Below are 71,030 nucleotides of genomic sequence, written 5' to 3' on the forward strand. Positions count from 1 at the left end.
CTCCACACAAACAATCTCGCATCTTTCTCACAGTTTTCTAGCAGCACATGAGCGCGCATCGTTTGAAACTCGATCAACCGAGGTTTTCTTATAGCTGTGAACTTAAAAATTATCGAATCTTCCTTGAATTTCAAGGCACATATTTTATTTGGTATTTACTTTCAAAAGAAGAAAAATGTGAGGACGTTCCTCCCTTCCCTCCCCGAGGAACTGCCACTGCTGTATAATGGTATTAATACAAAAAAAAAAATCCTTTATCAACATTAATGTTTTATAGAAGGAACCTTTGTACAGTTGGATATGATGAAATCACGGCTACCATACATACTGGAGCAAGACTCTGTATAGCAGTGACGTAATGATTTTTAGACAATTATTATTTTAACCTGTATTAGTCAAAACAATAACAACATTCTTCACACATTACCATCCGAACGAAGTCCTCAAAATTCGGACTAAGAGAAATCCCATTTTGAATGTGTTTAATGTAAGGAAAAAATCTGCTTTTTTTTTTCCTCCCCCCCCCCCCCCCGCCCGCAAAAAAAAATCAGAGCACATGGAAGAAAAAAGCTGAGATGTGTGTCCTATTATTTTCGAGATGTGCTTTCAAATGAAGGGAAAATAAAAAAAATCTCATTCAAATCTGTGACAATTCTTGTCAGATACAAGTAAGTGGCTTCACATCAGTTTATAGAACATAAACTGGGATGATAGTTTCTGGCCAGTGGAGAAAGTTGCATAATAGCAAAATGAGCCATTATCAAGCCTAATCTTGCTGCACATGCTAAGATCTCGTAATACAATAGTGTTCATTAGTCATGTGCACTGCTGAATCTATTTGTTAGTAAAATGTCACTAGTGAATAAATCATTCAATGGTTTTCATTCGTTCTTTAATTTATTTTTTATTGCAATCAATAAATCAAATTCATTTACCTTCCAACAGTGGAAGCTAATAGCCAAGAATGACCATTAGTTCTCATGCATGAAATTATCATTATTCTACCTTTGTCCAAGGCTAAAGCACATTTTACATCCCCAAATTTAAGGAAAGTTATCTTTTTTTCCTCATTTCTTATGTTTTATGCAATAGTGCAATAACACCAACTCATTACTAAACACATACACCTTAAACTGGTATCACTCATTACTGCAATTTTTCATAACAGATTCCATTAGAAAATGGCACAGTCTTGCACATATTGTCCTAGTGTTGCTTTTGTACAGTTTCTTCCCCCCCACTTGAATATTGCATGAACACACAAAAGCAATTCTTGGACCACATATTACTACATACTTGAAGCAAACTTCCACATATTAACATCGTTGTCAAAGTCTTTGTATTATTTACAAAGTAAGTACAGTTAAAAAAAAAAAAAAAACGTACGAAAGAATCCACGTATGTTGGAAAAACAGTCACGTCACTCATACAACACCCCATCTTATCTGGAATGTTAGCTGAAAAATGAAGAAGAGCAGAGAAGAAACAAAAGTACATTGTCTGAACTGGATTTATCGATTCCACAACCTCAATAGTACCCAGAAGGCTGACTTGGGTACTGATAGGACCCTTGCACTGGGGGTCTCTGGTACGATTGCTGCTGTGGGTACTGCTGTTCTGAATAACGGTTCCAATTGGTCTGGTATGTTTCACTGTAGTTTCCGGTTGAGTACTGCTGCACCTGCTGCTGGGGTGTGTTGCCGTAATACCCATTATTTTGGTCATAGCCCACTGGATAGCTCAGTTGTTGTGGTTGTGCTGTAAATGTCTGAAAGTTCCGGTTCTGCTGTACAGCCTGCTGCATAGACTGCTGCATAGGCTGCTGCATTGGCTGCTGCACAGTGGCATATTGGTCTGAGTTATAGCGTTGGTACTGACGTCGAGAGGAATCCAGACGTCGAGAGGAATCCAGAGTGGGCACTGCCTGACCAGCTGGTATGTCACTGCCTAGAGCCTCTATTTTCTGTCCTCCATCTGTAACGGGGGACTCAGTCTTCTTTTGGATGTATTTGGACGGGAGCTGACCCATCAGATTGGCAATCATCTCCTTTGTCTCCTTCAGAATTAGCGCGGGATCATCACTCTTCTTTTTCTCTTCCTTCAATTTTGCCTCCTCCTCCTCTCTCTTCCTCTCCTCCTCAACCTTAATTTTCTCTCGTTCTTTCACTTTCTGTGAGACTGCAGCATAAATATCTTCAAAACTGTAGTCATCATCAGAGTCTTCCAGTTTCATATTCTCTGCTTCCTGGGAAGGGTTGATGCCCCCCTCTCTCAAAGAGAAGGGAGACAGACGGCGATGTGTATCGGCAGGAAGGTCCAATTTAACAAAGCTCCGCAATTTCTCCACACGCTCGGGCTCTGTAGTTTCCAGCTTTTTGAGGTACATGATGAGACCTTGCTGCTCTTCGGGAGACAGGTCTTTGAAGTTTTGCAGCAGTGTCTGCAGATCCTCTTCTGTCAGATCTTCCATTTTCTGCTTCGGCGACGGAGATCGTCTGCGCTTGGGCTCCTCATATGCTGACTGCAAGAGTTCCAAAGCACTGACTGAGGCATCCTCAGTTTTGGATATGCCCACACTCTTTGATGTGACGACCGACAGCAACTTCTGGAGAGGTGACTTGTCCTCGAGGTGAAGGGACATGCTGGCGAGAGTGGGAGTGTGAACAGGTGTGGATGTGGAAGGTGAAGCAGTAACAGGGACTCTCTGCTGCTGCATCTGCGATACAAAGGAAGCTGCAGAGATGGGTTTATCAGATGAAGCTGACGCCTGTGCCATTCCCACCACAGCATTGATAAGCTGCTCCAGCTCTTCCTGCGTCACGTCTGTTTTGCCTTGCGCCACAAGTGCTGCGGCGATCTGTTGTGCAATGGCAACCTTGTCTACAGTGCCCACACCAGGTACAGCCACAGGCTCTGTGACTGGAGACAGCTTAGGTGGCTCGACCACCACAGGTTTTGGAACTGATGTCGCAGTCAGGGTTGGGGGAGCAGCTGGGACTTGGGGGATAGCTGGTGCCAGTCTGACCTCCTCAGCATGAGAAAGCAGGTCACTAAGCTTATGGATACACGAGTGCGTGGCCGTCACCATAGTGCGAAAGACAATGCCTGCCTGTAGCTGTCCCTTTAATTTCTCCTTTGCAGTCTCCAGAAGCACAATGTTGTCAGAATCGGCCAACAGTGTCATGGATGAACCGACACTTGTCTTCTCCAGAGAAAGTGCAGAGGCAAGCATTGTGTTGACACGAGGCCCCAAAGAGCCAAGCTGAGTCTCCATGGCAGTCAGAAGTCGCAGCACAGTCACCACAGCTGTCCCATCTACGTCCCTCACAGAGTGAAACATGCGCCCATACATCCTGTGACCTACACCCCTGCCACGCATGGCAGAAGATCCTCTCCCAGGCCTCCTTCCCAAGGGCGAATGCCTCAGGTTGTCAGGGTCCTCCCATGGACTGGGAGATCTCCTGCCCACATCCTTGATGTCGCCACCAGTGAGGGCCTTCCACGTGTTCTTGACGTCAGCAACCGTCACTTCATCCTTATCAGGTGAGATCACGATGACATCTGGCTTTTTGCGGGGTGGGTCCTCCTTAGGCAGGTCAAGACGCAGTCGTAGTTCCTCTTTCTTTTTGCGCAGCTCTTCTTCATGCATTTCGCGCATGCGTTGGTTCCAAAACTCGATCCATTCGGGTTTGAAGTCATGCTTGTTGGGATCCTTGCCATCTGCCTGCAGTTCTTTATAGCGCCGGTTCCAGAACTTCTTCCACTCCTCTGGGTACATTGGATGCTTCTCTGGGTTCTTTTCATGAAACTTCAGATCTTTCGCCAGCTCACGCTCCATTTTGTCCAATTCCTCACGGAATCTCACCCACTTTTTCTTCTCTGCCACTTGTGGGTCCACCCTGCCTCCCTTGTCGCTGTGCCGCTCGTCACCTTGGTTGTCCCGATAGCGATTATATTTTGGAGAACGGGATCTAGCATAATGGTACCGTCCTCTGCCTGGGCTTTCAGGGGAGCCTCGCCTCCCGTACCTTGCACCTGGGCTGAGGGAGCGTGATCGAGACCGTCGCCAGCTCCGTGAACCAGAGCGGGACTGTCTGGGACGTGTCCAACTGCCTCGACCATATCGCCAACTGTATCGAGAATGCCGTTGCCTGGAGTATGAACGTGACCGTGACCGTGACCTCGATCTTGATCGGGATCGTGAGCGGGAATGAGTCATGGACCGTGATACAGAGCGCGATGAGGAGGAAATGCTCGACACCGACGACAGAGATTTGGGCCCTGGCTCTGACTGAAGCTTCGGCTTCTTGCGATCTGCAATAACAAAGTCATGGCTTTAACAATGCCATGCACATAATGTATCATGTAATGAATAATTAATCAGTGCTTAACAAGAGAAAGTTGCTGGTGAGAAACATAATACCGTATTTACTCGTGTAATTCCCTCCTCTCCAAGATGTTTAGGACACACTTTTCAGAATTTTGTTTTATTATTTTTAGAGTAATGTCTCCCTCCTACAACAAAACTGAACACTCCTTTTCCCTTCAAGAGTGTCTTTCGCGAATATTCCAAGTACCGAAAAAACAAGCATAGAAAACCAGATTGTTATTCATCCATTCTATAAAGAAGAAGTTTATGATTTCTCTGACAACAAGGAAAATGATTTGAATTTTTCTCTTGAAAGTAGTGGTCTATTTATTTTATTTATATAATTAACAAATAAATCTTGATACGAGTATTTTACGCGCAAAGTTTAACACCATGATCTGGGATTACTGAATGTGAGGCTAATGGCATTAGAATTGACACACCACAAGAAAAGTCACAAAATTCATTATTACTGAAATTGTGTATACAGTGTTCATTAAGTATGGAATATTACTCATAATGTCTCTTATTTTAATTTCGGGGGGGGGGGGGATTATACAAAAGCTGGTGGAGATAAAAAACACAATACCAGTGTTCGAAAAAAAGTTAGTCATTCAAGTATAAATAGTGTGACAGTAAACTTAATTTTTTTTTAAATGACACCCTATTTTAAGATATACATATTCCGAATTTCCATTAAATTTTACATATGAATGCTTAAAAATTTTACCCATTCACCCGTTTCGTGTCTTTTAACTACTGTATTTATTAAACTTGTTTCATGGACTTCAAACTTAAGACAAATAAGTATGTAAAATCAAGTTGAGTAGGCCATGAAACTAAACTAAACACTATCACTAACCAAACTTTACGACAGATGTTCAAAATGAGAATCATTCACAGCCAAACCATGTCCCAGTCTATCAGTTACATGACAGATCTGTTCTATCTAATATCTAATTCTTCTTTTCAGGTCTTCAGTATTTCTGATACACTCTGCACTTGAAATAACTCCAAATGCATACATAAATTTCATGGAGATTCGAAATATGTAAATCTTAACATAGAGTGCAACTTCATTGATTTGATTTGCAGGCCTATATGAATTTACAACCAGATTATTCTCGATATTTCGCAGTTCTCACATAATCCTCCCCCCCCAATTTTTATCTCTGAATTTTGAGAGAAAAGGGGGAAATAACACAAGTAAATACGGTGATTTATTAAAACTTGTTCTGCATTATAGTTCTGCCATCTATCCACAATATGTGGAACCCGCATCACGTAAGAGAAGTGGTTAGGCTTTGGACACACATGCATATTAATTCAATTTCTGGACTTCTACCCGAACTATCACAAATTTTATCTTGCCTTAAAAGAAATGCTTCATATTGTACATAAAGAATAGCTGCACAAACAGATGCAGATAACACATCTGTCTTTAAATCACAGTCTGACAATTTCAAAGCAGTACTTCCTGTGCAGTAATTTGACAGACTAAATAATTTCAAACTATTTTTTTTTTTTAAATTCAAGTTTTGTGTTCTATATGTTTGTAAAAACTAGTTGCAGTATGTACTTCTTGTGAAGTAACTGAGACTTGGACTAAAGAGCTTTAACTCAACCATATTTTTAAAATTAATGTCTTATGCTCTATAATTATGTAAAATAGAATGAATACCGAGTTTGTAATTAAATATATCATTAATTTTTCAATTGAAGAAACTGCTGTTCCAATAAATTTCCTGTAATTTAGACCGAATTAGTGAGGTTCTACTGTATAGGTACTATGAATAAACAAGATTAATACAATACCTTGCTTAAACACTATCAAAAACCATGGAAATGCGTTATTTTCATACTTACCAACATAATTTGCAGAATGCTTCCTTTTCTGTCCTGACTTTGATCTGCATATTCTTCTCTGAATTTCACTTTCATTTTCCCTTGCATGACATTACGCAAACAAATAAAGCAAACCACTATTTTCCTAAGAATTACAGTATAACATTGACGATATATTTTACAGAGTGCCAGTTACTTTCTTTTTGCAGCTTTCAGATAGGTTGTAGGGCATGAAAGCAGAAGTTAATTGTCAGTATGAGAAACAGAACGCAAAGTATCAATTATTTTACGCAATTTATTTCGATTTTCAATGCAATGACAACTCTAGAGGCACCATCTTCTAACATTCCAAGTGTGCTTGGACGAAACTTAAATTAGTAGAAATTACTGCAATTTTCCAACTACATTCACAATTGTGGGACTTTCATCTTTTCGGACTGGAATTTTTTTTCTACACTATAAAATCACGGACTCTCCACAAAATCAGTGACATATAGAAAATGTAGTCTGTGGGCAAGCAATCTAAATTGCGTCAATAAGCCAATAGCTGTCTAGTGAGATGGTGCATCTGTTGGGAATTGAGTGTTTGCTGTATAAGTAACTGCAGAATTTATTATGGCTCCGCATAGGTTTTCTACTGAAAAACGTGCATTTATTATTCACATGTGTGAACATAGTTGCCTCATCAAGTTCGATTCCTGGCTATACAAGTTCCAGATCATAACAATCCATGTTCTAATACATTTCATGCGACAGGAAGTGTTCAGGTTAAGAAATCAAACAGAGAGCACAGTGTTCTCGCTGAAAAATGTTACATGACATTGGTCATCACTAGACTTCGTTGAATTGCCACACGCAGCATGCAATCAGGTTGCCGATGTACGGTAGTATAGAGGAGGTGAGCGACCGCCCGGTCTCGTAGTATAAGCAGTTCATGTTAAGAGTTGTGACCGGTCCAAATAGATAGAGCAGCTACAGCTAATGTATACCTATGTAAGCACTTGTTTTTGCATTACTGTGGTTGGAATAGTCAAAGCTTAACATTTGTTCAGTGCAGACAAGAATTCAATCAAACATACTACAATGATAATGTTGCTGTTCCAAATAATTGCCCCTGGAATACCCTTACCCCCGCAGCCAGTCTTGACCCGTTGGGGAACGTGGTTGGATGCTGTTAATTATTATGCAGAACATTACAGCAAAATAATGGAGGTAATTGATGCATTGGATAGCACAGACAGTTCCGCTGTTGCAGCTGTAAAATCATTGCTTTCTGAACAGCTATTGGAAGATATTCTGTTCATTGATTCTAATTTTAAAATCGTGTCCAAAAGCATCATCCTGTTAGAATCGTCTAAACTACAACTCTCAGAAGCCCTTAATATAGTGGATGAAGTATCACAAACCACTATCCAAAATAACAATTTACTAATTTCAAAAAAAGTGAAGTGTAAGTTGAGAAACATTATTGCTAAAAATTCTGCCTATTCACAACTTCGTATTATAAATGATGGACCATCAGGTCATGACAAGACATCTGAAGTTGGTGTACTAAAAAGTAGTGACTTTCCGTTCTTCAAATATGTACGTATTATATCGTGTGATGTTGAACGTACATTTTCCCAAAATAAAAACTTTTTAAGTGACCATCGGAGAAGATTACTTTGCAGTCGCTCAAAATGTACGTAAGTCTTCACTGCAATGCATATATTCAAGGATGATGTATCTTAAATTTTAAGAGTTAATATATCTCACTAAAAAATAATTGTGTATTTACATGTTTAGACATTTCCTACTTCAATGGTCATTCATTATATTTCTTGAATGCAGGATACAGGTTTTATTGTAACCACAGTATACTGCTCAGTGTTTACATTAGAGGCATACTCCATCCGTTGCACGCCCCCTTCTCATACAATCTATACCGGGTGTGTAGTAAACCTTGCGATTCTCGTGGCAATTCCACGAAGTCTAGTTATCACATAGAATTTTTTCTAAGAAAAAGTCGATGGGATTGGTGATAGCGAGATGGTATTTGGTCAGATGAATCAGAGGATTCGTACCTGATATTCGCCTTACAGTTGGGGAAAACCTCGGAAAAAACCAACAAGGTAATCAGTCCAAGCGGAAATTGAACCAGCACCTGAGCGCAACTTCAGATCAGCAGGCAAGTGCCTCAGTCGACAGATCTATGCTGGTGGCTTATTCAATTTTTTTTTACTTGGCTATTTAACGACGCTGTATCAACTACTAGGTTATTTAGCGCTGATGGGATTGGTGATAGCGAGATGATATTTTGCAAGATGAGACCGAGGATTTGCCATAGATTACAGGACATTTGTCTTATAGCTGGGGAAATCCTCGGAAAAACCCCAACCAGGTAATCAGCCCAAGTGGGAATTGAACCCACGCTCGAGCGCAACTCCAGATCGGTAGGCCGACTGAGCTACACCAGTGGCTTATTCTATTCTAAAGTTTACTGTTACAATATTATGTATTATTACTCTTATTGTTAACGCTCATTTTAATTACTGTAACATCTGACATGTATGCTTAGTAAACAGTCTGAAGACTGGTTGGAATCTCTTAAGCGACATCATTAAGTAACTATGCCACGACAATTTACAGCTGAGAATCAATTCAAATTCAGAATTAAACTCAATGTTTTCATTTGAAAATTAATTTTGTTGTTAAGGAAATTATCAATGATGTCATTCAAACCGATCATTTACATTTATTTGTACACACTTACTAGATCCTTTGAGGCTGCCACTGCCACCACTGCCAACTTTCACGCACTGAATTTCGTCCTCCGCACTCTCTTCAGCACCACGGCTCCTCAGTCTGCTCCTGTCGCAAGAGATTTTCCCCTTGTTGAATGAACTGCGAACACAGATTCTGAAGGTGTAACTGAGAAGTCTGATGGGATACAGAGCATTCCTATGCAGGCCGGGCCCACTCCAACCTCTAACAAAATCTGTTGTCAGGCAGCGAGTGGTCATATGCTGGCAGACGGATAGGTCTGTTCATGCCAAAAACTATTTTAATGAAAACATGTGCAACCAAAACACGAGTTCTGACATTACTGAAGTCTGATACAACGCGAGCAACCAAAATACGGATTCAGATGTTATAGATATGGATCCAATTTTTTGGTGAACAAAAATCTTAAATTTCTGTATAAAAATTCTCATAATTTCGGTGTTATTTGGCATAATTCATTTTTAATTTATTGGTCTGACCCAATATTTTGGGTTTGCCCTGCGACACAGAATAGCTCACAAAATTTAAAATGAAAAATTATATAAACAGGTTTTAGACAAAATTGATTAAGACATAAGAAAAAAAAAAAAAAATAGAACCAAATATATTTTAAATTGAATGTAAAAAAATACATAAATTACGTATTATTTCAAATTTGAACCATGTAACTCTGTAATTCCCATCATGCCTAATACAGGGTGGAAGTGATATAACACTCCATTTTGAAGGGGCCAACAGAATACGTTAAAATAAATAAAAAAAAATCTATTACGCATTTTGCAGTTAAGTGCATGGTTAATAAGAAAATTAGGTTAAAAGTCTCAGTAGTTTGGCAATGCACATTGAAAGCTCACTTACAAATACACATATGCACTTGGTCTGAATGGCAGTATTTCATTCTTTACATTGCAGGATTGCCAGACTTCCTAATGACAGAAAATAATATGTGGTAATCTTTTGATTTAATTTGCAAGAAAACCATTCATTTTATTTAAAAACTTCAAAGGGTGAAAAAATCCTAGACCTGATCAGGAATCGAACCCTGGCCACCTGTGTGACAGTCTGAAGGTCTGACCATTCAGCCACCGCAGGGTTTTCATTTGGGACTAATATGGTATTAGAATTTTTTTGTACTATATCCAAGGATTCTGTTAAAATCTGTGCAGTTATATTACTTCTACCCAGTATATTCCTACAAACACTAGAGATCTGTATTACTTACTTACTGGCTTTTAAGGAACCCGGGGGTTCATTGCCGCCCTCACGTAAGCCCGCCATTGGTCCCTATCCTGAGCAAGATTAATCCATTCTCTATCATCATATCCCACCTCCCTCAAATCCATTTTGATATTATCTTCCCAACTACGTCTTGGCCTCCCCAAAGGTCTTTTTCCCTCCGGCCTCCCAACTAACACTCTATATGCATTTCTGGATTCGCCCATACATGCTATATGCCCTGCCCATCTCAAACATCTGGATTTTATGTTTCTAATTATGAAGAATACAATGCGTGCAGCTCTGTGTTGTGTAACTTTCTCCATTCTCCTGTAACTTCATCCCTCTTAGCCCCAAATATTTTCCTAAGAACCTTATTCTCAAACACCCTTAATCTCTGTTCCTCTCTCGAAGTGAGAGTCCAAGTTTCACAACCATACAGAACAACCGGTAATATAACTGTTTTATAAATTGTAACTTTCAGATTTTTTGACAGAAGACTAGATGACAAAAGCTTCTCAACCGAATAATAACAGGCATTTCCCATATTTATTCTGTGTTTAATTTCCTCCCGAGTGTCATTTATATTTGTTACTGTTGCTCCAAGATATTTGAATTTTTCCACCTCTACGAAAGATAAATCAGAGATCTGTATTATCAAGAGAATCTTAAAATGTTTTCTAAGTCACATTTTAACAATACTTACAGTTTTCTATCGGCACTTAAATGTCATGTTGAGAAATTTGTCTAACAGTTTCCCATCCTTTATGTGTACTGTGTAATATAAACGAATAGGACTACAAAACATTCAGGCTATTTCTACTTTACATTTAAAAATTAAATTATTAGAAATATAGTTCGAATATTAGGTTCAAAATTCTGTACTAAAATAAAATATTAAATTCAAAATTTTGTGCATAAACATCATTCTTTGTGCACTTGAAATTAAAATTCTGTAAAAAAAAATAATTAAAATTTCTCTTGGGAAAAACACAGATTTCGAATAAATTCGTGGTAAAAACAAACATTTCGCGTTATTTCAAGGGTTTAAATTTACGATATTTTTACTAAAAGGGCTTGAAACATAAAATGTTTACTTTTATCAGCTGAAAAACAGTATTTTGCAAATCTGTGGTTTGCAAAAACTAGGTATCTCTAGTAATAGGTAGTGCTGAAATTGTAGACAAATTAAAATGTTGTTGTTTTCTAACGCCAGGCGTTTGACAAAGTCATTTGACCTCTTGCAATCCAATATTTTTTCAAAGATATTATCATGGTCAGCAACTGAAGCACAGATTTTGAGACACATTTTAAAATGTATAATGGAAGTTGATTAAGTATATTAATGAACCGACCAGCCTCATGGTCTAGTGGTCAGAGCTTCTGGCTATAGTTCATGAGGTCCTGGGTTCGATTCCCGGTTAGAGTACAGGAATTTTTCCTTAAAGGAGATTATCCCTGTGTTCGTCCATGGTCTGGAATTTAGGTTAAGTTTAGATTTAAGACCTCTCCTGGCACCACATTATCATCATCATCCTATCACATCATCGGGGTAATGTAACTCCGCCTTCCAGGCGCCCCAACCTCAGAAGTGGGTTACAACTAAGCCACGGCCAGGAGAGAAGACCAGAAATGTCGAAAAGATAACCTGGTGGCATTGGATTAAAAAAATAAAAATATTAATGAACCAGCTGGATGACATAGGGCGTTAAGACAAGAGGCTCACTAGTTGGACTGTGGGTTAAAGAATGCTGACGATACCGAGGACTGACACTGTTGTCAAATGCTCTTGTAGTTTTCATGGGATGTGCACTACCCATTACCATGATATAAGCGACAAAACATGATAACCTGGAAGTAATCTGCATAGGAATGCTCTGTATGTAATGAAATGCCCCAGTATCCGATCTGGAAGTAAATTTAGTGAAATGTCACCCCAGCATTGTACAGCTAAGGTTCGATTGCATTGTTAAGAAATCATCTGAGATAAGACAATGCATTGTAATTTTCTTTCTCTCTTTTTTCATTGATTTACTATTCATAACAGAACTATACTCCCAATATGATATGTACTACTCAAATTTTCTTCTGTAAATGGTATACTTCACCTTCTAGGCAATCCCTATTTAGGGAAAGTATTTAATAATTAATAAACAAAGTTGAACACACATCTTCTCTTTAAGAACATCTCCTGTGAATTTTCAAGTATCAAAAAAAAATAGCATGGGAAACCCAAGATCATTATTATTCCATCTATAATGAAAAATATCTAATTCCTCTGACAAGGAAGATGTTCTGGATCTGTTGTTATTTTCTCTAGGTAATTAATAATACACACGCGAAGTTTAACATCATGATCCAATGAAATAAGTATAATAATCCTTCAATAACTGTCTTATTAACCTAAGAAATAATACAAAAATTACATTAGGTCATTACTCAATCAAACATGACTAGCGCTTTCGCCAATTAATGGCATCTTCAGGTCTATTATCATATAGTAATGCTTTGAGCATTATAATAATAATCCGTGGCGCTACAGCCCGTGAAGGGCCTAGACAGACCAGCCGGCTGCTGGCCTCAAGCCCACATGCCGAAGCAGATGTGGATGATCATCCAACCAGAATGGAGGTATCGTGTGGTTAGCACGATGATCCCCCCAGCCGTTATAGCTGGTATTCGCAACTGGATTTCGCTACCTATCGTAGCTCCCCAAGTGCATCACGATGCTGGGTGAGCACCGGTCCCATACACTGGCCGAAATTTCATGAGAAAATTTCTTCCCCCATGAGGACTCGAACCAGCGCACATTCCGTAACGTGAGTCCTAGGCGGGATGCCTTAGACTACGACGCCACGGCACGGGACGCTTTGAGCATTAATTATAATAATAATTAATTATGCCATTAATTGGCGAAAGCACTAGTCATGTTTAATTGTGTAATGACCTAATGTAATTTTTGTATTATTTCTTAGGTTAATAAGACTGTTATTGAAGGATTCTTAAGGTAAGCGTTCACTACATAGTATCGCACTGCTCGTACGAATCGCACGCAACAGATATTTTAAGTGCAGTAGGTTCACTGTAACGGCTTCACCTCATCGGATGCTGTTTAGAACATGATGTAGTACGATATTGACATTACTGAAAGCAAAGGAGTTGAAGTTAGGTCTATTAATTACATCTGTTAGCGAATAAGAATTTGTAATGGCTTCATGCGTCTTAATTGAAGAGGAAGAAACGAAAGAAATATTGGTTACATAATATATTTGCAAGAAATGACTTGATTACTGTAATGTGAACGCCTCAAATGATATAATTCTTCACAATTTTCTACACGCGAAATAAGTTTTCCGTCTGCCATTTTGGCGCTACACTGAACATTGCACAACATAACAGTAACAGTTGACAAATTAAAATTGATTTATTAAAGAAGGCCATGATCGCACGCATCGGAAAAGGTGCCCATTCGAGAAACGTGGATGGATTTGCAGTGAGGCGATGCGTCCGATATGATGTAGTGAAAGCGGTTACATAACAATTACAGGAGATAGTCTTTTTCTGATCCGTGCGATTCGTCCGATGTGTGCAATACGATGTAGTGAACACTTACCTTTATACTCATTTCATTTATATGCTAACTTGTCGGACCAATATGCCTCTTAAATCATGATCCAAGGTCAGGCTATGGCATTACAACTGACACACACGAGATACAAAGAAAAGTTACAAATTTATTCATTATTATCCAAACTGTTGTTTAGCCAACTGTCCGAAGACAGGTCTGAACCTCATAAGTGACACCAATAAGGAATCACTCACGAGGCAACCAGGCCAGAAGATAATGGGGCAGGGTAGCCAGTTCCTTTCCCCCTCCATTGCATACATTGCTGATTAGCTACATGTTAAACTAATCAGACTTCAGATATATACAAACAATTTATCCAAATTGTATACATATATTTGTAGCTATTTAGTAATAAATATTGAGTTGATGGTATTCATGATCAATTTATATTAAATATTTTATAGTCATTGCATAATTTTTCCCTCCTAAATTTTTCGCCTCAATTTTTGGGGGAGGGGGGGAGGTGAGGAATTACGCGAGTAAATATTGTGACAACTGCACCGGGGTTCGAACGCGTGTCCGACAGGGCGCGCGGCAGACGAAACGCTGGTCGCTTAGGTGTAGCAAATGTACGGGGAGCATCTGCATGCTGAGAGGGCGAGGGGAGGTTGCGCGCGCATCTGTTGCTTGCCGAGTGGGGAAGGAAGCAAACTGCTATGTGCGGAGTGAAGGGGGGGACAGACCCTCCCGAATCGTCCAGAAGTCTGTCGAAGTGGAAATATCCAGATTATTCATTCTGACCGCGAACTTTCTCGTAACTATGGTTTGGTTATATAAAAGAGAAGACGCAAGTGAATGTCAGTCAGTCAGTCAGTCAGTCAGTCAGTCAGGCAGTTGCAGTGTTGTTAAAGTCAGTGGAGAGCAAGCCAGCCAGTCTTGTGTAGCAGTGAAGCCAGCTTCAAGGCCGGAGTTCGACTTGAGTTGTGTCCGTAACTGTGGAGCCGGAAGCCCTGAGTTCGAAGTTCAGTGGACTGTCTCTGAAGGTCTGGGGTTCGAGATACTGTGAACTGGAGTGACTGAGCTAGAAGAACTAGCAGAGGCAAACGAACTGAGAACTGACAGTTCTGATTTGTAAATAGTGCTTTGTGAACATTAGTTAAAATTAGCAGTACTCGTTGTTCTCAATAATTCAAGTAAATTGTCATTGTCGTCTGTGAAGTGCAATAACGAATACTGTGTTGCTGTGTGGAGAGCAATTCCCATTGTTGACGGGAGTGGAATTAAATTGTAGGAAGTGAAGAGTTATTGTTGCTTTAAATCAAAGTTACATTGTTGAGTTGGAATAAATTTACAATATTGTACATGACAATGATGACGAAAGTAGTTTTTTACTGGTTTTTGCTTGATATCCCTTTTAAACTGCAGCAAACACAACGCACATTTCACCAAAACCCCAAGTTTGACTTAATTTGAACTGTCTTACCTTTTTGGGTCTTCAGTTACTTTTGACTCAGTGGCAGGCAGTGGCACATCTATAACAGAGCAACAGCAGAATTGCAGAAAGCAAGGGAAATTTCCATTTAATTACAATAACGAATCATAATGAATTTGTGAACATAAAGGATCTGAATCAAACCATGTGGCAACCTTCCATAATGTAAGATTTTAGTGCAAAGCACTGATTATTATTCAAAAACTCTTTTATAGTCTATGATGGAGTTACTAAAAAAAAGCATTTCAGAGATTAAAAAAAATTTCTATCTTATACTGCTGGACTGGAAAGCAAATCATATCCTATTGTAGTAGTCCAAAGGGCTATTTACATATTTTTGCAATTCGTAGAAGCTGGTTTGTAAATGAAATTTGCATAAAAACTATTGCAGACATTTTGACTGTGTGTGTGTGTATGCGCACGTGCGGAGAGAAAGAGAGAAATAGAAGATACTTGCCTTCGAGATTGACAGATAATGAGTCCAAAATACTAGTGTCCACGAGCTCTGCAAAAGTCTCCTCTGCTGTCTCTCTGTGTGAACAATACATAAAGATGATGTTAAGGACTGGCACAATCAAATCAGAGAGGCAGTTCTATGCAACAGATTCAAATAAAATTTTGGTTGGGTTCCTTAATAGAATAATTCCAAAACATGCATTACAAGCTGGAAATATTTGTATTTAATGTTTCCAAATATTGTACAAGACCAGCTGCAATTCCATATTGAGTTTTCACAATACAATAAATTAAACATTAAAAAATGGTAAGTAATAAGCAGACTGCAGGTCCCTCTTCCCCTGTTACTTGTATCTGCGAACTCATGGCAGCAGTTTGAGAAAAGAATTGGATAGGATATAGGATACAAATTTTTGCTGTTAGAATAGTCCTAATGTAAACACAAGCACATGGCTGTCATACCTGTGATTGGCTACACGATGCAAGAAAATATATTTGAGGACCATAACCTTATGTTTATTTATTTAACCTGGTAGAGATAAAGCCATCAGGCCTTCTCTTCCCCTCTACCAGGGGATTACAACTACAATATTAAGAATATTTATTTATTTATCAGAGCTTCCTCAAATTAGAGGCTGCCATTAGACAAAGCATACAAAACAATACAAGAACAAATAGATGATGAGAGCTAAAAGAGTAAGAAAAAAGGCAAACAAATACACAAACAAACAATGACAGTTTACAGAAGAAAAAAAAAATTCAAGTAAAGAATCAATGAAAGCTAAGAAGGAAAAAGAAAAATGGTAATGGTGCGTCAATTTTTTCCATACACTGAATTAGAGTCCATATACGTGGTTCCGTAAAAGTTTGACTAACTCTCTAATTATGAGGAGGGCCAGTTCATTCAGAAAAGATTTGTGCAGTCCTAGGGTCTTACAGAATTGAGAAGAGAAGTTGGGTATCGTTCCTCTTGCTCCAAACATCAATCCCGTAACACTGATATCGTGAAGTTGGTATTTATCTTTATAATACGGGATGGTTGGAACGTAGATTGCTCGTTTCTCCTCATGTACGTCTTCGGGCTGTCCTTTGTACGTTTCAAACCTGATGGTGGGGTCGATTATCATACCCTGAGACAGGGATTTGCTAATGGCGATTATGTCAATTCGTCTGTTACTGCCATTGTCGGCGGTTCCGTGGACTTTTTCGTAGACGGTGTATTTTAGTTTTCTAAGGGCATCGGCCAATTTAGTTCTAATTGCATGGTGCCTATGTATACGCAATGTTTCGCCATAAGGGCAGGCTCCCAGGACATTATACAATTATAATTACAATTAATATTAAATTTACAGATACAATAAAAATCAAAGTACTAAAAGATTAACTGATTAATAAAATCTAGGCAGTTTATTGTAAAAGTTAGAGAGAGAAGAATTTCTTTAATTGATTAAGTACAAATTAAACCTACTCTACGCAGTAAGAAAATGCTTAATAAGTTTGCTTTTGAACGCTACTAAATTCCGACAGTCTCTGATGTCACTGGGTAGGGTATTCCACAAGCGCGAGAGCGAGATTGTGTATGATGATGAATACGATGATGTCTTATGTGTTGGTATGGCTAATATGCGGCTATTTTGCGTGCGTGTGAAGGGATTATGATATGATGACAGGTAACTGAAATGGGAGGCAAGGTAGGTTGAATTTTGTTGGTAAATACAATGAAAAATAACTTAATTCATAGGTAGAACGTTATGTAAAGAAAAGATCCTTTTATGTTTGTTATTTACTATGAATTTCCCAACAAAATTAATAAATGCAAAGAGTAATAGCAAGGTAGCCTATTCTTGTAACAAACTGGCGCCACTTGAGCTTTTGTACAATAAGCACATGATAGAGTAAAGCTTCTGCATCCTCAGTGTGTAAGTGCTTAAACTTACGAGAAGAACTACACCACTGTCAAATAGCATGTGATCTTACACGAAATTAGAAAGTTGTTTCATAAGCAAACAAATGCAGAGTAGTGACATTGGCCTACTTTGATGACTAATGGAAAATGCTGAACATGAAACATATGTACAAAAGTAAATGGGATCCCTTAAGGTACGGTCACACGTCGCTACTTTTACTGCGCAACTTTTGTACTGCAGCTGCAGAAGTTGCGTGTCTTGTTCACACGTAAGCTGAAAGTAGCGAGCTGCACGCTACTTTTCATGCTGAGCAACCCGAATGCAGCAAAAGTTGCAACTGGAGGTTGCGAGTCTGTTCAAATACAAGGCGCTACTTTTGCAGCCGCAGTCATGCTGCAGGTTTCCATCTCCGTGTTGACTTCTCAATATACATTTTGTGGTTATGTTCGCATTATTAATAAACTCATGAGAAAGCTTACTTTCTATTACAGTGAAACCTCTCCTTACGGACACCTCCAAGATACGGACACTCCTCATATACGGACAGATTTCTATGTCCCAACTAAAATAATATAGAAATAATGATAAAATTAACTCTCGTTTACGGACACTCTGAGACACGGACACGGACAGCTGTTTCACAGTCCTAAAGCTTACTTAACCTCCTGACTGTGGACGAAACTTGTTACAAAAATAGAAAATTTAGTTTTGAGAACTGTACACAAATTCCTTAACATGAAAGAAGACAGTAAGAATCTCGTACTCTACCACTAGCCCAGCAGGTTACCCCTCATTAGCTGGAAGCGGGTGGATGAACAGTCATAAAATTTAACCTGTCTGATGGGTCCAAAGTTTTCGCGATCGTGAAATTGTATTTGACACATGATAGGGTTAGTAGGATTATTCTCTTCACTTCAATAAGTTGTTCTGTTTCGAGAGACATGGCACCTGAACGTAAAGATTAAGTTGAAAACTGTAAATTACAGTACTACTTAACTGTAGACGTAGAATAAAATTGCATGACACAGTACTGTACTGCATTTTCCTTTTTCTGTCTTATCTACTGTAGTTCAAAGTTGCAAAGGATTTACTGTAGAATACTGTATTTAGAATTAAACTATGTACAGTAATACATTTCATTTAAAGCATGAAGGGATACATAATGCATATTATAAATTTACTGTTAGATTTGGGAGCCTCACTCACAATAAAGGACACCTCCCAGATGCGGACAGATTTTTACATCCCTTCGATGTCCGTAAATGAGAGGTTTCACTGTATTTGCTTTTCTGTCCTAACTAGTATTCAGAAATTGGCATTATTTTTACTATAAAGCTTTTAAAAACGCCTATATACTTAAATGATAACCAACAGCATATTCACGTAGGCCTAATCAATGTTGGCAACCCTCCTGTTTGAAACTACGCTACAGAAAATAAAAAAAGTGAATTATATCGTCAGCAAATATGCTCAGACTGTGTTGTGCATTTAATAACTGTTACAAATAATTTATTTTCATCACATGTAACATTAAAATACATCCAAACAATAAAAGTATCATTGGCACATTTGGGTGGCAACAATGGTCGCAACCGCAGCAAAAGGTTCAACAAAACCGATATCAAAAATCCTGCGGCTGCACCCTGAGAACCCTGTTCACACATCGCTACTTTTAAGCTGTGCGCAGCATGAAAAAGTAGTGAGCAGCAGGTTCGGCAGCTGCTACTTTTCGGGTTGCACTGTTGTTCACACGTCGCAGTATGAGAGTTGCGCAGTTTTTTGTACTGCATTGCTGCAAAAGTAGCGACGTGTGACCATACCTTTACAGAGAATCGGTGGCATGAAGCTGCAGCAAATCAAGTCTTATTTGTCATATACTATTGTTTATTGTAGGATTATTCTAACAGCGACAAGATTATACAAAGTAAAACGTAGACACACTCACTGGAAATGGCGATCTTCTCTGATCTGCTTCATGATCTCGTCTCTCTGTGTCTCGAAGGCATCTCGTTCAACAATCAGTGGATGGAGACGACCAAACTTCTCCTCTATTTTGCAGCAGATCCTATTCACTATTTCGGCAATGCCCTTTCTGCCATTCTTGGTTCTCGGGAACCCATTGAACATGGCCCTGTTAGCTGTCGGAAAGTGCAAGCCAATGTACTTGGACCGGTGGTTGAAGCTGGCAAGGTGTGCCATGACAACACGAGGGTCACCCTTCTTGTCACATAACATGCACACGTAGGCTGGTTCCTTGCCATGCTCGTCAGGTACCAGTTCCACCAGGTACTCCAACCCAATCAGAGGAGAACTGGTGTGGCTGTCCAGTGTTGCCTGGATCTGTGTCACACGCTTCACAACATCCTCAAAGCCTGGGGGCACAGGCTCTCCTGGAGCAAGCTTTGGCATCTCAACTGTGAACAGAAAGAGAGAGACAATCCTGCCAATATGCAATACAGCCTTGATAACAATGTGTCGACATTTCAGGTTGAGATACATTTTCAATCTTTTATTTTGCCAACAGATCTTCTAAACAGTTGGCTAGCATCATTTTCTCTACCCCTAACTGGTCGAGAAAAGAACCAGTGGCCATATTCCACCTCCATACTGGCCATGATGGTCTGGCAGCATACCTTCATCGTATAGGAATTATACCAGAGGCAGACTGCAAACTTTGTGGACTTGATGAAGTAAAGAACAGAGATCAGCTCCAACTCTGTCCAGCTTTATATAGAACAGAAAGCAAATGGTATTGGGAAGCTCAAGGGCCAATAATGAACTCATATTTCTGCTTGATTTCACTTCCAACTTTTAATGTATTTAGTGTAGTTAGTCTTGTAATTGTATTTGGCCACTACTGTTCTTTTGTCGGCACACTTTTGCATCCCTGGTTTAGGAGAAATAGGTGTTCACAGACAGACAGACAGACAGGAAGTTCAAAACTACTCTTTTGGTATCAAAGTTAATGAAAATGTCTATTCCAACGAAAACCTGTAAGTCAATTTTTTGTAGCATCATAATGGTACTTCCCTGGGTTTGTACAGGACCTAAATCCATATGCAAATGCCCTCGTATATGGGTGAAAAGTATGAAAACTTTCGGCCTTGAGGTAATTCTCCAGATCTCTGTGGCTGCTTGCATTTTTCTAACTGTAGCACTCTCCAAATTAAGCAGGTGAAAAATTAAACAGATACAAACAATACTACAAGTATTTGGCCTAGATTTCGTCATTATTTCATACTCTCTCGGAATAAGGGTATATGGTACACTGTTTCCCTATGTACTTAGACCCTTATTCCAGGGGGGGGGAGGGGGGAGTACTCATTTCATTTTATGCCGTCCTCTGTAGCGAAATAGTATGTCATTAAAGTACAGATTTGAGAAATTAATCCCAAGCATTTCTATGCAAATAGAATCATGAAGGAGTGGTGACATTTCTACACGGGAAATTGATTTCAACGACTTCTTTTTTAATTATAAGTCTAGGAGGTAAGTCTGAGCAATCAGACATATCTTCCTGACATAAGTCTATACAGATAAGTTTCCGGTAAGTCTTTGTGCGTATGAGGTCCTCATGACGATAAAATAAAAACAAAATTAACCTTCATCATAAATTATGTATTTTATGTCTCCCACCAGTTTCAATTCAAGTGATGGATCATACATGGGCAGCAGGAAGAGGGCTAAGGTCTCACAGCTACTTACCCATGGGCTTGTTTTCTATCCGGGAGAAAAGAAGTTCTGGATGCGAGGGAAGAGCCATCTTGACCTGGTGCTTCTTGCTCTGGATGTGTGTGTCCACGTGCTTCTGGCTGATGATGAGCACGTCACACACATGACATCGCCATCGCACAGACATGTCCATCTTCCGGATCGAGAACACATAGCCATAGCCTCCATTGTCCAACTTGACCTTGATGGCGAGAAGTCGCTTCTCCTCACTCTCTCTTGCGACATTCTTCTGGAAGACAAGATACACAACATGCTAACAACAAAGTCGGCCCAAGGAGCTCCCTCTTCTGATAACGTAACGAAACTAATGACAGTTCTCCATTCCACTGTCACCTGGCCTATGAGCAAGACCTGTGGCAAGTGCTAAGGAACTGTCACTTACCTTTGAACCACGACTATTAAAAAGGGAGCAAGACGAGCTCCCCAATCAATACGCGAAATGAAGATATTTCTGAAAGTAAACACATCTCCACTACAAAATTATTTATTGACAAACCGAGTCCACCAATAGTGTATTCTTCGTTCTTCGCAGCTTCACTTCTGGCACAGTTCTTCATGCTTGTACCAACTTTCTTCGAATCTGACACAAAGCACAGCAAAGCAGAGGCTCAGGCACATAAAGATGGATCTGAATTTTGCAGAACAGCGATATATGGCTGAAATTTACAATTATTTCTTTCCCCCTCTATATGCCTTCGCCTGTGCAGTGCATATGAATAATGAACACTACATCACAATGAAGTTCCTTGAAACTATCTCCATATTTCGTCTGTTATAGTTTTATTTTTACAACAGTTTCTTGAAATTTCAATACAGCAAGAGAATTATGACCTAGTGCTATCTGTACGTTAGCAACAGAAAACATTCAAGTACATGTAATTCACTGCACCCCCCTACCTACATCTCAACAATCTAAGAAACATAATCACATACTTTCCTGCAGTCCTCGTACTGTACCTTTGTGAGAGTGTCTTCACTGTCACAGTTCCATTCATCCACAGTTATTCTACCTTCAATGTCTAAATCATCAAAGTCTTCGTGATTACCACTAATGTTAGTGTAACCCTCCATCTGCAAACGAGCAAACACCATCATCACAAACTGCACCGAGAGTTTGACTACATAATAACCTGCAAGAGAAGTGCAACAATTCACTTCAACATTTCCATGATTGTTTTCATGTAAATGTTTGAAGTCTTGTTGAACTACAGTAACACAAATCAAATACAGTGTCACAGTTGCAACACAAGACCAGGACTCCAAGAAGGATGGGGAAGAGGTTACAAATTGGGACACATTCTGCCTTATCTGATGGAAAAAATACAATGAAAATACAGGATGCACGTACAACATGGAGATCACTTTAGTAATTAAACGAATCCAAACTGTGTACAAACCACGGCACATATCTTGTAAAATCTTCTAAAACTGGCACAATGTTTATTAAACTCACAAAAATTATGGTGAACTGACAACAACACAAATTAAGAGTCTGCAACACCCCAATTGCCACCAATGACATTCAAACAATTAAGCTTTCTGGGTTCTCATCAATATTAAAAGTCACGTCACAAAATACTTCTCGCATATGATCACAAGAATATAATGAATACAGCAGCAAATGTTACAAACCGCAATGAGATTACTGATATATTCAGGACTATTATTCAGTAACATACGCCATTCTAGTACCTTTCCTTAATAAACTGCAAACTTTCCTGAAATGATGTCTAACAACCCATTATTATATTCGAAATTATTAATTGCATAAACACTAATGCACAGAAAAACACTGACAATGTTGTGCAACAGAAATTTTGTTAGAAAAATAGTCCTGGATATATTTATATGCCCGAAAAGTGAATGATGTAACATAACTCTGCAGAGAAAAAGTACAAATAAAAACAAAATATTTTTAAGTATTATCATCTTACTGTACCAGCACATATTGCTCTGCAAAAACTATTTACCTGAAAGATGTGGCAAAGGCATTATCACACCAATGCACATCTACACACATTTCGTCCAAAGATGTCGACCAGATCAGGTTACTGGACAAAATGTCTGTGAACTGTAAACTACATTACAAATACCAGCTTGTTACGCATTGCAAACATGAAGCCTTACCTCGTATGCAAAAAAATTGTCCCATCTGTCTTCTTCGATTTTTTCAAGTCTTCAAAATCACATAGCACATGTCAGAACTGGTTAGAACCAACATTTTTACTTAAATGCGCAGTTCAACCAGCGAATTTAGAGCAGGTGAAAGTGAATTCACTGTACGGATAAGTTGGGAGTGTTGTCGCTCACTCACAATACTTGGGTGTAAACATCATGCCATGCAGTCGATTATCATGACCTGGTGCAAATACCCAAAAGACCTACACGTATGACGGAAAGGTCCCTTTGCCTACCTATTCAATGTGACTTTCGTTACCTGCATGAAAGACCAAGAAGTTGGTTGAGAGCAAAATAAAAGTGACAGCTGAAGTCACTGGAATACCTAACACCATCATTGTACCTTCTTGTATAGTTACCCATATCTGATGCAGAAATGTTACTTTAACTGATTAATCAGAGCTGTTAATTCGCCAATTTTTAAAATTTAAATTACCAATCAAACAACCTTAGCTTGGCATCTGATTTAATTGCTACACTGTATTTATCTCAGGAATGTCTATAATCATCATATTACTAGAAATAATGCACACATGTCAAAAATTGTTACATCATCCAGAACGTGAGAAGACATGTAAGATACAGGAGAACGGATATGAAACCATGGCAAGAATAGGTTCATAGGGTTCATAATTATTCTATATATATACAACTTTTCTTGCTATACATACTGTTACAAATTTTTTAAAATAGTTTATGCAAGTTATTAAAAAAAAAAAAAAACTAAAAAAAATCTGCCAGACCACAGTTGCAGTAACTATTTCACATACGGAAAATTGGAGCAGCTGAAAAGAGGTCTGAAATGGGGAGATAAAACTGAAAACCAGAGGGATTATTTGTTTACTGCAGTCAGCAGCCCCATTTGGGAATCCATGCAGTTTTCAAGAGACCTCTGAAGGTCAAGAGGTCTCTACAATCATAGTAGTAAGATGCGAGTCATGGCAGTGTCAACAAGCACAAATTTTGCGAGAAGAGTTTTAAAACACTGATATAATTGTATCGCTTTGACAAGGTTTTGTTCAATACGAACACTGGAGTTTCCAAAAATATTCAGCACCATCCATAAAGTCATGAAGTCCATGTAAAAAACAGCAGTGCCATCAAATGCAACTTCTTTTTTTTTTGGGGGGGGGGGGGTTATTTTACGACGCTGTATCAACATCTAGGTTATTTAGCGTCTGAATGATATGAAGGTAATAATGCCAGTGAAATGAGTCCGGGGTCCAACACCGAAAGTTACCCAGCATTTGCTCGCATTGGGTTGAGGGAAAACCCCGGAAAAAACCTCAACCAGATAACTTGCCCCGACAGGGATTCGAACCCGGGACACCTGGTTTCGCAGCCAGACGCGCTGACCGTTACTCCAGAGGTGTGGACCAAATGCAACTTCTGAGAGAAAGGAATTGAAATCATCAAAGTTGTACAGGGTGTTTCAGAAATAAAAAAATAGAACTTTTTTATGAATGATAAGTTGAATCCAAGGGATCATTTAAAGGATAGCAACATGTTTCCAACGAGTTATTCTGACAATATGTGATGCCGAAGTCATCATTGTGTAACCTAGAGGATACACAGCCAGTGATGCTGTGGTATGTGACTGTGGACTGGAAAGGGGAAAAATACAGAGTAATTTAAAAAAAAAATACTTTAGTGGTGTGGGGTCTTAAGAACAGGATGTCTAAATAAGAGGTGATAAATAATTTGCTGAAGCGTTTCACAATGAGTGTCCAAAGTGTACACCACTGCCTTGATTATACAGCTCAAACCGTTGGAACTTGGACTGCTGGACATTGAAGAATATTTCGTGTGCTTGATCTCAGACATAACATGCAGCAGCAATTAGTGCTACTAGTTGTTGGGGTTCTGACACACGATACAAACCTTCGACAAACGTTGATGAAGAGAAAGCAAGTCCAGAACACATCCAGCGAGAGAAGTAACACAACATAATATGAGCAGTCAGATGATAAACTGCAGAATACCACATCTCTGAAAGTTAGTATATCAGTGTAAACGAACGAAAGTAGACCCCCTAACTGCTCTGCTGGCTGCTTAATCTCCAGGAGAGTAGACGGAAATTTGGCATTTTGTAGTGCCAAAATTAAACGTTTGGGACCCTAAGGTCCCTTACTTAAAATGATCGCATAGACCCAACCAATCATCCCTAAAAAAATCTGTACTTATTTCTATAATATCATGTATAGATGCAGCAGTTACAATCTTGGACAGCATTTTATACAATGATAAACACTGAAGTTTCAACAAGAGTCAGCATCAGTCAATAAGACGAAGTATCAGTTGGGTGACTTGTGAAAAAATACATATTTTTTAAACTGATCAACCTCTAGCAGTTTCATTTTCCGCCCCTCCTGAACCAAAGCTTCTAGTATGTATCTAAGAGTAAGAAATATAAGACATTCTAATACTGACAGAGAAGGCTATCCTTGAAGCCAGCAGTAGGATTCTGTGCACTGACACAGATGAGTAGCCAGATATAGACTTCGAGTTTATGTAAAAGCCAGAGGCAACCATTTTACGACATGTTAGTGGTGTGTTTAAAGGTTTTATTTTTTAGTAGGTTATTTTACGACGCTTTATCAACATCTTAGGTTATTTAGCGTCTGAATGAGATGGTGATAATGCCGGCAAAATGAGTCTGGGGTCCAACACCGGAAATTACCCAGCATTTGCTCATATTGGGTTGAGGGAAAACTCCAGAAAAAGCCTCAACCAGGTAACTTGTCCCGACCGAGAATCGAACCCGGGGCACCTGGTTTCGGAGCCAGATGCGCTGACCGTTACTCCACAGGTGTGGACGTTTAAATGTTCGTATTACTGCATAATCAATGGAAATTAAAATAATAATAATAATAATAATAATAATAATAATAATAATAATAATAATAATGAAGTTCGAATATACTTTGATTTTCAATTTAAAAATTTGTAATAGTATTTAATAATAGCAAGAGTTATATTTTGTGTGTGCGTTGCTTATCCTTGGTTTTTAATTTCAATGAAGTCCATGAGATTGCTTTCTTCAAGCAGGATCAGATGGTTTGTTCCAAAGGTCCATATTCGAGAATATGATGCAATTTTGTACTTCAAACATTTTCACCAATAACTTCAAATATTCTCAGGTGTCTTGTTTTGAATCTTGATATGACATTCTTTCTTCTTATGACATGTTGTATTAAATCTCCTGGGTCCTTTCTATTGTCTGTTTTGTGATGAGGATAATTTTTGAGTTTCAATTTTTTGCAGGTTTCAGTATATGTTAATTCATAATTATATACGGCAAAACAGTCGAGATTTCTTTATTTGAATCTTCTAACTTTGCTGTCTGTGCACGCATTATCTTCTTTCCTACCAGACCTATATACATCTTTGTTGCATTCCATGAAATTTTTCTCTTGATTCCTGAATTTTCTAGCATGATTGCTGTTTCATTGTTGAAAACACTAATGCAGAATAGTGTCCACTGTAGTTTCTAATGTTAACAGCCTTCATTAGATGTCTAGATGCCTCAAAATGAATAACAGTATCTCATCTGTCTTGACAGTGCTACCCTCTTCTATCTTCTTATTGCCGTGTTCGGTGAATCACAAAAGGAAATAATATAATGTCCCTGGCTGTTTTCAACTGTTAATCATCTCATCTGTGTAAACTTCCACAACTTAAGATCACAATGAATGAGGACCTTATCTTTAATCTTTGATTTCTTTCCCAGATTAATAAAAATTTTAATGTTGTTGTGAAAATTTTGATTATAATATAACGAAATGTGTGGTTAATATATGTATTCATTGGCAATAGGTAACAGATAAGATATTTCACTCAGTTCACAGCCCACTTCAAATGTGCATCTTTATAATTTCTTTACAGTCAGAAATAAATAAGTAATCTACCCAACAATTCACCACTAAAACAAAACAAAACACTTAACATCAGTGTGAGAAAAATCAAATTTCAGGTGACCTGAAATTTGTGTACAAGTATTTTTTGGTCTTAAATTATCAATCAATTCAGTTTCATACATAACAAAATCTTCATAATGTACTCATATCAGAACAGTTTCAGATCACACAAATTTTAGGCTAGGTAAAACATAATTCAAAATTAACATAAAAAGGCTAAGAGATGCTAAACAATACAGTAAACAATTCTAATTTTAATCTCAGTGAAATTCTCAATTGGAGTCAGGTAATTCGATTCAACTATGCTTTTATTTTGCAAACTCAGTAACATATTTTCAGAGTAAAATATGCGTGAATGTAACCAATTTCATGATGCACATTCTAAAAACATCCATCGTTACAGCATATGTTTGGCATCAATGTTATACCTCATTCTGACCCATTGGTCTCAAAGAATAAACCAGTACATATCATCACCACATCCTTCCAAAAACATATACACAAACAAAATAAAAACTAGGCAACAACTGAATTGTTTACATTACGAAACTATAAAGTACTTTTCATTTAGTAGTAGTTACAGCATTTCGTTCAAGTGTCTAATTTATTTCCTATTGTTTGAGTTGAAACATAAAATAATTCAAACTTTCATAGTTTCTACATTTATGTCCAACAAGTGAATTAGTTTTTTAAAAGTTTCACAATAGATATTTATGATAAAGTGTTAAAAATGACATTTCATTTTACAACTAAGAATGTTTGAGAAACAATGCCCCAGCCTAAGTGTAGCGACTGTATAAACACCAAACAAATAATTTTTAACTTGGGTGTCATGCATTATTTTTAGACAACCATTGGTCCATATAATGGAAAGATAGTTGACAAAATAGACAGCCTGCAGATATCAGATTATAATTTTGAGAAAGTTCAGCAAATAATGACCTAAGGAATGAGGTACAAAGAAGAATAAATCTGGCTAACAGGGCATATTATTCACTTTTACCAATTGTTAAAAATAAAATAATATCTAGAGAAATCAAAATCAAGATTTACAAAACCCTAATAAGACCCATTATAACATATGGTACAGAAACATGGGTTCTGAATAAAAATACATGCAAACAACTAGCAGTATTTGAGAGGAAAATCTTAAGAAGGATATTCGGAGCAATTGAAACAGTGGATGGATGGAGAGCCATATATAATAATGAGATATACGAACTGTACAAGGAATCGGATTTGGAGGCGCACATAAGATGTCAAAGACTGAGATGGTTGGGACACGTCACAAGGATGGAAACAACAAGGAAAGTGAAGATTGTCTTCAATAACAACCCAGATGGAACCAGATTAAGAGGAAGACCGAGAACAAGATAGTGGAACTGTGTACGAGTGGATGTGAATAGATTAGGAATAAGGAATTGGAGGAGTTGGCGATGGATAGAGAAGGATGGAAGAGAGCCATAGAGGAGGTTAAGGCCCACCTGGGCTGTAATACCAAATAAGAAGAAGAGAAGAATTTTGAGAAAGTTGACAACTTTACATATTTAGGATCAGTGGTCACTAGCGATAATAACATGTCCAAAGAAATCTCTAATTGATTAATAAAAGCAAACAGAGCATATTTCGGCTTGAAATATTACTTTAGTTCGCATGCTCTATCCAGGAAAGTAAAAGTTATTCTTTACAAAACATTAGTGAGACCAGTTTTGACATATGCGGCAGAAACGTGGTCAATCTCCAAAAATGATGAAAAAAGGTTGGAGATTTTTGAAAGAAAGATTCTGCGAAGGATCTATGGCCCAACATTTGAGGAAGGTCTCTGGAGGAGGAGATGCAACTATGAATTATACAGACTTCTAGGAGAGCCAAATATAATCAATACAGTTAAAACTAGCAGATTGAGGTGGGCAGGACATGTAATACGCATGGACCCAAGTGAACCTTGCAAAAAAATTGTAATAACAAATCCGGGAGGTCAGAGAAGACGAGGTCGACCGCACTTGCGATGGATTGATGGAGTGGAAGAGGATGCCAGAAAGTTGGGGTGCAAGAATTGGAAGGCTGCTACACAAGATAGAGATGGATGGCGACAATTACTAAGGGAGGCCCAGGCCCACCAAGGGCCGAAGCGCCAATGATGATGATGATGATGATGATGATGATTGGTCCATGCCGATATAAACAATTCCTCTTCATTGTAATAGTGAAACTTTATCACATTAAAAGCAGGTGGTGAAATAGCTAAGTGGTAGAGTATTCAACTGCAGAGCAAGAGGTCCCCAATTCAAATACGTGTGTCCCCCCCACCATTTTTTTTGTATTTACATTTAGTTAAAGCAATTTACTTAATTTGTGTAGGTACATTTCTTAATCAAAAACAGTCATTTTTAAAAGTAGGTCTAGCATTGTTTAAACCTCTTATTAATCAGTTAATGAATGCTGTTACGTGATATCTGGTAGGAAACACATGACAACTGGCATAAACAGTTGAAAGTCAGTGTTAAAAGTACTTTCTGCATGCTACCGTATACCATGTGCATTTTTCTTCACAAAACAATTATCAGGGCAAGAGTTACATATATACTAACATTGAAAGTGATTAGTGAAGTCGAGAAATGTGGTTTTATAGTTATTAGAATTGTTTCTGACAACCATAAAAGCAATACTACAATGATGAAGCATCTTTCAGGTGGTTCATTGAAACCTGTGACCACACACCCTTGTGATGGAAACAGAAAGTTATTTCTAAGTTTTGACCTGTGCCATATATTGAAAAACATCAGAACCCAATTCCTGGAACGTAAAATGTCTGATGGTACTGGAACAATCTCAGGGAAATATGTGAAATTGTTACACAAACTCCAAAAAGATGATACGGTGAAACCTGTCAGATATCTCACGAAAAAACACGTTGAGCCTACTGCATTTGAAAAAATTAACGTTCGAAGGGTAAAAGAAATATTTTCTCCATGTGTAATTGCTGCTATCAGAACATTGAAAGAAAATGCAAGCTCACACCCTGAAGCCCACAAATTCAAAGATTCTGATGCAACATTAACTTTTATGGAAAATATCAACAAGTGGTTCGCAATGCATGATATTAGCAATACACATTATCATATGGAAAGTAGAAATCATGATAAGCAACAGTTCTTCTCTTTGGATGATTATCGTCTAGACTGACTAGAAAATTATTTCCTTTCTTATCTCCATACAACGAAGTGTGCAAGTAGCACACGTCAAAAAGATTTCCTAACTAACGAGACATATGAAGCTATCACGTTGACAACAAAATCAACTGTTCTCTGCATTAAATATCTTTTAGAAAATGGGTACCAGTATGTTCTTACTAGAGCATTTTCAAGTGATCCTGTTGAGTCGCTCTTTAGTACATTTCGCCGTATGTCCGGATCAAATGACATGTTGGATGCAAGGGCAGTGAACTTCAGTTTACAAAAGATACTGAAAACGGCTATTTTGTGCATGTCAAACTTCAGCAGTATAGAGAACCATGCATCTGACATCACCAATGAACGACCTATTCAAGAACTAGATATGCCAGATACTGCTGCTGCACCATATAGTATTCTTGAGTCAGTTTTAAACATCCTGCAACAGCTACTAAACCAATCGGGTAAGCTTATAGACATATTCAATGACAATTAGTCATTTGATTTACTAGTAATTGTTACAGTGTTTCATTAACATTTTCTGTGGTTCTTATTATTTATTATTGCAATTTTTTTGTAAACCAGGAATGGAATTTTTTACAGACATTCCATTACCAACAATGAAAACAGCAAGTTTGACATATATTGGTGGCTATATAGTACAAATAGTGGAAGAAAGGGTCTCCTGCATGGGATGCTTAGATTGTATAGCTCAGAACACTAATAGCTCTCCATTGATGAGTCTTATTGCAAATCAAGATTTAGGAGCCCTGCGATATCCGAAACCTACCTTTGTTTCAGTGTTATCAGTCATTCATTGTTTTGTTGAACGGGCAGTACCATTCATACCAAACAAGAATATATTAGAAAATTTGTGTTCGGAAATTGAGTCGTTACTATGTAGATGCCCTCTCTTGCAATGCCAATTTGTGATGAAGACGGCCAAAAACGACTTGCTAATATCATTACTGTGAAATTTGTTAGGCCGCGTCTAGATAACATTGTAGCAGCTTTAACTGAAAAGTTTGTTCCTTCGAACAATGTGGCTTATAATCCACTGAGTTGCAAAATCTTGAAACTATGATTCTTGAATCTGCAATATCAAGTGGAATGTACCAGTGCAGTGAGTGAAATTATAAAACTTAGTACAAGTTATGGTAAGTATTTACCCTAAGTGATTACTTTGAAACATCGCAGTTTAGGCTAGGGGTGCTACTCAGCGAATGAACTACAAAATTACGCCTCTGTCATCATATTACTTAAACTGAAAAGGTTACTATGTGTTATCTTCCCTGCTTTTAAGCTCATGCTTTTACTATAATTAACAGAACTAAACAGAATAATACTTATTATTTTCTTATTTATTATTTATAAGTGTTATTATTACTTTTTAATCATTTATTTTAATTCATAATGAGTATTTCTTCTGTGGACACCAGAGCTTGGCAGACAGCACCTCGTGGTGGAATTGAGAAATTATCCAATATTACTATTGTCAAGGCCGTATACAAAAAAGCGAAGGGAAGATCAAGTCGGCCATGCTATGACAATTGAACTTCAGTTGCTAGCCATTAGGATCGCTACATCGCACAATCTATTATTCCTAGTACTCTCAGTTGCTAACCGCTTGGAGCATTGTATTGCAAGAAATGCAAAAAATCACCTCAAGCTTCGTGACTATGTGTACTAGACTGTGATTATAGTCAGGTAAGTGTAAATAAATATAACATACGGTGTGATACATGAACTTGGATAATCAGCAGAAATATCATTTCACATTTTAATTAATTTCTCTTGTCTTTAGATTTTTATTACAATAATGTCAAAGAGAGGAAATAGCATGGCAGTGACTCCTCCATGAAAGAAAGAGTGTGCCATTCAGAGTAGGCTATGATTCAGGAATCTATAGTTCATATGTATAATGAACTGAAGGACGAAGATAATGAAGAAATTATGCGTACAGAGATAGCAATTATAACTAGAATAGCAAAATTATTAGGAGTAAGTATTCTTAAGCATACATTTCAAAGCGGCATTCGGTTTTCGGAGTTTGTACTGGTCATTTCACGTGATCAAACAAAATACATTTTTAGGTTAGGTCTCATGAATTGTAAACTGTTTAGTCAAAGCAATGAATTTCATGTTGTCAGACATAATACATTTTAATTTAGATCATATTAATCGACTAATTACAAACATAATGTGCGAGAAGTCCAGGAGGAAAATATACTCTTTCACAATTTTTTTTTCCCGGATTCCCATGGTGAGTTCCTGATAGATTATGCCAGTAAGGGCAACACAATCATTGGAAATTATTACACAGACCTTCTCACGAGGTTATGGGAGTCTATCAAGGCAAAACACCATGGAAAGCTGACCAAGGGGGTGTACTTGCTCCACAACAATGCACCAGCTCATTCTGTCCAACAGTGACACATGCAGTTCGTTTGGGGTATGAAATTCTGCCTCATCCTCCATACTCGCCCGACCTGAAACTTAGCGACTTCTTCCACTTTCATCGCATGGAGAGTTCACTGTGTGGCAGGCATTTCCAGAATGATGAGGCAATTTGTGAGATGGAAAACTTCCCTAACAGCAAAAATGAGGACTTCTACAACCAGGTCATCCATAGTCGCAGAAGTACGTCAATATGAATGGAGTATATGTAGAAAAGATAATACCCCTCCACTGAAGCTCGTGGCCACAGTTCAAGTGATAATAAGAACTTTATGAATGCTCCTTGTAGTAACTACTAGACAACTGAGAGTGACAATTTTAATAATATCATTATTGATAGAACTTCTAACATTAAATGCTCACAGATTTAATTAGTAACTATATACATTATAACAGGTATATGTATTTCTACTAGCAGTAAACGCTGTTATGAAACAAAAGACCACTGTAATTACAATGTTCAGGACATAAAACCAACACTAACTTACTTTTAAAATAATGCACAGCTCCAGCAGTATGTCTTATTGACAGATTCAACGTTTCTCAGAAAGTCTAGTAATGAGCTACAGTATTACTGTCATCCATCATGTTTTTAATAAATATAATCTTCTTTTAACACTACACAAAACAATGGAATGATTTAAGCTAGATTCGAATCCTACACTGTGTCCCTGAGGTATCATTAGTTCATTACTATTCCAATCATAATTCTGGAACCATATGACATAGAGCATTTTTTTTTTGAAACAGAGCTTTCGGGCTAAGATGCCGTGATCTACTGGTGCAGATGTTACCAGACGTTCCGTCTACTACTGCGGCAGACATCTTCAGTGGTTAGGTATCCTCGGTCGAAGTCTGGTAACATCTGCACCAGTAGACAACGGCATCTTAGCCTGAAAGCTCCGTTTCAACTAGACACCGGCTGTGAAAGCCTGCATGCTAACTTTTTTTTCTTTTTTTTTTTTTCTTTTTTTTTTTTTTTTTTTTGTTTTTTGCAAAAAGTTCTACTAATTTCCAGTCTTGTTTACATTCAGTACACCTTAACATATTCCACTCTGGGTGCTCTCAGAATGTCAAGGTGACATTCCATTTTTACACATACGTGCTGCAACATGTCATAGCTTCAATGATCCTTTTGTGAAAGGTAACAAGACTTCATGTGTACCAAACTCCTGTTAGATATTACCTATTACTGATCTCTGGAATATTCCACCTCAACATATTATTTATGAATTTTAATTTCAGGACCTCTGTGGTCATTTATTCTGCAAACTGATGTCTGTGTTAAGAATAAATGAAGCTACACAAACTGTTAATAGCTGGTAAGTAAAAATAGAATACTGCCTTGACAACCTTTAGGGCAACAAGAAGGGCATATGCTGAGTTGCAGTGAATGTAAACAAACACTTGAAAGTTACAGAATATTTGGCAAAATCCACATTGCTCTGTCATGTATGTAGTTTCAGATTTATGATTGTAATTGATTTGTTTCTGCAGCGAGTTTGTGATGGTTTGACAACTGTTCCCACCCCAAACATTGCACATTAATTTCAAACCATCTCTGCACAAACGCTCATGTACTGTAAAATAATTATGTAGATTGACTACCTCAATTTATATAGAGTAAAAAGATATGAAAAATAAGTTATATGTACTAATTTCTGTGTGGAACAGATTTGTTAAGTCTCCGCATTTGTGTTAATATATATTTGAACATATATTATAAGAAAATGTAATTTATTTAAATTAATGTATTTTTTCTAAGGTTAGCTTAGGTTAGTGTAGGTGAGCTAGGTTTGCATAGATTTGGTTATTTTATGTAGAGTTCGATATATATTTGAAGTTCACATAGAGAAATTATATTTCAATAAATAATTTGTGTCAGAATATTGTACCTATACCTGAAATTGGGTTGAGGTGAAAATAAACACGCAAACATAATAAAATCAAAACTACAATTGAATGAGTCATTTTAGAAAGAGTTATAGTCCGAAATCACAACGGCAATCAGATTTCCATAAAAATGGCCTTATTCCAGGAATGGGGTCTTTTCAAATGTGCTGTGAAAATTGTGCAGCATCTGTACATCTTACTGAATCTGTGGAATGATGCCAATTCTTAACAGAAAGGTGTATTCAATTAGGACGATTACAATTCCGTTTTTATCTGACTTTATCAAAAAATGGACTATAGTTCTTTCTAGAATGACTTATTCAATTGTTTTTCCGCTCACATTTTGTAAGTGTTTTCACATTAGGAATAATAATCAAAAAGTTTCAAAACATTAATTTCATAAAAAACCAAAACCAGTACTTAAAGATAATTACCAAAATATAAATTTAAAAAGTACATCTGTAACCAATTCAGTGAATAAAAGTAAGCACAATTAGTTTTATGCGCGTGTGTCACTCTGGTTTGAGAACGTCTAACTTCAATCAGCAAGTAATCAGAGTTTGAAGTTATGCACAAACAGTAAAATCGATGTGTGCATGTTCATGGCAGGTGGAAACTGCTGCAAAAGCTAACCTACAGTAACGGGAATTTTTTAAGTTTCTTGAGTGAGACTACTTTTTCATAAGCACAACAAATTTAGAACAAATAGCCTACTCAAGACCATGAATTCAAATTTGAGTGGTTTTAAGGTTGTTGTTGACATTTTATAAGTTGTAACATGAAAATATGACGCCAATGTGAAGAAGAGATTCACACATCTGTTTGATTTTGAAAAATTCTTCTGATACAAACCACATCTATTACAACTGTAACTTGAAAGTCTCAAACACCTTGTGACATCGGTCCCTCTTTTCAAAACAAAATTTGACTTGGATTATACACCAGTAGAAAGCAAACCTGTAGCCTACTTTCTTAATTATTTACCTGATTTACATAGCAGAATATCTATATGAAATAAGAAAACTAAATATCCTCAAAAAGTCATAACCAACCGGAATGTTATATTTTCAACAATTCTGTACAAGAGCGCTACCAAAAGAAAGGCAAATTTTAGTTGAAAAATGTTTAAATTGAATGCACCACTATTCTTATTAAACACTATTAAGCTCCAGGGGAATTTTCGAAGGACCTTGGGACGAAATCGTATGTTAACAATGCTCCAACGTACAAATTGGAGGTAATGAATTTTATAGCAATTCAGTTGCAAACATGGCGTGCTCAGGTTACATGAAGTTATGCGAGTGTTTAGGCAAGAAGATTGAAGACGAAGTAGTGGGTTTTCGGTCCCAAATTGGCGTCGCCCTTCAACTTTTCTTTTGTTATCAATGCGAATAACTCGACTACGTCAAGTACGTAAATCAATCATGCCTACCTTCGGTAGCGCTCTTGTGTAGAAACAACATTTTCATTTCTTTGATATAAATGGCGTCATTGGATTATATATGTAGCCCATATTATAAAACTACTCAATTCTGGAACAAATAAACAGTTGACTGATTATATAAATAGCTTGAAAATTACTTTTATGTGCCGATTTATACCTCAATCTCGTGATTTAAGACTTAAGTTTGTTGAATTAATATTGTTTCCAAATTTTACACCTTTCTTCTTCTGTATGTCATATTATTAGTTGAAATAAAACGTAATAGGTAATAATACCAGCAATATGCGGTCAGATCTGTCAAACTGGATACCGGTAAAACTGTTGTAATTGTTTAATGCATTTCCATCTACGCATGGTGTTTGTTCCAAAGAACACGACAAAAACAAAATGTATGGAGGCTTACAATTGACCAGAGAGGATTATTTCACAACTTTCAACACAATACACATAGGTACCATACTTCAATCAGTACGGTAGCTCTAGACATATTTATAATAATACCTACCTAGGGGAAAAATAGAAATGAACGATCATTCTATTATTACCAGTTGCTATTGTATTTTTCAACACTACACATTGTATTACCGATATCCAATGTGTTTCATAATGTTAACAACCTGTCTCATTGTAGCAAAAGCTTACAATGCCAGAATAAGATCGAAGTCACAAATGAATGTTTAGGAGAGAGTAAGAGATTACACACATTTTCATATATATTGTTTTAATACAGGAAAGTTGTAGAGTTACTTTAACAAGCACATCAACAGTACCCAACATCATTGAGTAGGCCTACACACTGAATGGCAAGTACAGTGAGTTAAGCATTCAACATTTTATAGTTCTGAAGATTATATGATCCTCGAAAACATTCAATTAAATTTTCTAGAAACGGGTAAACATGTCTGATACATTGCAGAACCTTTCACACGAAGTTCTTTTATATTACAATAATAATAAGTCGTCAGAATAGTTGACAAATCACATGCAATCAATAAAATATATCTTGCCACAAGTTTCAAAATAAATCACAGGCCAAAGTATCTAAGTATAGTTAATGAAGAAGCTAACACGAATGAAGTATACATCAATTAACTTCTTACCGTTCGCTTCTTTAAGCAGAAATCAGCAAAATACCAAAAACACAAGCGGCAAAAACGCCTAATACGCCATTTTACGATCCGATAATGATGAGAACAGAGTTTGACAGACAGTGTTCAAGAAGAACACTGCCGTTGCTGTAAAGCATATTTTAAAACATTTCGTCATATGTTGCAGCAGCATAATTCATACAGCCATGATTGATGTATTTAAATCGTAAATTAAATGTTTTTTGGTAAAAAGAGAACTGTAAATTTAATTATACACTTAAAAGTCACACAAACGTTTATAACCAGACGCAACCACAAAGAACCATGAGATTCTCTGAAAACATGCTGAGCCGCTGAGGCCGAATCAGTGCATTAGATGGCGGGAAAAATCTTGCAAAACGGGAATTTCAGATACTTGACGGGATGGCGGTAACAGATGTTTAACGTCTTTGGCGGTAATTTTCTTACAAAATGGATGAATTCGGCATTTCTGGAAGTTTTGTTAGCTTCTTTATTATAATTTGCAGTTTACCATTTTCAATATACGTGTTTCCACAGTACTTGTTTCGTTGCGTGTTTCCTTGCTGGCCAACAAGCTTGGTTCTCTGGTGGGTACGGCGATGGCTCCCATGTTTGCTACGGTGCTGGTTGCTATTCCACGGCCGACTTGATGCTAAGAAGCGAAGGGGTCATCAAGTAGGTCGTGGCTATCACACGGCATTGGCTCTTTTCAGAGTTCAAATTGGAAAATCATTTGCTGTTTCATCTGTTGCCAACACTCATGATCAAAAGAAACAACAACTATACTTGTTTTTTTTTTTTAAAGATGGGACCATAGACTTACTAAATAACCGCTAGACCGCTCACTGGCGCTAGTATTATGCTCCCAAATTGAACAGCCGACGAGCGGCCATTTGTTTGGTAGAGCTGAATAAGTACGGTTCTTTCGTGTGCTGCTTTTAATTGCAGCAATGCACACGGATGTAAAGATAAAGAAGGAAGAAATGTTATATTTTACTGGTTATTTAATCCTTAATTTCTACGACGAATTTTTCTCCATATTATGTTACAGAAGACAGACTATTGTACTTGCCTTGTTATTCTTTATGCTTCAAGTTTTCTCTGAATAAAGATTCCCTTAACCGAAAGTGAATAGGTGCAATCCGCAGGAATTTCTACCCCACAATGAATTATTCAGTGTGTTCAACTCACTTCGAAGATAGTTGCCACCTTTCAAACTACGTTACTATACATTGTTATTGTCCTTCATTCACTCCATGTAATTCATTTTCTTCGAACAGCTGTTGTTTCAGTGAATACATGAATATTATTCACGATACAGAAACTGCATAAATTATAAAATGTTAATTTTTAAAAATATAAATGATTGAAAGTAATTCTTGTTTTAGTTACGGATTAATGAAACATTTTCTTCTGGTGCTGCTGTTGCTACTACTACTACTACTGCTGCTGATAATAATAATAATAATAATAATAATAATAATAATAAAATAATAATAATAATAATAATAATAATAATAATAATAATAATAATACTACTGCTACTACTACTACTACTACTACTACTACTACTACTACTACTACTACTACTACTAATAATAATAATAATAATAATGCTTTTTGACTTCATACAGCAGTTTAACCTACAGACTGAATTAAAAAGTTGACATATTAATTCTTTTATTAACCGTGGTTATGAATATTCACATTCAGAGTTCCTATGAAAATGATGCAAGTCTGACAGTCAGGGTTGCCGGGTATCCCAATTTAGGCGGGATTCTCCCAATTTCCTTGTTAAATCCCGATTAAAGCGAGTCGGGATTCACAAAAATCCCGATTTTACAGATATTAGTCTAGAACATATTTAAATTATTTCTATTTCCCATTATCCGATATTTTTACTTTGACTCATATGGTAACATTGTAAACATAGAGGTAACCCGCGGAAATTTAGTAGTCTATGAGGTAGCCTAGCTAATTGCCGTAAGGCAACTAAACTCGCAAAATAATACTTCTCCTAGTTCTACCGCATTGTTTATTAATCCGTTTCGGTCCCTAGTCACTGCTCTCGCAATTAGTAAACCTTGTGTATTTTAAGTGCGTTGAGTGGCAAAAAGGATAGCGTTTTCATATCATATTTTACACTAATAACAGACACATACAATTGCTGCGTTTAATAGTTTAGTTAACTATCTTTAAACATGGATTCATCGTCAGATACTGAAATTGTTGCAGTACCGGTTCCGAAAAAGAAAAGTTGCAAAGTTAATTAAGTAGCAAATGGTTAAAACTTATTAGTGGTTAATAAAAGAAACAAATTATTATAGTGTTCACTCTACGGTGTGTCCTTCATATTTTATTTTCTCACGAAGGCGAATAGGCCTATTAGCCTACATTAAAAAGCACCACGCAAACACTACTTTACAGAAAACTGCTATAAATCTTATAATAAAGTGTTGATAAGTCTAATGTCTTAAGTTAGCTTCTGATATCCCGATTTCTCTCGCAGAAAACCTAGCAACTCTGCTGACAGCAGAAACACGGTATTAAAGTATCTCGCAAAGGAAGTATTATTCCTTTAAACAAAAACATTTAGCTTTCGGATACGCAATACAACACGTATTCAAATAACGGTTTCGAAATCCCGCGCGTTTTCTTCCAAACAAATGGCGGCTTTCCGCTGCTTCAATTTGGGAACATATTTCTCACTTCTCCGCTACGGCGTGGTAGGGGCTTGGATGGGACATGACAGGAGCGTTGCGATCGGAATGACAACTGAATGTCACATAGCGTGATAGGCCTGTTGCTATGGTAACAACGGTTGAGTTGCCATTTGCAAAAAAGGTATCTACATGTTCGCACTGAGTCTATACACCTGGAGAGTAGGTCACATACTACACGGACAAGGCAGAGAAGTTGCCTATAGAGCATGGCGCTGCCACCCGAAGTTCCGATATTTTCTGACTACTAATATAATTAACTTTATGGCATGGCGCCTCAATTGAATTTTGTGAAAACTGCATGCGCATGGAGCAAGTTGAACCTAAAAAATGTAGTTTCGAAAAAAAGCTAATTTGTGAAAAGAGATACAATACTGACATATGAAGCAGTCGTATATAAACATTTCTTCTGGATCTCAAAAAAGATGTAGAGGCAAAAAAACCGCTTATCATCAACTTTCTAATTGCCCTAATATTTCGTACAAAAACGAAAAATGATATTTTGACTTAAAAGAACTCCGTCCTAGCTTCAGATGTGTTAGCATAGAATACGGTAATCCATATTTAATTACAGAATAAAAGTATGCAAAATATGTCATTTCCAAATAACGTTACCAATGCCAATAGATATAATCTTAATTCCATACAAGAAGACTTCACATGCCAATCAATATACGTGTCTGAAGCAATATTATTAAATCGTAATCAATTAAATAGTGGTGGAACCATAAGGATGAGTTGTAATGGCAGGTACGGTTATTTACCTATGCCCCATGTGCTCTCTTTTGTCAGGTACTCAGCTTTGAAGCCGTTTGTTCTAATTCACAACAGCTTAAACTTTAATTGGATCCCCTATGGTTAATAAACTTGAAGATAAGCAAAGATTTGATAACGATTTTCTAAAATGGCTTAAATTGAAAGCTGTATTGACAGAACAGGCCGAATTTGAGGGATGACTGTAATATTTAACTAACTATTAACACATGGTTTATAATTTTGAAGTTTTTGAGTTCATTAACCACTTCCCTGATTAACCCGAGTTAACTCGGGTTGCTAACTTGTGTCAAAATTTATTAATCCGAGTTAACTCGTTTGAGTCCCATTTTCGCTGCTAAGGATTATATCCCGAATATATACGTTTCCATTCTTTCATTAACCTTTTCCTCACTAGATGGCTACAGAAGTTAGTGATATTGCTATATCTGGTGGTGGTTTTTGTACTTCTTCCTTGCGAGAGGAATTCTATGCTCATATAGCATTCATACACAGTAGTGAGTAGATGCTAGTTAGTTTTGGCGGTTTGTGTTTGTGTTTAGTGTTTTTTGTGCTGTTTTGTGTAAACATGGATCAAGTTAGTGATTCCGAAACTTTTGATCAGGAATATATTCCTGTAGAAGATTAGGAAATGAAACATCGGTATCAGAAGACGAAGTTATAGACCAACAAACAAATTCAGATCAGTTGATGTCTTGTCTTTTCGACAGTGCTTTGAATAGAAGACATCTGGCACCATTTCTTCTGCACCTCCGAGGTCCCCATTCCCTGAAATTTTAACATTGTTTCTGATAACGATAATTCTCAATTTTTAAAATTATTCTTTAATAATGAACTCATCAACATTATATTCGAGGAGACGATTCGGCATGCTAATAAGTGTTCAGAGAATGCTGAAAATAATTTGTGGCGGCCTACTACATACTCTGAAATACGTGTACTTTTGTTTGGGCATAGTGATACTGCAGAACATTATTCACAAACCTGAAGAACAGATGTACTGGTACAAATATTCAATGACTGCTACACCATTCTTCCCAAAACGCTCTCATATAGGAGAACAGATACTACTGTCCGGAATGCAATGTGCCACTGTGCGTAATACCCTGCTTTCGAGTCTATCACACGACAAGCAACATTTAACGCCTTGATAACAGCACTGGTATTGTACCTCATAAATTAATCCATAACAAGAACATAAGTTGGTAAATAATTCAGGAGAAAATCAAAGTGGGACAACTACCAGAGCTGGAATCAAGGTGCACGAGATAACTCAGGATAATAATTCAGGTATGAATGTATGTCTATTTCATAGTGATTTTTAGGTATGTAAGAATATTAGTGATGTACAGTGATTCTGCAATATTAAATGACCTCTATACGAAAATAAAAAAAATATGACACTTTTTTCACATAACTGGTAAAATATATAGTAAGGGAAGAGGTTAAGTGAACAACTTCAAGAGCCTGGGGGAGGGTCGGCTGTTCGGCAGGCAAGATTAATTGCAGACGAATGACGACGAAGATAAGTCCCGAAGAAGTATGAGCTCATCGGAGGAATTGAACGAAGTGAATGTACAAAAAAGAATAATTAAGAAAAATTTTTGGAAGAAGGAAGTAGGTCTGTGACCCGTTTCTGTGTCTGAAGCCCTTCCTAAGAATCCCTTTATGGCGCTTAAAACTCGATTGTAATTAATTTCCTGTCTGAAAGCACAACTGTTATACATTTTAGAAGTCCTAATGGGAAATTAATAGGTAAGGAGTATGGGGGAGGAGGCTAGCTAGGATGGCGAAGTATAATAGGTAGAAAATCAGTGAGATCGGAAAATGAAAGGTACACATGAAACAGACATAATAACGAGCATATTGGACAGTGATGTAATATGTTTTAGTATCAAGTATTATTAGAAACAGTGTGTGTTCGATATAGTCTAAGTGATCTGAAAATCAAGAACAGAGTGATAAAAGTGTCAATTCTGAATGAATTAGAGAAGTGTAATAGGAAGTTAAGTATAACAAGAGAGATAATTGAAAACAGGTGAGGAGTCTGGCGGAGGAGGCTAGCTAGGATAGCAAGTATAATATGTAGAAAATTAGTGAGATCTGAAAAAGGAATTGCATACAACAAACAGACATAATAATGAACTTACTGGACAATGGGGTAGTATGTTTTAGTAACAAGTATTATCAGAAACAGTATGTGTTCGATATAAGTGTACTGAAAATCAAGAACAGAGTCGTAAAAATGGCAATTTAGGATGATTTAATCAAGTTGTTAAGTTTTTAAAGGTGAGAATTGTCGAATGATCTAAATCAAGTTGTTAGGTTGTTTGAAGATGGAAATAATTGATCAATTTAAAGAGAGTCTATATAAGGTATATCTGAAATGAACGTAATTGTGGCACCGGATACTAAAATTGTGAGGTCCACATTACATGGATGTAAATGTTGGCAATCAAATACAATACAATACAATGAGAAATTAGCTGTTCTTCTAAGCATAAGAAGAAAATACGATATACGAAGCAGTTGGAAAACTAATGAAGGCTGCCGATAAAGGATGTGATTTGTTGGCGAGGTCGAGCACAGATCGCTAGTAACGAGCCATGATAACATGAGGAGATCATGTAATTTATCTAAGACTGCGTCAGAACTAAACACACTAACCCAAACACGGAGATAGAAACGGTTGTTGGTCCATCGGTTTCTGTTACTATTTGTTTCTTTTACTGTATTAGAATGCAGTGTCCATCCTCCATCCATCCATCCATCCATCCATCCATCCATCCATCCATCCATCCATCCATCCATCCATCCATCCATCCATCCATCCATCATTCCCCTTTAGATAGGGACACGGCCAGGGATTGTCCTCGCACGCAGGCTGGTCGAATGAACCCATTGTATTATACCGGGGTTGGCACGGTGTGCGTACCCTAAGGCCCCCCGCACTATAGATCCCTGCGTGCCAACTTCCCTACAGCCTAAAAAATCCTTTACCTTTCTACTGTCTTCCTCCGACGAGTTTAGCGCTGGGACCTGAGGTATTCTTGCCATCGGTGAGGGGGGTTGCAGGTAGATTCCTTTGTTGCTACAGCTAAGCCGAGCCGAGCGGAGTGGGATGTATTAATCGTCCAAAAATATGCAGTCTTCAGTTTGTAGTAGTGTGTGAATATTTCATATAGCCTACATATTGTTTACCTAGGCCTATATAGTTTTGTTATTAATATATTAAATATATTGTTACAATTTTTGCTCAAACATCTCCCTGATGTTAGCTATGTTAATATTATATGAATTACTCATGTTCAATATTTTACCGTTACAAGTCATTTTTCAGGAAACATGCTGTGGAAAAGTTTTTAGTTTTATTCTATTGGAATTTTAGAATATGTGTGACTGGTATCGTGAAAAGCAGATTCCTATAAAGGCATACGAAAATCATTTGATGGTGATATCTTAAAATACAAATCAAGTAGTTTTACTTCTCAAGTGAGTTCAGCAGTACAGTATATTTAAATTGATTACTTTACAGATTTAATTCAATTCTACTAATAACTAAATTTTATAGTGTGATTCTTCTTTTCATTTATATTATTGTAGTTTTATTATGATTTTTCTTTTTATTTATTTTATTGTATTTGTATTTCTGGTGGTGTGATGGCCTTAACTTCACCAAAATAAATAAATAAATAAATAAATAAATAAATAAATAAATAAATAAATAAATAAATAAATAAATAAATAAATAAATAGGCCTAAATAAATAAATAAATAAATAAAATTGTCTACAATACTTTCCTTCTCTGAACGCGTAAGTACGAATGGTTGTATCTCTATCTCGCCAAAAATACGTTAGAAAACTAATAGGCATACTGCTCTCGTAAATTGGGCGAATTTTTTCAGTATGATTGTACTTCCTTCCAGACTGCCGCTGTCACTGTTCCCTCCCACTCCAGTACCGCGCTAGACTAGTCGGAACCGCATTCCTCTCAGCACTAAACTCCTCAGAGGATGACAGTACGTAAGCCTCAACGGTCCCTCAATCCACGAGTTACAATGAACCCAGTGGAGAGTCCACGATGCATAGCGCTACCACCAACAACGAATTACCATTATTTACACTGGGCCCAAGTTCGGCTGCGGGCCACAGGCGACTCTACATCGGAGAAAGCCCGAAGCCTAGGGAAGAAACGGAGATGAGGATGATTAGGGGAAGTGTAATTATGATGGCGAAATGAATCCGACATTCAACACTGAAAGTTACCTAGCTGAGGAAAAACCTCAGAAAAAACTTTCCCCAACCAGGATTTGAACCCAAGTCCGCTATGGTGTAGACTGTAATAGCTAAAGCAGTTTCCGGTAATTCAGGGCTCAAATTCCACAGCCTTTGGGGAAACCCTTTAGAAACAATCCGTTAACTGATATGACAAATTGTGTGCTTCATATTGTAAGTTTTTCTTTACATATCAACTACGAGGCTATTTAGCGACGATGAAATTGGTGATAGCGAGAAGGTATTTGGAGATATGAGGTTGAGGATTCGCAATAGTTTACTTGACATTTGCCTTACGGTTGGAGAAAACCTCGGAAAAAACTCAACCAGGTAATCAGCCCAAGCGGGAATCGAATCCGTGCCCGACTACAACTCCGGATTGACAGGCAAGCGCCTTAGCCGACTGAGCTACATCGGGGACTCATGGTGTAAGTACAAATCACGGATGCATTCAATGCTTTATGTTAGCGTGTTAGTTTGAAATAATGATCTATTATGTCACATCATCTGTTATTGCCCCACACGTACTGATGCACTTCTCATTTTCCGGCGCGAACATGGAACCAATCAGCTGTTGGGGCGCGGAAGGATTTTGAGTTATGTTTGCTCACTTGTGAAGTCTTCTTGTTTGGAATGAGAATTAGTTTCCCTCTACAAACACATTCAGAAATGCGATCAATTAAATTCGCTTGAAAGCACTAGGGACTACGTCAATAATTGAGCTAAGTGCTCATATCTACGCCTGTTGTTTGGCTGCACTCTTAATGCTAATGTGTGACGCGTATAACATGTATTTTACGAGCACCATGGAGCAGGCCTTTTACGAAAGCAAAATTTACTCCGTCATGAAAATATTCTATTTCTGTTCAAAAATTCTTGCAATAATTCCCTTCAATTATGTTGGTAGCAGAGATTCATTTCAATTGAGGACATCCGTTTCGTCCATACTATGGACTGTTTTCCTGTTTTCGTTATATCTTATTATATTCACAAAAGACTTAATATGGCATGTTAAAAGAATGGATACTTCTTCGATGTACGAATTTCTCGGCATACTGGTGAGGTTAAACGCATTTATCTGCTACTCAATATCAATTCTTGGACTATGGTACAGGAAGAAGAAACTGCAGCTGGCAATACAGCACCTGATTATTCTAGACTGCGTTCTGAAACCAAAACTCGGCTACAGAGCGATATCAGTCTGCGCTCAGATAGCTTTGACATTCGTTATGGTGTCATCCTCTACAACGTATTACTGGATTAAAGGAGAAGTGGTCACGTCTTTTATGATAATCATACCAATCGCATTTTCATTGTCTGTGTTATATCTACAGTTTGTTAACTTCGTCCTGCTGCTGAAGAAGTATTTGGAGCACATAAACCGTGTGCTCAAAGGCCCCGTTACAAAATCTTTAGTGTGTCTGCTCGCTTCTCTACGTGATCGCACAGAGGAGGCGGCCCAGTTGCTGAACTCTGCGTACTCGGTCTTCTTAGTGCTTTACACGACCTGCCTCTTATTTTCCTTGGTGTACACAGTTTTTTTCAACGTGGCGAAATCCGTGGGCTTCAAAACGCCGGAAGTGTACACCGCCATGTACATCAGCGTCTTCTACATGTTGTTCACATTGCTGTACTTAGTGAATTCCTGCCATTCATGTATTTCTGAGGTAAGTGAAACATAGAGTTAGAATAAAATCAATGAGATATCGTTGTGGTAGGTTGAGTCCTTCAACGTTTCAAATTTTCAAATATAAGCATTAAATTGTAGAGTCGTGTCCAGGATAAACACAGTCACTATATTTATATGAAGTAACACTTCATTTGTATTCGCAGAGTTGGTACACGTATTCGAATTGACACTCCATTCATATCCGTCGAGTGAACTCATACACGCTTGCTTCCAACTGAAGTATAAATAAGAAAACTGGCACTCTATATTGTCGGTGAATAGATTTTTCGGTAATTCTAAAGAATCGAAGGAAAGACCGTGACATTATTGATGACGTCATGAACGTATTTGTTACCTATACGGCGGCCATATTGGGTAATGTAATATAGTCGTCATTTTCGTGAGAATCGTAAATATCCCTAAGGATTTATTTCTTTTGTTTGTGGAAAGAAGACGGCTATTACGAAAAATATGGTTTAATCATTCCTAGTTTTCTATTCAACAAGGTTTAGTGTACATTTGAAGTCTCGTGTTCTGAAATTGATTGAAATATTGGTACAATTTGTGATTATGACTGTCATTTTGAATTTTGTTGTGAGTAATTTTTCTTTACTTCTTGTGTGCTCTTTTAACTTTTTGTGTTGAGTAATATAAATGATCATTGCTTTATTGTTGACGAATTTTTTTTGTTTGTCAATATTCTCAGAAAGTGTAATTCTATGCTAGTATTGTCAAAATTTGAGCATATAATATTGCGAAAATACGGTATTGCATCAGCACAGCTGAATTTTCTTCGTTTCTCGGCGGCATCAGGTCTTGACGCCGTGAACGTTCTTGTAACATATACGGTGGGCAGTGGCGTACGCAGAATTTTGTCAACGGGGTGTCATTATTACCAGAATAATTAGGAACATTAAATCCAGACCTTTGAGATGGGCAGGGAATGTGGCACGTATGGGCGAATCCAGAAATGCATATAGAGTGTTAGTTGGAAGGCCGGAGGGAAAAAGGCATTTGGGGAGGCCGAGACGTAGATGGGAAGATAATATTAAATGGATCTGAGTGAGGTGGGATATGATGGTAGAGACTGGATTAATCTTGCCCAGGATAGGGACCGTTAGTTCAAACTTTCAGAATAATTTCTTGTTTTGAATATTTTAGGTCTTCTTACGTACGTGTATCTCGAACTGTTCATCAGTATCACTTTCAAAAGAAATTACAAGATTTCTTTTTGTTATTTTGTTCAATTGAGGACAATATAAAATTTCAAAATATTATTTGGTTATGTCTTTATTGGAAAATATGCTAGGCCTACGGTAATAGTACATTATGCAACGAGTCTATAATGATAGTAATTAAGACGCGAGGATGTTTATGAAACGAGCGCAAGCGAGTTTCATAATTTTCATGCGAGCGTCTTAATTACCATTATAGGCAAGTTTCATACGACTTTTTATGCTCGACCATATTTCTTACTTGAAATTATTCATAAGTTTTCATATAATTCTTATGTAACTGGGGAGCGAACTGACCTTGTGCAATCTCGTAAATTGTGAGATGTGCGCAGACGCGAAAGTATTGATTTTTTCCGGGCAACTCATGTTGACGACCTTGATATATAATCTAGAAAGTAAGATAAACGTTAAACTTGATAGGCCTACAACCTTGAAATTGAATTCGACATTGAAAAACGAGATGACAAATTTATTATTTACAATTAACGCTAATTATTATAGTAACAGAACATAACCTTCTGCGACAGTATTGGATTTGCAGCCTGCGTGACGTTTTGCTAGTTGTCTTTCGATTGCATATCCGAGAATAATCGAAAACCTGAACTTTAATGAATAGGTGTACTTTAATGAGATGCAGTAAAGGGCTGCTACCAGGTGTATAATTACTACATTTCGGCATGGTCGAGCATAAAGATCAATTCAAGTTAGGCAATATTTTATCGATAGATGTCTGCTTCAACTGGATATTGTGAAATTCAACTGTTGGTAAAGTTCTAGTAGAAGTAATCCTAAACTTGTAACTGGCGAACGTAAAAATGAGCCTACACTTTAGGCTAAATTGCCATAAGTTAATCGAAAACATGCGTTGTGCGCTGTGGCCGTAGCTTACTTATATTTATAAATTTATTGAACTGAAATGCCATTGAAATTAAATTATTTCCAAAGCATGACACAGACGCCAAAAATAGAGAGTTTTGCTGTGCAAACACATTTAACATTATAATCAATTAAAATTGTTTGAGAGCGTTGGGGAGTCGTCAATTGAGGTAAGTGCTCATGTTGTACGTGTGTTGAGGAGCGTTACTCTTAATACAAATGTGCTACGACTTTAACGAAAGAGAAACTCACATATATTACAAGTACCATGGAACAGGCTTTTCATAAAGGCGAATTTTACTCCATTATGAAAATTTTCTACTTTTGTTCAAAAACTCTCGGGATATTTCCTTTCACATACCTCAGTACTAAAAATTCATTTCAATTGGAAACATCTGTTTCGTCCTTTCTTTGGACTGTTTTCCTGTTTTCATTATTTCTTATCATATTCATAAAAGACTTAATATGGCAGGTTGAAAATATCGATCTTACTTCAATGTACAGATTTCTCAGAATACTGGTGAGGTTAAACGTAGTTTTCTGTTACTCAGCATCAATTTTTGGACTATGGTACAGAAGGAAGAATTTGCAGTTAGCAATTCAGCACCTGATTATTCTAGACTACGTTCTAAAACCGAAACACCGCCACAGAGCGGTATCAGTCTGTGCTCAGATAGCTCTGGCATTCGTTATGTTGTCATCCGCTTTAACGTATTACTGGATCAAAGACGAAGTGGTCGTGATGTCTTTCTTGATAATCATACCGACCACATTTTCATTGTCTATCTTGTATCTGCAGTTCGTTAACTTCGTCCTGCTGTTGAAGAAGTACTTGGAGCACACAAACAGTGTGCTCCAAGGCTCCGTTACAAGATCTTCAGTGTGTCTGTTCGCATCTCTGTATGACCGCGCATGTGCGGCGGCCCAGCTGGTGAACTCCGTGTACTCGGTATTCCTATTACTTTACTTGGCATCCCACTTATTGTGTTGTGTGTACATAATATTTTTCAACGTGGCGAAATTCGTGGGCTTCAAGTCACCGGAAGTGTACTCCGCTATGAACATCAGCGTCTTCTACATGTTATTAATGTTTCTGTTCCTGGTGAATTCCTGTCATTCATGTGTTTCCGAGGTAAGTGAAAGCTAGACATAGAATAAAACAAACGAAGGATTCTGATAGAAACTTCATTCTCGCCACATACTATCACACAAGAGACTGACGTCTGTTTTTTTTAACTCGATCATTTAACGACGCTATATCAACTACTGTGTTATTTAGTGTCGATTGTATTGGTGATAGCGAGATGATATTTGGCGAGATGAGGCTAAGGATTCGGCATAGATTACCTGAAATTTGCCTTACGGTTGGGGAAAACCTCGGAAAAATCTCAAGCAGGTAATCAGACCAAGCGGGAATCAAACCCGCGCCCGAACGCAACTCCGGGTCGGCAGGCAAGCGCCTTAGCCGATTGAGCTCTGACATCTGTTTTGTGTTACGTTATTTCTTCATGAAATGAATTGAGAGATGGTGTAACCACAGTCTAGTATATAGAGTCACGAAGCTCAATACGTAGTAAATATGCATCCATAGATAGTTGCTACCCACTAGGATCTCTAGTATCGCCTCATTACAGACAATGCGAAATAGTACCTGCACAGTCAATTGTTTCTAGTACCCTCATAAACTCAAGCTTCGTGACTATATATACTAGACTGTGGTGTAACTTTACACATATACATGGTGGAAATGAAATAATCCTGCAGATTGAAATGGACGATAGGTAATTTTAAATGAATAGAAAATCTATAATACGTTTTGTGATTAAAAGCTCAGTCAATTAGAAAATTAAGTTGGAAGTTTCATCAATCTGGCAACATCGCCGCTAACATACTTCCCTTTCTTCTCGTAATACAGATGCAAGAGGTCATCTATATGTATTTCAAACGATATGTTAAGTCCATATTACGCCTTTTAATGATGTTATTTGTGTATTATTGGCCAAGGGCGTTCTCTCATTAGTACAAGCCAGCGAATAGGTTATAAACACAGGTTAACCAACTTCAAAATTTATGACACAGAATATTTTAAGAATTCAATTCAAGTGATAATTTGGTCACACATACATGTAGCATATATTGAAAATGATTCTAATGAATTTCTGTTAGTTAGAAACGATGGATGAAGAAGGAATTATGTCACGGCCGCCTTGCTTCGAAATATACGACGACCAAATAGCTTTATGACGACAACAGAGTGAATATAATAGGCTGTGATTGGAACTAAGAACGGCAAAGTTTAAACTTCGCCAACTTTCACGTTCCCGTTCCTGAGCTTTTTTTAGTGGGTTATTTTACGATGTTGTATCAACATCTTAGGTTATTTAGCGTCTGAATGAAATAAAGGTGATAACGCCGGTGAAATGAGTCCGGGGTCCAGCACTGATAGTTATCCAGCATTTGCTCATATTGGGTTGAGGGGAAAACCCTGGAAAAAAACCTCAACCAAGTAACCTCAATCGGGATTCGAACCTGGGCCACCTGGTTTCGCGATCAGACGCGCTAACCGTTACTCCACAAGTGTGGACTTCCCGAGCTCCGGCAAGCTTTTCTTTAATTGTGAATGCTCACATTTAAACAAATTTTAACAATTTTTCCGTTCTCGTTGTCGTTTTCGTCGCGGCTGTTCGGCTACAAGTATCATTCATAGAACAAGAGTTAGTGGCGACTCGTGATATTTTTTGTTTGTAGGGTATGAAATTGACGACTGATGACCAAGACAGAAACTAATACTAATAATAATAATAATAATAATAATAATAATAATAATAATAATAATAATAATAATAATAATAATAGAACATGCGGAATTAATTTCTTGCTAAGTTAAATTCTTCTAAATGATCAAATACATTTCAGATATTCTTTCGGCAGTCCTGTCATCTGAAAGTCCTGTTTTTCTAGTTGGTTATTTAACGACGCTGTATCAACTGCTAGGTTATTTAGCGTCGATGAGAATGGTGATAGCGAGATGATATTTGGCGAGAGAGGACGAGGATTCGCCATAGATTACCTGGCACTCACCTTAAGGTTGGGGAAAACCTCGGAAGAAGCCAACCAGATAATCAGCCCAAGAAAGGTAGATTACTTGAATCAATTATACATAATTGGATTCTCACACCAATATTATTAATTAGAAAGAATACATTTCCCAACTCCCTAATGAATTATAGTGCATTAAAAGCATTACTGGGAAAATCAATTGAGTTATATGTTCATCCACTTGCTGGTAAGAAGCATAACTGTTAATATATTTTACATCTAACAATCTTGTCCAGAAAGAACAGTGTTTAATTATATTATTCAGTAATGGTGCATATATTTCGTAAAAGTGAATTTGAATCTGTCATGAAAATATTCTACTTCTGAAGTGTAAAGATGGTGACAAAGCAAGGAGAAGAAAACAGTAACGTGATCGTGCAGCACAAGCGGATTCCTAATCTCCATACGATGGCGGTAAGGTTAGCGCACTCCAGAAGCAATGCTGACAATAACGGAACAAACAACACGGGCGCTAGAAAAAAGGCGAGGGGTGATAAAAAGAGAAACCAAGAGTCGGGAAGTGATAGGGAAGGAAATAGTGTAAAGAATAAGGGTGCAAGTGTAAGTGGAAATATAGTATGTGAAAGTGAAAGCGAAGGGGGGAATAAAAGAGGAATAGAAGAAGAAATAAATAGAAAGAAAGACAAAGACAGAAATAAGGCAGAGGCGAACAGTAATGGAAGGTCAGAACTTGCGACAATTGAGGATTTAGCAGAGATATTTGATATGTGTAAAAAAAATTGGGGTTGTGATCAAAAAGTGCAAGTAAAGTGAAAGTGGAAAAGATCGAGAAGTATATGGCAGAGAGAAAGTGTACAAGCAGATGTGCAGAATAAAATATAAGTATTTATAGGAAGTGATAATAGTGACAATGGATTAGGTGTAAGCAGAATAGTGAGAAAGTGGAAGTGAGCGCAAATAGGAATGAGTGAAAATAGTGAGAAAGGGTTAAGAGAAGCGAACAAGTGACAGCATAAAATTAGTACTAACATTTGAACATTGGAACGGTAAATGAATAAAAGGTCAAAGAACAAATAGGACAAATAATTCAATATGATAATTTATAGAGAAAAATAATTTTTCAATTATTGAAATTGAGATTTTAGTGAATAGTAGTTAGAGGAAAAGGGGTGTGGGAAAGGAATATACAATATCAGATATATTAGGATTAATGAACAAATAGAGAATATCAATTGAAGGGTACACGGGAATAACGATCAAGGTCCATTTTAGAAAGTTTCGAGAAAAACGAATTTTAAAGTTTAAGCACTTAATACTTTCTTATGTGTGTATTTAATAGAAATTGACGTAGTGGAATATCAAGAACGATGATTTCTTATTACTAGCTAGACCACATGATAGTACATCCTTTCCACTATAAGAAAGCATTATTAACTCAATTTCGATTTTTGATGGACCTTGATCGTTTTTCCCGTGTAACCTTCAATTGAAATGTAGGGGAGATGGACCAAGGAACAAAAAAGGTACATAGTATAATTGGGAGTATTTGTCTAGACGTGTACTGCAAATAATGTGTTATTGTAATAATATGTTAATGGTGGCACCGGGTACAGAAATGTGAGGTACACCATTACATGTAAAGAAGTGCTGTGAAGAAATATATATCATATATCATATCATATTCTATTTCTGTTCAAAACCTCTTGGTATAATACCTTTTACGTATGTTGGAAGCAAAGATTCATTTGAGTTAAAAACATCCGCTTCATCCGTAACGTGGAGTGGGTTTGTGTTTTCGTTCATTGTTGCTATATTCACAAAAGAAATTATATTGGTGCTTGACGTTATAGATACGACATCAATGTACCACTTACTCAGTGTACTGTTGAGATTAAATGCGATTTCCTGTTACTTAGCATCAGTTATTGGACTTTTCTACAACAGGAAGAAACTACATTCGGCATTACAACTAGTTATTTTAGATTATGCTTTGAAACCCAAACATAGCTACAGAGCTATGATCGTCTGTTTTCAGATACTTCTGACATTCGTCGCAGTGTTTTCATCAACAGCACATTTCTGGATTGAAAATGAAGGTGACATACAGTTTTCACTGATAATCATAACGATTTCGTTTTCAGTATCTATTGTGTTTCTACAATTTGTGACTTTCGTGTTACTCTTGAAGAAGTACTTTGAGCACATGAACCGTGTGCTCCAACGTCCCCTCAGAAGTTCAGCTGTCAGTATTCTTGCTTCTCTGTATGATCGCGCAGGAGAGGCGGTTCAGCTGCTGAACACTGTGTACTCTGTCTTCGTTTTGATTTTCACGGCCTGTATCTTAATCTGTTTGGTGCACACAGTTTTCTTCAACGTCACCAAGTTTGTAGGCTTCAAGTCTCCGGAAGTGTACTTCGCCATGGACATAGGCCTCCTCTATTTCTTATTCATATTGCTGTATCTAGTGAATTCCTGTCATTCATGTGTGTCAGAGGTAAGTGATACATAGACTAGAATCAATGCTGTCTCTTGAAGTTTAATTAAGGAAATGCTCAATTACGAAAAATAAAAGAAACCAAATATTTCTGAAGAACGTTGGCTTTAGAACATAAAAACCATGTGTTCTAAGGACATGTACTTAACTTATTTAAAAAAAAAATGTACAGAGGGTGAACATTTCTAGATGACATCCTGATTTTTTACTTTTTTCCTACGTTTTAATCACAATTATAACACATTCGATCTTGAAGTTTATCGTTATAAAGTTACGTATTATTACTGCTATTGTTATTGCTATAATAATAACTGTTGTTTTCATGAATGTCAATTTTAATTACTGTGGCAGCTGACATAGTATTTTGAATTCCTCATATCAGGAAAACTCTATCTTAATTTATTACTTAAAAGTTGTTCTTTAAGTAACTGTCCGAAAACTGATTAAAATCTCATAAGTGACACCAATACGGTTTCACTCATGAGGAAACTAAGCCAGGAGATAATGGGATAGGGTGCCCAGTTCCCTTTCCTCTCCATTGCATACATCGCTGACTAGTAACAAATTACAGTAATCAGACTTTAGATGTACACAAATAACAATAATAATAATAATAATAATAATAATAATAATAATAATAATAATAATAATAATAATAATAATAATAATTGTGGATGTTGCGAACAAAACCGGTCATTTACAAAATAGTATTTTTTTTCTCAGGAAGTAGAAAAAACTGTATCGAGCCTTACTTTGCCCAAAAGAGAACGACAATTTTATGTGTCGTGCATATTACGTCCGTTTTTCTAATGGTGTTAATAATAATGATTTTAGTCATTTTCTGTGCATTTTATAGACAAAAAAATTTTGAAATGTTCGGTTTTGTTCGGAAATACGAAGGATATGTTCACTCTTATTAGAAAAAAAAACTATTCCACTTTTTTTTTCTCGCTGTATTTATACTCGCTTTAACATCTTTGGTAATATCGCGAGTTAATCTTTGGTTGAAATCTGAAAGTCTGGGTACTATTGTTGAGATTGGTTCTATTGTTGTGAACTAAATGGCGACTGTATATGTATTACTGATTTGTTATGAATATGATTTCGGTGATGAATGAGACCGGTGATATTCAGGGATGTTGTGGCCCGAATTTCCTGGCATTTGCCTTACAGTTGAGGAAAAACCCTGAAAAACCTCAACCAGGAAATTCAACCCGATCGGGAATCGAACCCGGGCCCTCTGCGTAAGAGACCAGCATGCTGACCCCTACACCACAGAGGTGGTCTATTTGACATTTATAACAGTAAAACATACACATTTCCCTAGATATCCTTCACTTTCATTGTACTTTATCATGGAAAAATTAATATATTATAACACTTTACAATAATTTCAATTAGCAATAAGATATGATCACTCTTGCACATATAAGTGGAAATGACCGATTTTTAATGGAATGGTAATTACAACACTAATGTTGAAAATGTAAGTTTTTGAAGACAATGACATATTGGCATTAGAATGATATGGAATTATCCAGTTTCGATTGAAGATACTGATTTTACCATACTGTTTCTCACGGAAATGACCGAACTAGAATAAAAAGCAGTAAAATATTCAGAAAGATACTTCTGTAAACGTGGAAGTGACCGTTTTTGTTCGAAATCTCCACAATTGTTCTTTCTCTGACACAAATCGTCACGTGAGATATGTTGCCTGATAATAGAACTACATATAGACAAAGCCTCTAGATAATTCACAAATCAGCTACAAAATCGTATTATGAAAGGAATAATAGCTACAAACATTTATGAAAAAAAAAAGCTTTAGGCTACAGTGTAAAGGCTCATTCACAATGAAAATTAAACATAACGTAAGTGTTAACTTAAAAATGTAAACGTTACGGTAAAATCAAGAACATTCACGATGGGAACATAAACATAACTGGAAAGATACTTGGCAGGGGCGTATTTTGCGGGCTACCGAGGCTACCGGCGGTAGCCCAAGGAAATTACAAAAGAAAAAGTTTATAATATAACATAATGTAATAATTTTGTATTATTAGTTTTACCATAGTAATTAAAATTAAAGTAATTGTTAGATATATTTTGTGTAATAATAGGGTCAGCGGTAGCTCAAACCCTTTAACCAGTATACGCCACTGATACTTGGTAACCATGGAAACATAACAACAACGTCTGTTGTATACTTCAGCGCTCCACAATTGTGTACCGTTTGCAAATCACGTAAGCATAAGCATGAAATTTTGAGTTTGCAAACTTTATGTTAACGTCTAACGGTAATGTTTATGTAAATCATTGTGAATGATCCAATTTGATAACCTGGGCACAAACTTTTGTGTTCATGTTACGGTTATGTTTAATTTTTATTGTGAATGGGCCTTAAGCCTTCTGATCTCTCCTCCGTAAAAGTAAAAGACTTACCCGGCATTTACACAAGTGAGTAGGGAAACCAGGAAAAATTTAATCAGTTTGGCACAAACTTTAGTGTTTATGTTACGGTTATGTGTAATTTTTATTGTGAATGGGCCTTAAGTCTTCTGATCTCTCCTCCGTAAAAAGTAAAAGACTTACCCGGAATTTACACAATTGAGTAGAGAAACCAAGAAAAACCGAATCAGTTTGGCGGTCTATGGGATTAGAGCACCCGAAAGCAAGGCTGCTATTTTAGTACTGAACCCAGGCCACCAGTGTAGTCCAGTCGGCTGAGGCCCCTGCCTGCTGATCTAGAGTTGAGCTCGGACATGGGTTCGATTCTCGCTTGGGCTGAATACATGGTTGGGTTTTTCAGAGGTTTACCCAATCGTAAGGCGAATCCTCGGTCTAATCTCGCCAAAAACCATCTCTCTATGACCAAATGTGTCTACGTTAAATAATCTAGTAGGTGATACAGCGTCGTTAAATAGTCTACCAAAAACTACTGAATCACCTCACTCAATCACAATTCTTTACTCAAAAACAACTAAATTAATTCCTGTCAAAGTGAAACGCATTCACTGTAGTCGAGATGGTAGATTACTTGAATCAATTAGGCCTATACATAATTGGATTCTCACACCAATGTTGTCAGTTTCAAAGACTGTAGTTCCCAACTCTCTAATGAATTAAAGTGGATTAAACGCATTACTGGGAAAATGAATCGAGCTACGTGCTCATGCGCTTGAAGGCAAGGAGCATAACTCTTTATATTTATACATGATGATTTTGTCCAGGAAGGAAAGTGTTCAATTACAATGGTGCAGATATTCTGTAAAAGTGAATTTGAATCTGTCATGAAAATATTCTACTTCTGTTCAAAACCTCTTGGTATAATACCTTTTACGTATGTTGGAAGCAAAGATTCATTCGAGTTAAAAATATCCGTCTCATCCGTAATGTGGAGTGGCTTTGTTTTGTCGTTCGTTGTTTCTATATTCACAAAAGAAATGATATCGGAGCTTGGCATTATTGATACGACATCAATGTATAAATTACTCAGTGTACTCATAAGGTTAAATTTGCTCTCCTGTTACCTAGCGTCAGTTATTGGATTTTGGTACAACAGGAAGAAACTACATTCGGCATTACAACAACTAGTTATTTTAGATTATGCTCTGAAGCCCAAACATAGCTACAGAGCTATATCCATTTGTGCTCTGATAGTTTTTGCATTCGTCGCAATGTTCTCATCTGCAGTACATTTCTGGATTGAAAGTGAAGCTGACATACAACCTTTACTAATAACAGTATCGATTTCGTTGGCAGTGTTTCTTGTGTATCTACAATTTGTGAGCTTCGTGTTACTCTTGAAGAAGTACTTTGAGCACATGAACCGTGTGCTCCAAAGTTCCCTCAAAAGCTCAGCTGTCAGTATTCTTGCTTCTCTCTATGATCGCGCAGGGGAGGCGGTTCAGCTGCTGAACACTGTGTACTCGGCCTTCGTTTTGCTTTACACGGCCAGTATCTTAATCTGTTTGGTGCACACAGTTTTCTTCAACTTGGCCAAGTCCGTGGGCTTCAAGTCTCCCGAAGTGTACTTCGCTATGAACATGGGCCTCTTCTTTTTCGTATTCACGTTGCTGTATCTAGTGAATTCCTGTCATTCATGTGTGTCAGAGGTAAGTCATACATAGACGTAGAATCAATGCTCTCTCTTGGAGTTTAATAAAAGAAAAGCTCAATTACGAGAAATCAAAATATCTAAGAGAAACACTGGCTTTTAGAATGTTAAACCATGTGTACTAAGAACAAGTACTTATGTAATAGAAATGTAGAGTGGAGAAAAATTTCTAGTCGACATACTAATTTTTTACTTTTCGATGACACTGGCGTAAAATACAAACAAATCATTTTACTAGGTATAGGAGGGAAGAAAAGTGGTTCAGCCATTTACGTAAACTAGGAAATATTGCGATTTTGAGTTTGATAATTTTTATTAGGTTTTTGTTTAATCAAAATACAGTACTGTATTAACAATAAGTGCTTTTATTCACGAACTGAGCTATACATTCGGACGTATTCATTATGCAGAGTATATTATACTGTCTACAGCACATTGGCGTACAATGTAGAGAATGAAGTTAAATTGAAAAATAATCATAAAATGGATATTTAAACACAGTTTTCAAAATGGTGGCCGTTCATTTCTGCTCGTTCCAAAAAGATAAAATTACTCAGACATACTATCTACTGTCCGTCCAAGTGGTTTTGTCGCAGGGTCGTAGAAAGGGGAAGTCACGTGACAGTTAATCACTTAACGAGGCCCTTTTTATTTAAGTTATTTTCAACAGTTGTATAATATTACGTAGACGTCCAATTCATAACAGAAATTAATGTTTTCCGAAAAGATCTAAGACACCCAGCCACTAGCCTTTACAGAATGGCGAGCAGAAGCGGGTGAGGGAAACCGGGATGCGACGTAGACAAACGGACGATAGTACCTGTGCGAAAATATGATTCAATATTGAAAGCACTTTCGCCACTTGAAAACGCGAACGTATTTCTGGAACGTACTATACTCACTCAGTACTGTTTGCTGCATACGCGGCCTTGGTTCTGTGTGGAGGATGATTGGAAGTTTACTAGTAGAAGGGGTGGGTGTGAAGTACATTAAAAAAACTCAGGTACAATAAAAATTGAAGTAAAAATAAAATGATGTCCTGTATATATATATATATATATATATATATATATATATATATATATATATAGTTATGTAGGTTCATGAAGTATGATGCACCTTTTGGAATTCGTAAAGTATGGGTCATACTTCATGAATCAACCTGTATCCACACTACGCCCATACTCGTATATATTATAATAGGTTTTTTAAAATTATAGCTAATATATCTTCCGATAGCCCTTTTCCATTCTTATCTCTTTTAACTCTGGTCCTCTTCTAAATTTAATAACTACATCGCAGTTTGCACATTATCCGAGTTGTTGTAGGCCTTCCTCTCTTATAGGCTTATTATAATCAATTACATTTCAGCAAAGCGCCGGAGAGTACATCAATTGAGGTAAGTGCTCATATTCTGCGTCAGTTTAGAATAAACTATATTACTACAGAATGACGAGTTTATTTTAGCAGGAGAGAAAACCGCATATAGGCCATTCTACAAATAAAATGGAGCAGACATTTCATAAAGGCGAATTCTACTCCGTCATGAAAATATTCTACTTTTGTTCAAAAGTTCTCGGAGTAATTCCTTTCACTTATGTTAGTAACAAAGATTCATTTCAATTGAAAACATCTGTTTTGTCCACGCTGTGGACTGGTTTTCTGTTTTCATCATCTATTGTTATATTCATAAAAGACTTAATATGGCGAGTTGGAAGTATCGATACTACTTCCATGTACGAGTTTCTCGAAATACTGTTTAGGTTAAACATATTTTTCTGTTACTCAGCATCAACTCTTGGACTTTGGTACAGGAGGAAGGAATTGCAGTTGGCAATACAGCACATGATTATTCTAGACTACGCCTTGGAACCTAATCACGGCTACAGAGCGCTATCTGTGATTGCTCAGATAGTTTTGGCATTCGTTCTGTTGTCAACCTCTTTCATGTTTTACTGGATTCAAGACGACGTCTTCATGATGTCTTTTTTGATATTCATACCGACCATATCTTCATTGTCTGTGTTGTATCTTCAGTTAGTTAACTTCGTCCTGCTCCTGAAGAAGTACTTGGAGCACATGAACTGCGTGCTCCAAGGCTCCGTTACAAGATCTTCAGCGTATCTGCTCGCATCTCTGTATGATCGCGCATGTACGGCAGCCCAACTGCTGAACTCTGCGTACTCGGTCTTCATATTATTTCACATGGCCACTGTACTATATTGCTGGGTGAACATAATTTTCTTCAACGTGGCGAAGTTCGTGGGCTTCAAGTCGCCGGAAGTGTACTCCTCCATGAACATCAGCGTCTTCTACAATTTATTTATGTTGCTGTTAGTAGTGAATTCGTGCGATTCATGTGTTTCCGAGGTAAGTGAAACTACTCATAGAATAAAATAAACTAAGGAATCTTGGAGGGAGGTTAAAGTGTTCTTCAATTAAAAGAAATGTAAATTGTTATATAGAAATAGGGTGACCAGACGTTCTCTTTTATCCGGCATGACCTCCTTTTTAGGCCTTTGTCCGGGGTCCGGGAGGATTTAAAAAAAATCAAGAAATGTCCTCCTTTTCGTAACTTGTATGCATGATATTTTGAAATTATCTGATTTGACGCCTTTTTAAAGTAATTTGCCTGTAGGTGACAGCAGCATCGACGGAATATACTCTTTGCCAACGACCATATTATCTTTTATCCTCCTTGTTATGATCGTTGCTCACAGATAGCTTAGTAAATCGAGAAATCTAGGTGTGAATGTAAATCTAAATAGATATTTTCTGTCCTCTTTAATAATTACAGTTCCCTTGACTTTCATATGTAGCTAACTGTAACATTATTATTATTATTATTATTATTATTATTATTATTATTAAGTTTTTTCATAATTATTTTGCAATAAAACAGATATTAACATAGCCTAAATCTGTACTGTAAATATTTTGTAATAAAATAGATATTGACGTAATTTAAAGTATAATATAGGCCTAAGCCTAAATCTAGATATACATATTTTGTCCTCTTTTTTCGAACAATGTCCTCCTTTTGAAGCTTTGTGTCCTCATTTTTATCGATGTGAATCTGGTCACTCTATATAGGAATATTATACTGTAGAATGGTACTACCATGGCGGCCAAGTACTAACGTTTGGGCTTATGATCTCTGAGGACTGAGTTCAAATCCCGGTCTCTTAGAGTTTTGCATTTTATTACGAACGACCTATCGAAAGTCATGATAACATGCGCGATCGATCGCTCGCTCGACCCGCAGGCTGGCTGCTGCGTGTCCTGACTCCGCTGAAAGCAAAACACCCAACCGAAGCATCACGGACGACCGGTCGTCCCGGTCATATGAAGGATATCATAGACTAATTAATTCTAATTCTAATTTATTCACAATTTACATTTCAAATGATACATATGAATTGATACCCGAAATGAGCATATGCTCGTGCTCGGGTACAGTCCAGTAGTCTACATAAATTTTACAGAGATCAATAATAATGTTGATAATAGAAATAATAATAATAATAATAATAATAATAATAATAATAATAATAATAATAATAATAATAGAATAACCGTGACGGAGATGATACAAAGATAGTAATACAAATTAATTCATTAATAATAATAATGATAATAATAATAATAATAATAATAATAATAATAATAATAATAATAATAGTAATAAAAGAAAAATATTTACAATAATAAAATAAAAACTAAGACAGATAAAATAAAATATAAAACCACTTAGCGAGAGTTTACACAAATTAAATAAGCATCTAATAGCCAAAAAAAAAAAAAAAAAAAAAAAAAAAAAAAAAAAAAAAAAAAAAAAAGACGAACTCGAAAATCAACAGTAAAGTTTGTTGTAACGCAGACGACAGCAACCGTCATATTGACATTGTGTTATGCATTATTGGTAGCAGGGGGGAGCCGAAGGTCTACGTAACTGCCGTTCTCTTCGAATCTTCTCATACCATCATGGGAAGTTAATGCTGAAAAACAAAATGTCTACGAGTCAAACTGTTCATTATTACCAGGATAAATACAAATAATACTGAAATATATTAATCAAATTTCGACACTTGTAGAGCTTGTTATGCCTTAATATTCAAACAACTCTGTCTCCACAACCATTGAAAATTGGACACATGTTTATATGAATCTTTTTTAATCACAATAATCTATACTACCGCTCTCTAAAATATTTAATATCTTACTAATCATCTGCATACAAATATGCCTATCTATACCGATTTATCAGTATATACAGTACATAATCAATATACAGGGTGGACCGCTCGAATGTACCTAATTTCAATTTATGTGACTGGTGAACAGTTGAAGATAGAACCTTACGGTAACGTTTATATGAAATATAAACTCAACAAGTTTCGAATCCTGTCGGTAGATGGTGCGCAGACACGGTTTCTTTTCGTAGATTGTATCGATTGTCAAAATGGCGACACCGCAGATGAAAGCGCAAACTGTGTTGTGGTATGCGGAGTTTAAATCAATTGTTAGAGTTCAAAGGGAGTATCGGCGAGTGTTTAACCATGATGCTCCAACTGCTAAAAGCACTAAGAAGTGGCACGACACATTTTTATCTACAGGATCGGTGTTGAAGAAGCATGGTGGTGGTCGTAGAACATCCGACGAAATGGTTGCAAATATTCGAGCTGCGTATGAGCGAAGCCCGCGGAAGTCATTAAGAAGAGCTTCGTGGGAATTTCAAGTACCAAAATGAACATTGCTAAGAATTGTACACAAATGTCTCTAACTGTACGCATACAAAGCGCAGTTAATGCAACCCAAACGAGTGGAATTCGCCAATACGATGCTAGACCGTCTCGGCGCTGATCCTGATTTTATGTCCAGCAGGTCATTGGACCGTTTCTCTTCGCCGAGAACACTGTGTGTGGTATCACATATCTTGATATGCTGGAGCAATTCTTCTTTCCACAAATTGAACACCTGCAGCCTAACATCCTTTTCCAGCAAGATGGCGCTCCTCCACACTGGTTCAATGACGTTCGTACGACTTTAGACAACGTGTTCCCTGGCCGTTGGATTGGTAGAGGAGGACCGACCGCTTGGCCCCCGAGATCTCCGGATTTAACACCGTTCGATTTCTTTCTCTGGGGCTATGTCAAAGATAAAGTGTACGCCAACCCAGTCAGAGACCTTCGGGAGCGCATCATAGAGGCTAATGAGAGCATTCCAGGAGACATGCTCCAACGTGCTTGGCAAGAAATCGTTCATTGCCTCGATATCGTCACAGTGACATCTGGAGCTCACGTAGAGATATGGTGATGTGCATATCGAAACTTGTTGAGTTTTCCTTTCATATAAACGTTACTGTAGGTTTCTATCTTCAACCGTTTACCAGTCACATACAATTGAAATTAGGTACATTCGAGCGGTCCATCCTGTATTTAAATATGTAACACATCTTCCGATAGTCATTTTAAATCTTCTCTCTTGCAACACTGGCCGTCTTTTAAATGTAATAACTACATCACTGTTTGTACATTATCCTTCAACGTTGTCGCTGGCCTTCCTCTCTTATCATTTTCATTAATTAAATTTGTTTAAAAGCACTAGGGAGTACTTCATCAATGTAGAGTGTGCTCTTACTCTACAAGTCTGCTGAGTAGGGTACTATTAATAACAATATAAGACGAGTTCAGCGGAAGAGGAGACCACAGATATTCTACGAGAGCCATGGAGCAGACATTTTATGAAGGAGAATTTTACTCCGTCATGAAAATATTCTACTTTTGTTCAAAAACTCTTGGAATATTTCCTTTCACGTATGTTAATAACAAAGGTTCATTCCAATTGAAAACATCGGTTTCTTCCATACTGTGGACTGTTCTTCTGTTTTCGTTTTTTCTTATTATATCAATTGAAGATTTAATGTGGGAAGTTGAGAGTATGGATACAACGTCAATGTGCGAAATTCTTGGAATACTGGTGAGGTTAAATATTTTTTTCTGTTACTCAGTATCAACTCTTGGACTATGGTACAAGAAGAAGACACTGCAGGTGGCAATACAACACCTGATTATGCTAAATTACGCTCTAAAACCGAAAGAAGGCTATAGAGCGTTATCAGTCTGTGCTCAGATAGCTCTGGCATTCGTTATGGTGTCATCCTGTACAACGTATTACTGGATTAAAGATGAAGTGGTCATGACATCATTTTTGATAATCATACCGATAGCCTTTTCAGAGTCTATCTTGTATCTGGTGTTTGTTAACTTTGTACTGCTGTTGAAGAAGTACTTGGAGCACATAAACTGTGTGCTCCTAGGCCCCGTTACAAGATCTTCAGTGTGTACGCTCTCATCGCTGCATGATCGCACATGTGTGACGGCCCAGATACTGAACTCCGTGTATTCCCTCTTCTTATTGCTTTACATGCACACTCTCTTTTTCTCCTCCGTGTACATAATTTATTTCAACGTGGCGAAGTCCGTGGGCTTCAAGTCGCCGGAAGTGTACTGCTCTATGAACATCAGCATCATCTACATGTTACTGATGTTTCTGTTTCTAGTGAATTCCTGCCATTCATGTGTCTCTGAGGTAAGTGAAACATAGACACAGGATAAAATCAATTAATTAACGAGGTGTTAGGTTAAGGAGTACTTCAGTTATAAAAATATAAAATAGAAAACATTACATTATAGAATGTTAAATTATGTAGACTTGAATTGCAGTTACTTTACTTATATTAAATAACATCTCATTGAGTTATTTCATACAATTTGATTCCATGGCAAAGTCAAAGATATTTGAATTTTCACTCCATTCATATCCGTCGACAATATTTTGTTCGAAATTTCATCTTGTTTTGTGTCCACAGTCGAATACTGAAGAAGCTGCTTTAGATCCGGTTTATATTCGATCGGTCAGAGAACATCCGTCAAGGTCGAGCATCCGACCGAATGTTCGACCTTGAAGTGGGGACCACTTATATTTTGCAGGCTAGACAAAACACCAGGCGTACTCCGTCATTCACGAACACTGACATTTTCTGAGTACATAGACGGAGTAGCACTTGAAGGAAATTTACTTTGTTTAATTAAAATTATCTTTGCTTGAAATAGGCGTAGAATTGATTTGACACTTTAATACATTTATCTTTCTGGTTAGTTGGAATTCAAAGTAATTTTATAACTAATAAGTTACAGATTTGGATACGAGTAACCAGTCCCCCTAATGTCACTTGGGCTGAAACTAAATCTTCTCTTAAATTAATAATAATAATAATAATAATAATAATAATAATAATAATAATAATAATAATAATAATAATAATGATTTATTTAACCTGGCAGAGTTAAGGCCATACGGCCTTCTCTAACACTCAACCAGGAATAAAACTGCGTTACAAAAAACACTACAAATTTACAAAGTACACTACAATTTTACACACAAAACTGAATAAGATAATAATAGTAATAAAATGTAAACAACAAGTAGAAATCAGACATAATATATAACATACAGAAAGAAAGAAAAAAGCATAATAAAATGTGAACAGCAGGTCAAAATAAATGAGACATACAAAGTATAAAAAAAAAAGACAGTTACTGATAATAATAATAATAATAATAATAATAATAATAATAATAATAATAATAATAAGAATGATGATGATAATAATAATAATAATAATAATAATAATAAAAATAGTGCAGTACAAAGCATACAGTGAATACAATATTTTTAAGTACACACAGTAAGGAAAATTATGATTATATATAGCTCAACTTATCACATTATAGATATACCATTATCGGAAAATATGAAAACAAAAATATAAAATAAGTTAAATATCACTAGAACATAAAAAAATGTGAATACGTGGAAACATGCAATACAACACTTGTCATAATAGTAAGTTAGTTTGGCAACTCGTCATAAGATAATTTTCTAACTTGGATTTGAAGGATTTCAATGTTCGGCAGCCCTTGACTTCAGGCGGCAGAGAGTTCCAGTGACGAGAGGTAGCAACAGTGAAAGATGAGGAATACAGAGATGATGTGTGAAGTGGAATTTCTAGCGTGTTATCGCGTTGTGATCGAGTATTAATATTATGATAGCGAGAGAGAGTATGAAAACGAGCGAATAAATAAATAAATAATAATAATAATAATAATAATAATAATAATAATAAATTTATTTAATCTGGCAGAGCTAAGGCCAGCAGGCCTTCTCTTCCGCCCAGGCAGACTCAAATTATAATTGCATATAATAGGTTTACAATAGGAATTACGTTATCCCGAAACAATATTACCGACGCCAATGAACATAGTCTGGCTATACAAACACATTCAGCATTATAATTAATTAAATTCGCTTACAATTTCTAGAAGTAAGCACACAGTACATCGATTAAAGTGAGTGCTCGAGTCTGCTGAATAGCGTCACTGTTAATACTACTACAAGACGAGTTTAGCGGAAAAGGGAACTGCAGATATTCTACCAATATCATGGAAAAGATATTTCATGAAGGAGAATTTTACTCCATATTGAAAATATTCTACTTTTGTTCAAAAACTCTTGGAATAATTCCATTCACGTATGTTGGTAGCAGAGAGTCATTCCAATTGAGAACATCTGTTTTGTCCATCCTGTGGACTGTTCTACTGTTTTCGTTATATCTTACTCTATTAACAGAAGACTTCATATGGGAGATTCAAAGGATGGATACGACGTCGATGTACGAACTTCTCGGAATGATGGTGAGGTTAAATGCAGTTGTCTGTTACTCGGCATCAATTCTTGGACTATGGTACAGGAGGAAGAATTTGCAGTTGGCAATAGAACACCTGATTGTTCTAGACTACGCTCTAAAAGCGAAAGACGGCTACAGAGCGATATCAGTCTGTGCTCAGATAGCTCTGGCATTCTTTCTAGTATCATCTTCTTTAACGTATTACTGGCTTAAAGACCAAGTGGTCATCACGTCTTTTCTGATAATCATACCATTAGTATTTTCTTTGTATATCTTGTATCTGCAGTTCGTCAACTTGGTCCTGCTGCTGAATAAGTACTTGGAGCACATGAACCGTTTGCTCCAAGGCTCTGTTACAAGATCTTCAGTGCGTACGATCTCATCTCTGCATGATCGCGCATGTGTGACGGCCCAGCTGCTGAACTCTGTGTACTCTGTCTTCTTGTTGCTTTATATGCTCGCTTACGTATTGTGTTGCGTGTACGCAGTTTTTTTCAACGTGGCTAAGTGCGTGGGCTTCAAGACGCCGGAAGTGCACTCCTCTATGAATATCTCTATCTTTCAGAACTTGTTAATGTTTCTGTTCCTAGTGAATTCCTGTGATTCACTTGTTTCCGAGGTAAGTGAAACTATAATAATAATAATAATAATAATAATAATAATAATAATAATAATAATAATAATAATAATAATAATAATAATAATGTTTTATTTTCGCTGGCAGAGTTAAGGCCATAAGGCCTTCTCTTCCACTCAACCAGCCTTAATCAATACAATACATATTTAAATTACGAATATTTACACTACACTTAAAAGGTTCTCAGCAATATTCTTCAGTTAAGTTTTAACGACTAGTAGACAGTGGCGGTGCGTCAATAAGAGCACAAGAGCACGTGAACACCTTGTTTCCATTAATGCACAACTAGTTTTATTATTTAATACCGTACTGGCGTAGTGGGGATGTATAATATCAGGATCGAGTATTTTAAACTTCCCGCATCTTGCATAAACTTCCTATGTAAACTTGGCAAATTCCGTTCACGTACAAGCCGTGCTCTTTTCAAGAAGGCTACAGAAATTTCAAGCATGCGCGGGAGAAAATTGTCTTTCGCTGGCCGCTTATGACTCATCAAGAGCACAAAGCATTAAGTGAACAGTGAATCTATGCTATAGATGTCAGGTGCATCGATGCCTATCGTTTACGTGCTATATCTCGAGGAGAAAATTTAATAAGTCTGTATTTTAGCCTGCAGGTGTCAGCATCTCACTGTCGGAACGTTTACTTTATGTGGATGTGTGTACAGTGCTGCTACGAGAGTGTAGCTTGTGAATTATTATACTTCAGTGTCGGCATATAGCATAGTTTGGCTTTCAAAGACGTGCTGGCTGAATGTGATGGTGGTATGAATTTAAAAATATCTGTATGGTGGTGTATATTATTTAAGAATAATATTTATTGGCATGTATTTATAGTAATCAATCTATGCGAATGGGATTACAGTACTGGTATAGGCTATAGTGTATCAGTGTGTTGTGAATCAAAATACTGTATATTACTGAACACACGCTTTTGTAAATTGTTTTATGTATTCATTTTTAACAAACGTAAACAATGAACTCTGTTCAAGTAATTTTGAAGAGTAAAGAACTGGGTAAACTGGCTTTCCAGGAAAAGTTGGAAATAAAAAACTAGGTTTCATTATTATTATTATTATTATTATTATTATTATTATTATTATTATTATTATTATTATTATATATTGTTTTGAATTTATATACGGTTTTTTTCGACAATGCAACATTGGAATCATGACATTTCATATTAGGCTAAAAACGTACGATTTCAAATTCTCTTCTGTTTTGGAACACAAAATTGTGAACACACATAATATTTTATGACGAGCCGCCACTGCTAGTAGACTACATATTTATTTAAATTTAGATAAACCTATAAGGTAAAGTAGTAACTTAATTTATGAGCTAATTTAATTCAATCAATTATAATTAATTTGAGATAGCTAGTAAAATGATGAAAACTAATTTAATATAAGCTTACTAGAACTATGTTACAGGGAGAAAAAAAAAATATATATATAAATCTAAAATATATTTCTATAACGAGAATATTAATGTAATTGCCATTAGAGGTTTTGTAAATATATTTAGAGAAATTAATGATAATAATAAGAATGGACAGATGTTAGTTTCATTATATGTAATAAATATTAATCAGCAATTAATTTGTTAAGTAAGAATTTATGTAATTTTGACCTAAATTAAGTTATTGTCCAACAACCCCTTACATCACTCGGTAGCAACTGAAACTGTATAAGATGAAGAACATAAGGATGTCTTGTGGTAGGGTATAATGAGTAAATTGTTATGATGAGATCTTGTACTTAGCTGATGATATGCGGATAAATTTTGAAAACGAGAAGCCAAATAGATTGGGTAGCGGTGCGCAGAATTTTAAATAAGAGAACAAGAGAATGCAGGGCTCGTCGATCGCTTAGCCTTAGCCAAGACAGAGTTTGGAAAGACGGGGAAAGATGATCATACTTACGAATATTAGAAATATAACGGACGCACGCATTATGCACACGTTGTAGCCTGCTCCTCAAATTTGCATTTAGGTTACTTAATATAATATCGCAGTAGTCGAAGTGTGGCATCACGAGTGTTTGTACAAGGATTAATTTTAATTTATCAGGAAGAAAGTGCTTCAGTCGCTTTAATGAGTGAATAATAGAAAATATTTTTTTGGAAGTGTGATTCACTATAGGCACAGTATAAGTCCCGGGAAGAATCCTGGAGGTGGGCTTAGGTTAAGGAGTACCCCACTTATAAAGAATTGGATTGTAAAATAGAAATATTACATTGTTGTTTAGTCAACTGTCCGAAGACAAGTCTGAGCCTCATAAGTGATACCAACATGGCACCACTTATGAGGTAACTAGGCCAGGAGATAATGGGGTAGGGTGGCCAGTTCTTTCCCCTTCTATTTCATACATCGCCGATTAGCTACATATTACACTAATCAGACTTCAGATGCATACAAACAATTGTTCTTCCTCTGACACATATCGTCAAGTGAGATAATACTGGGTGTTCAGTTCAAAGTGTGTCATGGTTCGCTGTATGCCGTCATGTGGCTAGTCGATGAGCTTAGACAATTCAATCTTCCTACACTTCCGCAGAGGTGTATTACTTATGTGCCAGAGAAGTTGCGTAGCAAGTACGGCGTTCATTCAGAAGAGTACTTACCGATACGTACAGTAACGCCGGTAGTGGCAGGAATGTGAACTGTTTCGAAACATGAACTGAGGTGAGCTTTTTCTTACTGTCGGGATATGGGGAGAGGGTTAAGACGATTACTTACGTATTTGTTGACATTAACTTCGACGGTCAATATGGGCACGGAACATTTGATTTGTATTGTGGAATGTTGCCGTACGCAACCGATGATAACAAATACCCTGCGTACGACTTACCCGCGCAAAACACAGTTCGAAAGAGGTTATGGTAGCACACAGACCGTA

At 36.9% G+C, this 71,030-nt stretch overlaps 1 protein-coding gene across 6 annotated transcripts; it reads right to left on the reverse strand.

The window, feature by feature from the left end:
- Positions 1 to 1,180: 1,180 nt before the first annotated feature.
- On the reverse strand, positions 1,181 to 37,664 carry LOC138710986 (uncharacterized protein CG7065-like). 6 transcript variants are annotated; one of them, XM_069842248.1, is made up of 8 exons: positions 37,510 to 37,664; positions 22,305 to 22,418; positions 21,321 to 21,573; positions 19,561 to 20,029; positions 15,710 to 15,783; positions 15,244 to 15,292; positions 8,967 to 9,097; positions 1,181 to 4,314 (listed from the first exon to the last, which is right to left on the reverse strand). In XM_069842248.1, exons 2-8 carry the CDS (start codon positions 22,416 to 22,418, stop codon positions 1,529 to 1,531), a joined length of 3,876 nt encoding a protein of 1,291 aa, XP_069698349.1. In that variant the 5' UTR covers positions 37,510 to 37,664; the 3' UTR covers positions 1,181 to 1,528. The 6 variants fall into 6 exon arrangements, with proteins under 6 accessions (XP_069698349.1, XP_069698348.1, XP_069698350.1 ...); XM_069842247.1 differs by having other exon boundaries at positions 21,321 to 21,576; XM_069842249.1 differs by lacking the exon at positions 22,305 to 22,418 and having other exon boundaries at positions 21,321 to 21,576; positions 37,510 to 37,623.
- Between the last annotated feature and the right edge of the window lie 33,366 nt (positions 37,665 to 71,030).

Source organism: Periplaneta americana, chromosome 12 (assembly GCF_040183065.1).
Source record: "Periplaneta americana isolate PAMFEO1 chromosome 12, P.americana_PAMFEO1_priV1, whole genome shotgun sequence".
NCBI classification, from domain to species: Eukaryota; Metazoa; Arthropoda; class Insecta; order Blattodea; family Blattidae; genus Periplaneta; species Periplaneta americana.

Bases quoted from the DNA above. Each gene is read 5' to 3' on its own strand.
- LOC138710986 (XM_069842244.1), bottom strand. From the start codon at position 22,754: ATGTGCCGTGGTTTGTACACAGTTTGGATTCGTTTAATTACTAAAGTG. The intron at 15,293-15,709 runs GCAAGTATCTTC...GCTCTGTTATAG, and splicing joins ATTATCTGTCAATCTCGAAG to ATGTGCCACTGCCTGCCACT. The intron at 9,098-15,243 runs GTAAGACAGTTC...CTGTGTTCGCAG, and splicing joins GTAACTGAAGACCCAAAAAG to TTCATTCAACAAGGGGAAAA.